The sequence below is a fragment of the Colossoma macropomum genome, unplaced genomic scaffold (genome assembly GCF_904425465.1).
Source record: "Colossoma macropomum unplaced genomic scaffold, Colossoma_macropomum, whole genome shotgun sequence".
In the NCBI taxonomy this organism is placed as follows: Eukaryota; Metazoa; Chordata; class Actinopteri; order Characiformes; family Serrasalmidae; genus Colossoma; species Colossoma macropomum.
In genome coordinates, this window is record NW_023495350.1 from 27,311 (window position 1) to 89,429 (window position 62,119).

The window sequence follows — 62,119 nt, forward strand, 5'->3', positions numbered from 1 at the left end:
AAAGCAAATACTCTAATATTCTAATAGGATTACCAGACTGAAACCATAGAGAGAGAGAAATTCAGTGTAAACATCTTCCTATAAGTATTTATGATGCAGATTTTTTCAAAATCTAATTGGATATCACAACTGATCTGTTGATATCTTTTTGTGTCTGCAAGCTTGTACATGTGAACATAGCCCAGGTTAGTTAGGAGATAGGAAAACATTAAACATTGCAAAGCAAATAGGTCCTTATACTTCTACAAGCATCTAAAACTCACATTGTGCATGTAATTTCTCTCCCTAATGTTTCAGTCTGGGAATCCCATTAGAATGAGTATTTGGCAGGGGCAATCTGGATGGCAGTGGCAATAAGACACACCAATGGTTTGCTCTAAAATGGGGAAAAAACAAAGTATCCATCTAAACAGTATTGTGTAAAACAAACACACTTGTAGTAACTGACAACTTTTTCCTTGAGAAGTTTGAGGAGATCACCAATTCTTCTGTTTGCATAGCCTCTCAGGAACTGATACATCAGGCTATAAAAGAATCTTAAGGAAAAATGTTGATTCGAAGTACTTCACTTTACTATGTAAAAAACATGGTTTGAGCACAAGAATCTGATTAGCAACCTTGAAATATTTTTATTAATGCCTCACCTCTCTGCAAGATTGTTTATCACTTTTGTTGTGGTAAACGCTCCTCCCACAATCTGCCCACATTTCAGCCAGTGATCCTTCAGGTGCTGGCAATTTTTTATTTCCACTCAATTTGTCAAGGTTGGTGCAGACCTTGAAAAGTAATCTGATCAAATTCAGAAGTCTGTACGGAAAATTTTGAGCAATCAAAATCTGTAGTTAAAATTTGGAATGACTGTTTAAAATTGTGAAAGTTTAAAATAATTAGTAGGGAACTTTATCCATTTTATCCATTTGGCCACCACAGTGCAGGTATTTTTATACTCCATTATACTATTATGATGTATAACCCAAATAATACCTGCTCTGTGGTGGTCCTGTGGGGAGGACAGATTAACAGGGGGCTAACAAAGTAGAGAAACAGATGGACTACAGTCTGTAATTGTAGAACTACAAAGTGCACCTATATAGTAAGTGGAGCTGATAAAATGAACAATTAGTGTAGATACAAGGTAGGTGTACTCAGTGAAGTGGCCAGTCTGTGTATATAAATGATTCTAAAATGACTATGAAAATTGTATAACACCAAGAATGAAATCATTAATCACATTGTAATATTAATTAGGTTATTAAATAAATAAATAAATTTCAAGTGGCGATTAAATTTCAAGGCCAATAACTTCACAACAAATACTGTAAATATTGGTTTTATCATTTAATAATTCTATGTTGTTCCAAACATGAAATGTTGAATACATCTAAAGATACCTTTTTATATATTTTGATATTTACGATTTTTAAATCTACATTGTATCCATTATTATTTTATGTAAACTAAAAATGATGAGGAAATTCCTGTGGATCCAGCTGTATTATTGCTAAAGGATGACTCCCATTTAAATTTAATGATGCTTTTAAGATGATTTTAAGATTTGTCTCCCAAATCAAATTTTTTCAAGCCTTTTGCTCAGTCATTAAACCTTACTAAAGTGTCTGATGTATTATTTGTTGGGGTGTGTCATTCGCAACAGGGGTTGTGTCTTTTCAAAATGGCATCTGAAGTCTACGTTGGCAGGCGACCAGGCTCCTCTCTGTGTCTCTTGTCCATGTTCCTCCCACAGTCCGAAGACATGCAGTCAGGCCAATTGGATATGCTAATTTGCCCCTAGGTGTGTGTGTGTGTGTGTCTGTCTGTCTGTGTGAATGTATCTGTCTGTCTGTCTGCCCTGTCTGTCTGGTGTTTCCTGCCTTCTGCTCGATGACCGCTGGGATAGTATCCCGTGGATCAGAAAGATAAAGCGGCTTAGAAAGTGTGTGTGTGTGTGTGTGTGCGTGTAAGGCCTATAGTTGATGTTTTAGGTAGCAAAACATTTTAGATAGTTTTCAAAGCAGTTTTTATTGATCTCCATTAAGGTTTAACTACCTAATAGTATCCTTTTTTGATATTCTCTGTGGTGGACAACGGAACTTAATAAATCTGTTTTTAGGTGAAATTCATGGTATCACAGGTGACAGAAAATTGACTGAGGCAGAGAAACTTTATGGTATTTTGGGTCAATTGCAATTGTAAAGTATTTACATGAGTAAATGCTAAGAGAAATTTGATATCTTTGGTATTTTTTGTTTAGAGACCTTGAAAAAAGTTGCACCTCAGACACCTTTTCAGAAATTTTTAGTCTGGAGTTTCAGTGAGCTGAAAGTGCAATAATTTTGATTTCTGTCCTCTTGGACATGCTGAGTGCTAAAACGGTGATACACAGCAAGACAGGCTTTATTTTTAATTGCAAATTGAGTTGCATATTCAATATCAGATATTTTTAATACTTAAAATCAATGTAAACTAAAAGACAGAGCTAGATATTAATATTTTTTTAATAACATTTGTCATATTTATTGTTATGTATCTGTTAAAATGTGTTTTAGGGGCTGTTTGTATGATTTTGAGGGAAAGTGGGAAAGTGCACTCAGTGTTAAATTGGGACACTGCATTTGTCGCCTTTTTCCCTGCCCCTCCCCAACTCTTTCAGCTCAGAAGCATGGGCACACCACATGGCTAGCCTTAGTTTGACTGCATTTGAGTTACTTTCTAGTGTATTTAGCTGTAAAATTCTTATTATCAGCACTAAACTCAGAGTGCGAGTCAATCAGAGGACTGTTTGAGACAGGAGGGAAAGTTTTATATGAAACACGTTGCTGTGGGGCATTTGAAACTGGGCATTTAAACGGACGTAAGCTGCAAAAACTCTATCACTCTACAGCAGTTTAGCCCCGCCCACTCACACTGAAGTTATAAGGAGTGTTTCAGCCTAAAATGCTTTTTGAATGAGGAACAATTAATGACAATTAATATGCCAGCTGAACAGGAACGTCTTATAAACTTTATTTGACTCTCACCTGTTCTTCTCTGCTGTTTATGATCTGCAGGTCTGCTCCTCTCTCTCTGCAGTCCTGTCTGCTCTTGCTCCAGACATGTTCCTGGATCAATATTCTTTTGCTGTTCCTGGAACTACATCCTTTTTAAACAAACATTACCATTTGATTTACCTGCGGCTCCTCAGTGAGCCACTTCAAGACCCTCCAAATCCATCAGCCGGGTTCAGCATCAAGCTCCACCTCTTTCATGATCCATTTATATGAAGACTCTAAAGGGTGTTTGGTAGGGAGCTGGCTTGGATATGATTCACTGTGGGGTGCCAGTTGTTGTTTATTGATTGGTTGACAGATCCAGAATGCATGACAATAATGACAGTAATGAAACCGATATACACCCAACAAGGCTACAGCATGAGGCACCACAGTAATGCCTGGCTTAAGGTTATGGTGACCTCTTGTGGCCGCACATATTAATACAAGTGTTCCCTCAATTACACAACTGTTTACATGCTGTAATTCTCTGGATTATATTAGGAACACCATGAAACATAAATTACAAATGACACAGTCAAACACCAACTGAATAAATAATGATTAAGCAATCAAAATACAAATAATAGTTACAATATATAAAATGCAAAACGCACTGGTTGCAGTTTGTGGTGAACACATTGGCACGTGAGCCTTGAATGCACACAGTAAGTTAATCACATAATCATAAAATCTATCATGTAAATTAGAACATATTGTGGCGAACTGCTACTGGCCGCGCTGCTGTGAGACGTTGTGTGGACGTTTCTGGTGCAGCAGTGTTGTTTGCGCTGTTCTGTACTGAGCTGTGGGGTAGTTAGTGCCAGTATTGGTGCCTACAGTCAGAAGAGGGTGTGTGGCTAGAAGTGACCTGCCTGCTATCTCGGCTGCCTGTTCAATAAAAGAGCGTTGGCCCGCATGTGCAATGTTTCCTCTTCTTCACCTAGACACAATAAAATAATTCCTGATTACTCACTAGCATACCACTATCCAAAACAAAACATATCCTGGGTTTGTTGGTGGCCAGCTATGCTGGTCTGTTCCTTTTTTTTTCTAGCAGGGTAATCCAGTGGCTGAGAGTCCTCTAGTATCAGTTACAAAATATTGAGTTAAACAACCCGCACAAAAAAAGATGGTTTATCACAGAACCACCATGGTGTTGTGGTGGTCCTTGCAGCTGTATGGACCACAGACTCTGGCGATATAACACTGTGGGCACTGAAGCAGTTACAGTAGTTGGCGTCACTCTGTTTACCTTTGCTGTTTAGTTCTGAACTTTCACGCTGTCTTTTTGGAGGGAATAACAAAGTGATCCATATTTAAACAGCTAACCAGAAATAATCCACCTCAACAGTCTGGTGAGAGAAATGAATCTACTCTCAGTTAGTGTCAGTTAGTGTTAGTTAGAGCAGACTAAACCAGGACTGATCCTGTATCAGCAGTCTACTGTGCTCTCAGTGAAGGCCTGTGTAGATACACACATTACTGCTGTGTATGCAGATCTTGTGGAAGATGAAGAAGATTTATGAACTTGTAGCCTAATTTTTACTGTTGAGGTTGAAATCTAGTCAGTGTCATGGTCACATGTTGGTTGAGATATTGTGATTGTTATGTATATTATTTATTTGAACACTTTCAAAACTTCGCCTTCACCTGTGCACTTTAATTTGGTGCACATCTATACAGTCCACTCCAAAATTATTGGCACCCCTAGTAGAGATAAGTAAAAGATAGTAATAATTATATATTGTTAATATATATATATATATATATATATATATATATATATATATATATATATATATACGTAAAACACAAAAAAGAAAAAAAATATAATTTCGGTTTGGACAGTTGTTTTAAAGAAATGCTTTGATGGTTTAGATGTGAAAGTTAATAATAATAAAAAAATAAGAGTTTCAAAAAACAAAGCTGAAAAGAAATAAAAAGTTCTAAAAGAAAAAAACGTCCAAGACGTGCAGAGCGAGTTTGTACTGCAATCTGATCTGATGCGAGTCTTTCAGTTCTCTTTCATTTCCTTCCTGACCAGAGAGACTGAAGTTCCCTGTTCAGAGTCTTTTGTGATTGGTCCCCGGGGTGAGGGGCGGGGCACAACGGGGACGTGCGAAAGAGAAATGAGAGAATCGAGAGAGACAGACAGACAGACAGACAGAGGCAGAGACGGGCAGGAGTACGACTGTAAAACAGGCTCACTGCTCTCAGAAAGTGTCCGTCAGAGACCGTTTACTACTGCACTGAGTGTCTGAGTCAGTGTCCGCTCTCGGTTTGAGGGTCAGCGGGCTGAGAGATCGGGTGACCGGGTTCACTTGAGCATCAGTTCGACTGGAGATGCCAATACGAGCTCAGAGTGGAAGTTCAGCAGTCAGTGCGAGCGTTTTGTTCAGGAACAGAGAGAGAGTGAGAGGAGGAGGAGGACCACCACCCCAAGACACGAGTGAGACGTCGTCCGTGTATTGAGGTGCTGTAGCGTTACCCATTTTCTCTTTTATTGTGCTCCATACGGAGTATTGAGGGTGTAACAATACTCCAAATCCACGGTCCGGTTGTTTGTTTTGCTTTTTTGGAGTGAATAATAAAAAAGACGGGGGAAATTCTGGGTTTTATTAAATCACCACAATTTGGAGCACTAAAGAACATGGTAGATTAACTTAACATAAATTAACTACGTAAACATAAATAAATAAACTAATTTTGTGACAGGCTGAGCCATGTTGGAAGCCACTGTAAAAGCCACGAGATACCCACACCAAAGACCTCCTCACGACTGAACTCTGTATTATACCGCCAGAGTATAAAAAACAAAACAAAACAAAAAAAAAAACCTTTGTGCTGTTAATGGAATAATCCTTGACTCTCATGCTGCTCACATGGACCATTGAGTATATTGATGAAGTAAGAACCTGTTTTTTGTTTAAACTGAGGGACTTGCAACTTATTTTCTTAACCAGAACCAGGCTGGTCAGCTAGCTAACAGGCTAAAAGATAGCTAACAGCCTAAACAACTCCATTATATCACAGGCTTGAGTTAAAGCACTTATGGTATGATTCACTGTAAAACGGCATTATAACAGTCTAAAAAATGTCACTTGAATGACTTACACGCTTCAAATGTCTGTGTTTCAGTTTGCGTCAAACCCAGGCTGAATCTCAAACAGCTCTGTACTCCCTAAATGGTGTCCTAGCTATGGAAGTTTAGAAATTCTAGCCTCTACAGTCAAATAGTCTCAAATGACTATTTCTTAGCTATAATTTTGCACCGTTGGGCTGCAGGATCAAGTATTTAAATTCCAACGTAGTGCACTATGCAGGGAGCAGGGGGGCATTTGAGATTCAGCCCCAGCACAAGAAGAGGGCGCCTCTGGATTAATGCTAAATAAGACTCGCGGTGGTAGTTTGGTGACCAAAAATTACCTTTTAAAGAGAGAGGTTTTGCATTAAACAGTGCTGTGTTATCATATGTTCATTGTTATAGGACAGACAGTTAATCAAAAAATCATAAAATGATTTTAGACCGTGTGTTACTGTGATTTTATCATGGGGAGGTAAGTTAGTCCAGTTTATTGTCAAAGGAGCCGACATCAGACTGTAATGAGATAATGAGCATTAATACAGATTAAAGCTTGAGTGTAAGAGACGCACATATGAGACAAATGACTTTCAGACATAAAACAACTGTTCTTATGAGGTTTAAGTTGGCTTCCTATTAGGTGCCTGAGGCACTGCTGCACCATAAAGCAATAAGCCAGGAGAGGCCGTGCGTTACTGCAATTTTATCACGGGGAAAGGATAAAATCACAGGAACCCACGGCCTCTCGTGGCTTACTGCTTTATGATAGTTTAATTAAGATTGTGTGACTGTGCATGACTGTGCCGCAGTGCACAAAGCAAGGTCTACAAAGGCATGTTTGGTGTGGAAGAACTGGCCCGCCCAGAGCCCTGACCTCAACCCCATCAAACACCTTTGAGATAAACTAGAGCAGAGATGTGAAATTCCTACGAACACTCTCCAAAATCTTGTAGAAAGCCTCCCAAAAGAGTAGAAGCTGTTATAGCTGCAAAAGGGGGACCAACTCCATATTAATGCCTATGGATTTAGAATGGGATAAAAGCTCCTGTGGGTGTGATGTGTAGGTGTCCCAAGACTTTTGTCCATATAGCGTATTTGTCTCATACATCAGATTTTTTTTCTTTACATTTTGCTGTTTTTAATCCTATTTACTTAATTGCATGAATTTCATTTGGAATGTTAAACATAGCTGTGTAAGAATTTTAATTATCTGATAAATTTAATTGCGCTGACAGCTTATCTGATAGAAATAGAAATAAATCATAAATATATGTTGGTGGTGATGTTTGTTGTCATGTTTTTATTTTTAAAAAATGTATTGATATTTTGTTGTTGGTGGTTCACTGTATCAGTTATGCAATTATCACCATCTTTTTGTATGATTATGGAATGTAGTCATTTAGATGAATAAAACGTCAGAGGAACACCACACATTAGCTGCAGTAGCTCATTTTAACAAAGACAAACTTCAACCAAAAAAAAAAAAAAACTTGTTTGGATCCTTGTATCATTTTGCAATCAATGTGAGTGGAATTCACCAAAAAAAGATCACTCAAGACACCTCTGTTCTACATAAGATATAGACCCAGTGTTCAGTTCATTAGGTACCACCTACCATGTATCTACATTCATTGAACATTTTACCACATAGCACATTGATATTGTAATTCTATAAATACAGATTATGGTCCATTTGTTTCTTTGCATAATTTGTTTTCCCACCTTTACCATGTTCATCAGTGGTCAGGACCACCACAGAGCACACACCAAGCACTGAACTCGCTGGGGGAGGTGACCATTAGCCATACACTTCACCATGATGGTGATGACCCCCGAATCACAATGCCCACATAACTAAAACCACACCCCAACACAGAATAACAAATACATACCACATCCCTTTAACTGATGAACAGCAACAGAAACAACATAAATAGTCCCTCCTCTTGTGGGTTCATGCTTCTCACGATCTTCCTGCTACTAAAGGCCATCGCCAGTCTGTAACAGGTCGCTACAATATAACTTGAACAGTATAAGACATTTACTCGTTTTAGTGTTTTAAAATGTGAGTAACCCTCAGTGGCTGATACCTGTCAAACGTCAATGGCTGTTAGTGAGTCCATATGCATCAATGTCAATCAGAGAACCTTTGTTTGCATAACACTTTTTTCCATTTCTATAGCGCCACCTAGTGATGCAGTTGTACCAAAATGTGAAGATTGCCTATGACTCCGCTGAGATACATGTCTGTGAAGTTTTGTAACAACTGACTAAAGCTTTTCTGAGTTAGAGCTGTATACGTGTGAATTTTGTAATATGAGCTTCACACTTATTTTGCGTAGGGCCTAGAAGTGACAGTGTAAAAATTGAGAATTTTTGATAATTATTAAAATTCAATCAAGACTTTCCCAAGTGTCGGTAGCTCAACAACCACAGCGAACCATCTACTAACAAACCATCTTAGCCACAGTGGAGTAGAACCCCATAATGACTCTGTGAAGACATTAACAAAAGGGTTAATTAAGGTTCATACACTACAGGAAAACCCGCTGCTGCACACAAACCACGTGATTCGCACATCTTAAAGGCTGTCGCAGTCTCACATCTGTGACCGGCATCGCTATCTACCACAATCTACTTAATGTAGACCAGGACACTCTTATCACAGGTCACCACAGGCACTCTGCAGTGACTTCCTGCCAGCGGTTGCATTAAGCTGACAGGCAGTGCATACAAGGCCACTTTTGAAGTTTTCAGAGTTATTATAGTCAGAGCAGAATGGATGTGAGGGATGATATATATGCAAATTCAGGAATTACTGCAGACAACAAGAGAAATTCAGACAGCAGTGGACATTCATGTGAAGACATTTATGCCAATGAGGACAACATAGAAACACATAAGACCAGGAAAAACAAAAGGAACTCCGGTACAGTAACTGCAGAGAATATACACATTAAAAATGCTGAGAAAGACGACAAAACCTCTCACTCACATACAGCAGATCCTCAGAACAGAGGTAAGTTTACGTCTTTATTGAGATTTTTCACTCACCCATGTATTTATATGTTAAATAGTGTTATAGGCCCAGACTAAAATGTATCATCAATTTTGTATCACAAATTTTTCTGTGTTTTTGTATGTAATGTTGATAACGGTAAAATAGTGAGAATGATGTTTTCTTTGAGGACTGTTTTGCCACACAACGCCCTGTCTGTACCTCTTGACCATTAATGGCTTTTAAAAAATACATTTCAGGCCAAAAGCTTATTTTAGAACTATCTTAAAACAGTGTCTCAGGCACCAGTCGGCATATTCATAACCATTTAATGTAATAGTTTTTGTGATGTAGCTTTTAGAGATTTTAAAGTCTCTTTAGAGAGAGTTTAAAGTCTTCAGACATCTGGTTCCTATCACCACCACTCTGAACAATTCTGACTTGGTTTTTCTAGAATGGAGCATTTCAAACCAAACCTCTCTGAATGACCCTGTTTACATGTTTTACACAGAAATTTGGAAAAACAGGTGGAGTTCCCCTTTAGCAAGTCTCATAGCCAACAAAAATAAACCAAACAGGAAGAGGGCTGAATGCTCATTACCATATATAGTCATGGTATACATGCATACATGTGCACTTGTGCAGACACGTACACAAAAAAAGAAATCTGCATGAATGTAAGTACCTCTGAACAACCACAAGAGGGAGCCATTCAGCTGATAACTGATGGCAGTCTGAGCCTTTAAAAACAGAAGTATATGACATGCGAAAGGGAGCCTCGCTCAGGGTGGCTCACTCACTGTAGCTCCCTGCAGCACTGAAGTATCAGTCTAGCGCCATTTAGGGGCTCCATGACAGTCAAGTAGCACTATAAAAAGTCCTTACTGAAGCAATTCGTTGCATTTTCAATTAAAACATAAAATTATAATGGCTGTATTATATTATTATAATACATAAAAAAACGTCCAAAAAACAAATGAATATATATGTAAGTATTATATGATATAATAATAATAATAATATAATAATAATAGTAATAATGCCTTTATTTAAATAGTACCTTTTTTTTACATAAAATGTAGCTCAAAGTGCCTGACAATGAAATTAAAGTAAACATCAAACTCATGTATATGAAACAGTAAAGAGCAAAATAGGAACAACTGAAAGAAGTGTTTGTATAACAAAAGTGGTAATAATGATAAAAAAATAAATAAACACAAATATGAACAATTAAACATTAAAAAACAAAGAAAATACAATAAAATAAACATAGATTGAGAATGAAAAATAGGAACAATAGAATGAATGAAATAATATTTGAAATAAAAACAGTATCAGAAACCTAAATGGAAAAGCTAAATAAAGAATGTTTCCAGCTGCTTTTTAAAGCTAGTAACAGTTGATGCCTGATGAATATTAACTGGTAAAGAGTTCCGGATTTTTTTTAGGGTATAGAAACTCTGCTTCACCAGTGTTTATGCTTCATCCTGGGAACATTCAGTAAAGCAGAACTTGATGATCTAAATCTTGTGTCAGGCTCCAGTCCTCGCGGGCCAAACACTGCAGACTTCAGCACACTGCCTCACTAAACACACCTGATTCAGCTCTTCAGCTAATGAGCAAGGCCTTCATGAACTGAATTCAGAGCGTTAGATGAGGGTAAATGCTGATCTCCATAGCACTTTGGCCTGGAAGGTTCCAGTTTGACACACCTGATCTAAATAATCTTAAAATGTCACAGGACGTGTTCTGATTGGTTATATAGTTATAGCCTGAATGAACATTTACCTGTAGCTATTACATACAGTTACATACAGTTTTCATACATTGAATTACATACAGTTTTCATACTTTTACTCATAATTAAATTTAGATTGTCTATATTTTGTTAAAAACTAGTAGTTCCATGTGGCCAAAGAGGGTATAAGAATATGAAAGAATAAAAGAATATGATACATGACTCATAGCAAATTCATTAATGGACATTAATAGATTAATTTAAACGAAATCATTTTCATATATCCCTTTTCGGCAGTGGAATAGGCAGAAATACATTTTTGGGTAGGCCTGTGAAAAAGTGAGTAGGCCAACTTGATAGATTTCAAACGTGCTAATGTCCCCAAATTCACAGAAAACTGACAATGGCAATGTTTTCATTTCATTTGTTTTCAGCTTTGGACGGATAGAAACTGACATCCTTTAAAGGACCGATTACTTCTAAATGTCCCTGGTTACATCTTTTAGCCACAACTGGAGTTCCACATTTAAAAAAAATCTGGCGCACTGATAACATAAGTGACTGAAATAACTGAAAGCAACATAACTGAAAGCTTGAAACAAATGTAATAAAATCTGTAGAAGACTGTCTGTTGGGTCAGCCAGCACCAGTTTGGATAATATTGTGGCCAGATTAACCCAGGCTGAATTTGATGCACTAATGTCTTGAGGCTAATGAGTGCAACAGTTACACGCTAACACCTGCACTGGCGTCTGAATGGAACAGCTACATCATTTAAGGTGGAATGGGAAATGAAAATAAGAAGCTAACTTCAGCTTTTCAGCTTCATCTAATCTCTATCCACTGTATGAGACTCCATACCAGCAGCAAACCGGGGCCATCTCACTTGAGGTGGGGGCCGCTGGTTTTACTGCTGAATTACTAAAGATACGTAAGATTTATAGTTTGAATGTCCTGTGCTTATATGTTTATACATTAGCTCTTGATAACTGACCCAAAACTCTACTAGCCCACTAGGAATTCTCCAGACTCTCCCTATTTCCCACTCCTGCATTGCCATAGCCTATTCCCGTAGCTGTCTATCTAGTCCAACACTTACACCCTGTGGTGATACCAAACAGGAACATTTGCCCAGTGAAGATGACAAAAGTTAAAATCAGACATGTGAGATGTACAAAGACAAGGAAGAAATACAGCTAACTTCAGCTAAACCTAATTATCAAGCCAAAAATATGCTGTCATGGTGGAAACAAAAACGTTTATGGTCCTTTTATATCTTACCTTTGATGCAAGGAAGTAACATTAGATGTTTGCTTTGACATTTTCACAAAACAGCTTAATAAATATTTATTCTCCATTGATTGGGAAGGCCTACTCATGGCTATGTCCATGCTTTTCATCTGCATCATGTATTCCACTGATTTACAGCCAAATATACATGACGTGTTGTGTAGTCAAGCATATATGCACATTTACGCTCTATGCTGACTTTTTTACTGGGCTATTTCTATATACTGACTTCTAAAGATGCATTTTTTTGCATATTTTGTATTCCAAGATGGATCACAAGTGAGGAAGAAGAAAAACATCACACAAATTTTGCAGAGAAAAATGGGACTGGTCAGTTCCATGATTAATAAACAATTTTCAGTGGTTTATTTTTAATGGTTTCTATGGCTACCAACACTGGATCCCACCATGCTTATATTCAAAAGAGGTGTATTGGCCCTTATTTATCAACACTGCATAAAAAAACACAGATTTGGTCACTTTTAATTATGTACAAACTACTCTGCGTCTAAAACATTTACCTTAAGTATGGTGTGGAAACGACAGGAGATTTGAACGCAAATGATTAATTGGTTTCAGTGTGTGAAATCAAGTGCCGTACATCATTTACATATCATTTACATGAAACACTCCCTTATTCAAAGCAGATATTTTGGGAAGAAGCTGATAAAACAACAGCATTCAGCTCATGAGCCCATGGCTGTACTCATGTGTTTGAGGTCAAGTGTGCACTGTGAGGGCTAGAAACATCAATATCCAGCCCCAATGGGCTCAAATCAGGCAGTTGACTTCTACTCCTAGACTTCTACTTTCCCAGCTTGAGAATTCTACATTTTATACAAATATACAAAATCATTGGAATTAAAGACAAAAGTTTCCAAACCTACAAGTAGGGCTGTAGTACTCGAGTTTGGACTTGAGATATTTTCATCATCTCTGATTTGTCTTGGACACTGTAGTGTTTGTATTTAGATTTGTCTTGGTCTTGGCCATTGGTCTTGCCAAAGTCCAACTGCTGTTTAACGTTTTTTTCTTTTAACTGTCACCAGCATGTGCTGGCTCACACTCCAGCAGCTCAGGGATTAAACTGGACGGTAGTGAATGGCAGTGAACGGGAGCATGTTTGATTTGTCTTAATGGCAAAGAGAGCTGAGCTCCAGCGCTATAACAGATATGTAAACTGTTATGTATAAAAACCTTTAAATCCATTAAACTTTTAGATGTGATAAACCACTTTGAGAAATAACCTCTAAATACTTAGACATCCTCCTCACCACCCTTCAAGTTCATTCGTTTTTTTGCCACCACACGTACAAACAGTCCTCCTCGTATCATTCTATGACATGTAAATATTGGTTGGTTCACTCCTCAACAAGTTGCCTATATGATTTGCCATTCGCATTCTTTCGCAGAGGTATCTACTTGAGTTTGTATAGATACAGCGCTCATGACTGCGGAAGCTAAATAAAACATTTGTTCATACAGTGGGTCTGTCCATGTAAATGGGCTTTACTGCATTTGACAGCCCTGCATAACTAAATTGTTTTATCTACTGTTTTGATGACTATTTGCTGAATGTTCCCAATGGCACACATTTACACCTAGCTAGCTAGCTAGCTAATAGTGTCTGTAGTTTAATATTGCTAATCAGAAATTCTTTAGTGATGTTAGGCAGGAAAGCTTGACATGTTCTGTAGGAAGGCTGGTTGATAGTAGTTTGAAAGCACATTTTGGGTGGATCACTGAGAGAGAACTTTTATCAACAGCATTTAACAGAACTGAAGCATAGAGGTTTCCTATTGAACTTCTTATGATTGCCTGTATCAATGTGTTTTATTTAGCTAGGTACAGTCATGTAAAGATGTAAGTACATGCCAAAGCTTACACTTTTTCAACATGTTTAGACATACAGATATCTGCTCTTCATTTACACAGTACTGATAGATTAAGGTGATACAGTTTAGCAAGTGACATTTAAAATTAACATTTGTCATCTGTTATGTAGTTGAAATAAACAGAAATGCAGTTGCTGCTTTGCTGCCTCGGGGCCTGGCCAACTTGCAGTCACAGAATCAACTATGAATTCTTATTCTTCATAACAGAGTTCTTGAAGAGAACTGTTCAAAAAAGTTAAAGCTGAGAAGTGGACCTTCCAACAGGATAATGATGCCAAACATACAAATAAATGCACTAAGGGGTGACTCAAAAGAAAGAAATGCACGGTTATGGAATGGCAAACCATGGTGACCACGGGTAACGGGGAATCAGGGTTCGATTCCAGAGAGGGAGCCTGAGAAACGGCTACCACATCCAAGGAAGGCAGTGGGCACGCAGCGAAGTCTAACCCCAGATCTAAATCCCACTGAAATGCTGGGTGGGGATTTGAAACATACAAGAAACCTCTCAACCATGGCACAGTTGATTCTATAAAAAAGAGTGGGCAAAATGTTCTCCAAGTAGATGTCAGAAATCGGTAAACAGTAATAGTAAAACACCTAAATAAAGTTTACTATTTTTAGTACACTAAAGTATTTTTTCAACAGAAAACTTACATCAGTTAAATTTAAAGCAAAAAGAACTGCAAAATCGAATTTCCATTGTTTTTAACCTATTAAAATGCAGATCAAGTACTGATGTGTCCACATAGCATCTGCACTTGACTTCTGCTTCCCTCTGCAAACAGGCCTAGTGATACAGTCTCTGTTCTCACTTTGTAGCTTTTTGCTTTTTTTTCCATTCAAGAGTCATTTAGTAACATTGTCCCTGCAACCTTTAGAAAGCTCCTATAGACTCATCTTCATCATCTTATATATACAGTGCTGTGAAAAAAATATTTGCCCCAAAAATATTTTCCCAATTTCTTCTATTTTTGCATATTTCTCACACTTGAATGTTTAAGGTCTTCAAACTAATTTTAATATTAGACAAAGGTAACCCAAGTAAACAGTAAATGCTGTTATTCTCTTAGCTACTAAATCAACCAGTTAACCAAATTCAACTACTGGGTTCAATTTCACTATCCACAACCAAGCAAGATTACTGCCAGACCTGTTAAATCTAAACATCCCTTAAATGGAACCTGTCTGGCAATGGCAGACTAGAAGGTCTCAAAAAGCAGCACATGATGCCACGTTCTAAAGACATTCAAATACAGATGCAAAACAAAGTCATTAAATCTTCCAGTCTGGAAAGGGTTACCAAGCCATTGCTAAGGCTCTGGGACTCCAGCAAACCACAGTGAGAGCCATTATCCACAATGGAGAAAACTTGGAACAGTGGTGAACCTTCCCAGGAGACAAAGACACTGGGCAAAAATGGCATCCATGGGAGAGTCGCAAGGTGCAAAACACTGCTGACCAAAAAGAACACAAAGGCTCGTCTCGCATTTGCCAAAAAAACATCTAAATGACCCCCAAAACTTTTGCAATGATATTTTGTGGACAAATGAGTCAAAGTTGGAACTTTTTGGAAGACATGAGTCTCATTACATCTGGCGTAAAGCTAAGACCGCATTCCACCATAAGAACACCATACCAACAGTCAAATATGGTGGTGGTAGTGTGATGGCCTGGGGCTGCTTTGCTTCTTTATCTTGTATTAAAATTAGTTGGAAGATCTGAAACATATCTGACACATGGGTGAGGGGCAAATACTTTCACAGCACTGAATAATAATCATAAATGAAGGCATTTGAGTAAATATAAAATAGACATTCTTCAGTCAAATCTTTTGCTTATGCTTGTGAATACAGGCATTTTATTCATATTACATTGTTTCTACTCACTGTTACTGTTTTCAGGATTCTACAGACTGACTGCAGTGTGTCTGGGGCTGCTGTGTGTTCTCCTGCTAACTGCCATCACAGTGCTGTGGGTCAAGTTCACTGCAGAGAGAGACAAGTTACAGACCAGCTACACCAACCTGACTACAGAGAGAGACCAGTTACAGACCAGATTTGTGGAAGTGACAAATGAAAGAGATCAACTGAAGGCCAATTACACCACTGTGAGGCATCAGCTTCAGAATCAGACAGAGTGTCTTCAGAAGTTCTCTAATTTGGGTGAGCAAATCGTCTCTAACGTTTAAGATTCTTAACTCCGTTAGGAGGAACTAAGTCAAACTGAATTTCTAAGCAAGGAATACATATAATTACCATGTTTAAATCATTGTGTGATTTATATGTCTATACAGTACTGTGCAAAAGTCAGAAAAAACCCTTTCATTTATTTAATTATTCAGTCAAAATGGCCATTAAGTACAAGCGTAAAAGTGTCATAAATGACAAAACTTTTGTGCCACCTCATCCTGTGTCATTTCAAAACTGAAAATAATAAAAAATTATTACTGCTCTGTCAACAAAAATGTGAAAAAAGAGTGCATCATGTCCAATACATCATTAAATAAGTGCCAAACCATCTATCTTGGAATTGCTAAATGTTAAACCTTACTGGAGAGAAGAGCTAATTAGCATTAGGTTATTTAGCATAATAACAGCTCTGTTCACCACAGCACCGGTTTATTCTAGTTCAACTAAAGCACTGACACGAGTTCAGATTCAAACCTGAGAAAGTGAAACAGAGCACCTGGTGTTGGAAGGACAGAAAGGCCAAAATGTAACCTATTCTGTGGTGTCTGGATCTGTACCATGTTGGCTAAGCTAACAGTAAGCTAAGATAGCAGGCCAAGAAATGCCACAAACCCAGTACAGGTTAGATTCCAACTAACAGGTGCTCTCACTGACTGTTATTGGAGTTACAGAAAGCTGTCACAAATGTCTACTTTGGTGTGTATGTAGCTATTAGCCAGTAGATTTCTGCTTTATAGATTTATAAATGTGTATGTACTGGTATAGCCTCAGCAGGGATGTACATTAAAAAATATCAGACAGCCATCGTCCTCAATTCCCATATCAGTGTATTCCAAGATGCAAAAATTACCAGTACAGTAATTTCTTTTTAATGTGGGGAATAATTACCAAATATCCAAGAAAACTGACTGACTGGTGTGCAAGAAAATAACTGTGATATTAAAGTGTAGAATGAATCTCTGCATTTGTGTGTGTGTTCAAATCATAGTGTTTGTGTTCAATTCATAGTGAAGGCAACGCAGCAGGGTTGGACATTTTTCAACACCAGTATGTACTTCATCTCTACTGGAGAGAAGAGCTGGAGTGAGAGCAGACAGGACTGCAGAGAGAGAGGAGCAGACCTGGTGATCATAAACAGCAGAGAGGAACAGGTGAGACACAGAGAGAGAGAGAGAGAGAGAGAGAGAAATGGGGTGGTCATTTACATCTGACTACATGAGCACAAATATGTGTGCAGTAAGTTAGGTTTTCTATCTGTTACTGAGGATGTTCATCTGGTTGTTAACAGGATTTTACTGAAAGACAGAGACGAGGACAGAAAGCTTGGATTGGTCTGACTGACAGTGAGAAAGAGGGGGACTGGAAATGGGTGGACGGTTCAGCACTGATCACTAAGTAAGAGATCACTGAACTGAACTCTGGTGATGGTGCAGTTAATGACTGTCACTCCTCACTGCTCTGATAAACACAGTGGATTCTCTGATTCTCTCTTTCAGGTTCTGGAGACCTGGAGAACCCAATGGTGCAGCAAATGAGGCCTGTGTCATAATTGGCCAGGGGTCTGATCCTGTAAATAACTGGGCTGATTATCCCTGTAATCACAGGTTTGTTGGTATTTGTGAAAAAAATGTTTTTAACTGAGAGGGTTTTAGAATAAATGGCAACAAATATCAGGAATATCAGCAGTTTTTTGGATCTGTAAGGGAATATTTATCTGAATGATCACCAGCATGTGAGCGAATAGAGCATAATTGTATTTAATTCATAAATGTCACTCTTTTAATTACAACCCTATTTCCAAAAAAGTTTGGACGCTGTGCAGAGTATAAATAAAAATAGGCAATGATATGCAATGATATGCAAATCATGTAAACCATATTTTTGAAGGAAAGTACTACAAAGACAACATATCAAATGCTGAACCTGAGGAATCTTATTGTTTTTTGAAAAATATATGCCCATTTTGAATTTGATGCCAGCAACAAGTTCCTAAAAAGTTGGGACGGGGTCATGTTTACCACTGTGTTCCATTACCTCTTCTTTTAACAACACTCTGTAAATGTTTGGGAACTAAAGAGACCAATTGATGTAGTTTTGAAAGTGCAATGTTTTCCGGTTCTTGTTTGGTATAGGATTTCAGCAGCTCAACAGTTCGGGGTCTCCTTTGTCATAATTTCCATTTCATAATGCACCAAATGTTATCAGTGGTGACAGGTCTGGACTGCAGGCAGGTCAGTTTAGCACCCGAACTCTTTTAATATGGAGCAATGCTGTTGTAATATATGCAGGATGTGGTTTGACATTGTCTTCCTGAAATAAGCAAGGTCTTCCCTGAAAAAGACGTTGTCTGGATGGCAGCATATGTTGTCATAACATGTATCTATATCGTTCAACATTAATGGTACCTTCACAGATGTACGTCACCCATGCCATGTGCACTAATGCACCCCTATACCATCATGAATACTGGCTTTTGAACTGGGCACTGATAACAAGTTGAGTGATCTTTAGTCCAGAGGACGCAGTGTCCATGATTTCCAAAAAAAACATTTCAAACATTGATTCATCAGACCACAGGACACTTTTCCACTTTCCCTCAGCCCATTTTAAATGAGCTCAGGCCCAGAGAAGGTGGCAGCATTTCAGGATCCTGTTCATATATGATTTCTTCTTTGCATTTTAAAGCTTTGATGAACTGTTTTCACAGACAGTGTTTTTCAGAAGTGTTTCTGAGCCCATGCAGTGATTTCCACTACAGAATCATGTCTCTTTTTAATGCAGTGCCTTCTGAGGGCCCATAGATCATGGCCAGCATATACTGTTTTTTGGCCTTGTCCCTTGCATACAGAGATTTCTCCAGATTCTCTGAATTTTTTAATGTTATTATGTACCACAGATGATGAAAAGCAAAATTCTTTGCTATTTTACGCTGAGAAACGTTATTCTTGAATTGTTGAACTATTTGATCGTGCAGTCTGTCACAGAGTGGTGAACTCCTCCTCATCTTTACTTCTGAAAGACTCAGCCTCTCTGAGATGCTTTTTTATACCCAATCATGTTATTGACCTGTTGCCAATTAACCACCAGGTGTTTTTTTTAGTATTACACAACTTTACCAGCCTTTTGTTGCCCCTGTCCCAACTTTTTTGGAACATGTTGTTGGCATCAAATTCAAAATGGGCATACATTTTTTGGAAAAACAATAAAATTTCTCAGTTTCATCATTTGATATGTTGTCTTTGTACTATTTTCAATTAAATATAGGGTTTGCATTTTGTTTTTATTTACATTTTGCACAGTGTCACAACTTTTTTGGAAATGGGGTCGTATATTTGACCTGTGTTTGAATTATTCAAAAACATAAAAATTGTATAATTGTGTTAAAAATGATGGCAAATTCACAAGACAACAAGATTCCTCTATAGCTTTAAAATACCAAACTTAGTGTTTTGGAGTCGGGTCATAGCGAAACCATTATCCTCAAAATGCAGGGGAGCTTCCTGCTAGAAAAACCAGCATGAACCACCATGACTGGTCACCAGCAAAATCAGCATATGTTGTATTTTGGATGCTGGTATGCTGGTCAACCAGCATGACCATGATGGGTGACCAGCTAAACCAGCACCTGACCAGCTAAACCAGCATGGAATGGTGCAGGACAGGCATTATGGTGCACTGAATTCATCCTTTCTAATAGCACTTTAATCAATTTTCTAGAAATGTACAGTCGACTCTTTAATAACTTCATTTTAGTATTCTGCTCACACTTAAATCATTAATCACAACAAAACTATACAGATCAAATCATACTGAGTTATTTTACTATAAACACGTCTACTGTTAATAAAGAAGATCATTATTTTAAACTGTACTCACTGAAACAGACACCACAGAACTGTGTAATAGTGTCTGTCAGTAAGAGAAACAAGGGTTCACATTAATTAGAAGAGACAGAGCTGATGATTATCATAGTTACACTGACCACACCCAGATTTACCAACTCTCTCTCCAAATGACTACAGTCCCATAGACGCTCTGTGTCAGTGCTTAGAGCAAATTAAAGGAAGTATGCGTCAAAAGTTCTTTCAGCTAAATAAAGAAAAGACAACAGTAATTGTATTTGGTAGTAAAGAGGGATTACAAAGGGTTAGTGCTCACCTTGAATCCATAGGTTAAAGACCTAAAAATGGAAAGTAAGCCTCTTGAAGTGAACAGAAGGCAAAAAGTGGACACAATAAATACAAAAAATATATTGTATTTAGTTGTTGAGGCTTCTGTGTAATTTTCTGTTTAATGTTTGTTTTCTGACTTTTTGTAGCCAGACATGTAATTAGACATCAGATATGTGATCAGAAAGTTTGATTGCCCCCTGGAGGCTGAATGAAGTCAGTGCAGGATCTGTTTATAATCTGTAGTTGATCGTGTTTTAAATATTTGTCTCATACATCTGATTTTTTTTTTTATTTTACAGTTTTTTAATCAGATTTACTGAATTTACTGAATACTGAATTTCATTTCGAATGTTAAACATGTAGCTGTGTAAGAATTTTAATTGTCTAATACATTTAATAGAGCTAATAGATTATCTAATAGAAACAGCAATGTGTTGATGGTGACATTTATTGTGATGTTTTATTTTTTAAAAAAGGATTGATATTTTATGTTGGTGGTTTTTCACTGTATCAGTTGTGCAGTGATCACCATCTTCCTGCATGATTATGGCTTGAAGTCATTCAGATGAATAAAACTTTAGAGATACAGCACACATTATTAGTATGGTTGGTTTCAGAGGCTCATTTTAACAAAAAACCTTTAACAAAAGGACCTTTTAACAAAAGCACACAAACCCTGTTTGGATCTATGCATCATTTTACTATCACTGTGAGTGTAATTGACAAAAAAAAATTGTCCACCCTTTACATCATCAGAAATTCTACATAAGATATGTATATTATCAGTATGGAAAAATGAATAAAATCTTTGAGTTTATGCCTAAATGCTGCAAACTCAATACTGACTTTAGTACATGTACTACTTCTACTGTTCCTGACTGGGGATCAGATATCAGTTCCAGTTTGTACAGGTCTAATGTATCAGTGAGCAATAACAGTACAAAATACATGAGTATGATCAGTAGTTTGGTTTCATAATCTTCTAAAGAACCTCGAAACAGCTTTTTATACAGTCTAAATTTGGTTTCCACATCACGATGAACCACATGAGGGCACTAATCATCAGCTTAACATCTGATCCAACACTAATCAGTTTTACTGTATGAAAAACCATCAAGATGTTTAACTGAAAATTATTAAATATTATTGTTTAACCTTGAAATAATTTCAGTAAAAACCCAACTCTGAAAATCTCCCTAAGAATCTCCACTTAATTAGAGCAACATCAAAGAAAAGAGACCTGCGTAAGCGCATGTAGCTCAACAACCACAAGAGGGAGCCACTCAACTGAACCCACTGAATGAAGCAGTTTTACTAAATGTAAATCTCAATAGGTTTCCTACTCTCTATGTAATGAACTATGTAGGTCATGAAATAATGACTTCTGCTTCCAAGTAATGCAGAAGCTAATGTTAAATAGGGAGTTGTTTCTACTACTGAATTCTACTATGCATTCCCTTATGTGTCTAATAGAAAGCCAATTTTGATTTAGCCACAGGCTGCACGACTCTCTATTTAATATAAAGTGTACTATTTGAGGGTAGAAACCATAGTTTCTGATGTAGTGCAGTAGAGAATCATCTGAGATTTTAGGTCAACAAACAGAACAACTTCAAGGTGCCACAGAATGGAAAACTGCATTTACATTGACACAGTTGAGAGTCCAGAGCATGGAACTGACATACCGTGAATCTTTGCAAAAGAGGGTGGTAAAACAGGCCAATTCCAAAATCATTAAACTATTATGTAACAGGCTTGACTCATTAATATTTACGGCCAAAACATTTACATACGCCAGCCTGTGTTCTAGCCCAGCAGGTATTGTGAAGAACAAAATAATGACATTGGAGCAACAGCAATGAAAATGGCAGACTGTGCAGAAATGAGTCGTTCCAGGCTGTGAAGGATGTCGGCCCTTTTCATGCCCCTCCCAAGGAACCAAACTGTCAGCAGGCATGGCTGATGTTCATCTTTAAATGAAGTTGAACTTGACTTCCTATTCGCCAGCTTCTTAGTCGAATGTTCCGTTCCACCTTAAATGTTACAGCTTGTACAAGCGCCAGAATGTAACTGCAGCACCATTTAAGGTGGAATGGAAAATTTGCAAAACAAGCTGGCGAATAGGAAGCCAACCTCAGCTCCCACGACTGTAACAGGATCCTGGACAACTTGAGAAGAGAGGGACAGTTCCAACTTTATTAGCATCACAGCCCCAACTGCAACCTGTAAATATCAGCCATGCTGTGAGATTTTATCCACTTTTTGAGAGTTGAATCCAGATCATCTTAAACTGAAAGTATAACTAAATAGTATGACAACCTAGCTTATTTATGCGGAGGTTCATTGTATTTTCCTGCCTGTGTCTATTTCGACATGTTGCCTCTTTGTGAGCCATCATGGTGCCTCACTGCCAACCAGCAAATCAGAGCAAAACTCATCAAACTATTCATGAGTTCACTAAAAAAAGAAAAACAGCTTGTTTCATTCTAGGGCCAAATCAAAGGGTTGTAAACTGGCATGTGGCATTTTTCTCCCTGACCAGTCACATACCTCCCATGTAGCCACCAGAGAACAATTTTAAACAGTGAATAAATGCTTTCTATGGTACATTTAAGAGATACACTTGAAACACAGCTGTTAACCACAAGCAACAAGCAGCATGTTTGGGGATACTGAGGGGGCAGAGCAGGAATGTTCAAAGGAGATCCAGCAAAGGATCCTGTGATTTTCAGCTGCAGCGTAGTAAGATTTACCCATTGATTTCATCTTAACTTCGTAAAAATCGCCTCTTCAGTGAGAGTCGGCTCCCGATGTTCACCTAAAGGAGTGAGGTTCGGACCTTGGTGTCCTCAGGATAGTTATGACCACGGTTAATAGCCCCTCTCTGCAGAAACATCAGTAAAGGTAAACACATGACTGATCATTACTAATCATTGTTTGAAGTAGTTATTATCTGGTCATACCACAGAGGCTTAAGAACAACAGAGAGATAAAACTGCCCCCAGCACAGGGTCAGATTTAGTGATTCTGGGGCTCTAGGCAGAAGAGGTGGGAAAATGGTCATAAAAAAATGAATTAGTTTCTTGGACCTCAGGGGGAAAAGATAAAATACAAGTGCATTACATCGGACTTTTTAACAAATACGTTTGAAACACTGTTTTGGGCAGCAAGTCTCTGTTTATTATTTTGTATTTACTAGTTTTGAAAATGTGTGTGAGTGTGTGTGTTTTGAAAATGTGGCTTCTATACTCCAAAAAGGCAACATGGAGGGACTATGTGGGCCCACCACCCGCAAGGTCCAGCAAAGTGATGGTGCTCTTGTTGGCAAAGACTGGGAAACAGGTATGGGGGATGATTGGGAAGAATGGCTTGCCGAGTCTAAACAATGGTGAATTGTCATTGGACTTCTGTGCTAGTCTGTGTACTTGGTACCAGAGCTCTTTGAGTCAAAAGTGAATGATCGACTTTGTCATTTCATCTGATATTGGACCACATGTTCTGGACACTCAGGTGAAGAGAGGGGCTGAGTTGTCAACTGATCACCATCTGGTGGTGAGTTGGATCAGATGGCAGGGAAGACCCAATAGACCCAAGCGAATAGTGAGGGTGTGATGGAAACAACTGGCAGAGGCCCCTGTAACTTCTGACTGTAACTTCTACATCAGGGAGAACTTTTCTCATGTTCTGGAGGAGGTAGGGGACATGGAGTCTGAATGAACAGCCACTTTTACACCGTTTTAAACAGGCTCAATTTGGGTGTCACATCATAATGATCCACAGGAGGGCAGCAATCACCAGCTTAAAAGCAGATCCAACAGTAATCAGTGGGCCCTTTTCACATTTCCAGGTTATCACTTCCGTCGGCTTCTGTTAGCAGGTAATTTCATTTCCAGTCAAACAAAAACAAATGGCACCGTCCAGCTTTCTGGTGTTGTACTGTGTTCCTCAGTGCCACAACTCCAAACAAAACAGCCAAATCTGGGATTTCGTAAAATTCTGACCAAGCATATCCATCCATCCATCATCTAAACCGCTTATCCTTCTGGGTCGCGGTGGGATACACCCTGGACAGGTTGCGGGTCCATCGCAGGGCAGTCAGACAAACATACACACCCACCTAGGGGCAATTTAGCACGTCCAATCAGCCTGACTGCATGTTTTTGGACTGCGGGAGGAAACCGGAGTACCCGGAGGAAACCCACGCAGACACGGGGAGAACATGCAGAGACGACCCTGGTCACCCGGCCGGGAATCGAACCCAGGCCCTTCTTGCTGCGAGGCGACAGCGCTACCCACTGCGCCACCGTGCCGCCCCTGACCAAGCATATCAAAATAGATCCAGTCATTCCAAAGGGTAGAGGGGCCTAATTTTAGTGTAAAAGCAGCCGTCACTTTGCAGATAGCGATAAGACTCTTTCGGCTTGATTCATGCTCAGAGGTGGTGCTGTACGTGGCTGTTTGGAATAAATTTCAAAAGCCCAAAATTCAAGAATCTGTTTATTCAAAAACATCCGCATGGCTCAGAACAGATGTTAACAGCCAGGATAAGGAGGAGAATAAAGTCTACTTTTATTTATTTTAGTTATTTGTGAGCTGAGGCAATGGACCTGAAAAGAGAGAATGCACGTTACTAGACTTTACATGACTGCTACTGCATAGTGATGGACAAACAGGTGTTGTGCCGAATTACGACTCCATGGCAGAATCTGACTCCCCTTTGCGTGCACACACATCAGACAGGCAGAACCTAAGCATTGACAACTGTAGCACATTTTCCCTCTCCATTGCTCCAGCTCTTACACAGACTGTCCTTCAGTTATACTACTTTATACGACTGTCCTGCAGTTATACTACTTTATTAGAAATGCAGGCCTTTAATCATAATCATATATCCCACCGTCCCACTGGTTTATGAACATTTAAACAACATCACTGCTGCTGTCTCGGACATATGTGATGAACTTTAGCTGTATTCTAGCAAAGAAAAACTGGACAAAGGGGTTATATCAGAAACTGTTTGTCATTTGTACTGTACAAAAGCATTTTTAGATACTGGGTGTAATAGTTTGAATGTATAAGCTAGTAAATGACAGCTTAACGCTGGTGAAATCAGCTGGACTCAAAGTTGCGCAACAGCAAGTACACAACACATCTTAAACTCCTGTACATGCAGCCTCCATCCTTGTGTTCTTGTGTTCCTTAAAAGAAATACAAGTATTATTTGCGCATTATTATTTTCACAAGTGTACATTTAAGGGTCAGGGTTTGGGACAGACACCTCCCAACAGAAAGTCAGAAAGTGGGTTTAAAAAGATCACAACAATATCTTTGTGAATATCAATTACATAATTATTATATCAATGAATACTTAAGTGTGTGTATGTGTATATATTTAAGTATATCAAGCATCAAGCAGTCAACAAGTAACAAGGACACTGCTGGCTCTCTGTGGGTGACATGCTGTGAAATGTTTTGGCTACTGAGCAAGAGGGGGTGAGAAGAAGTGCTGGGAAAACAGTTTACACTTCTCCAGAAAGATGGCCGTATCGAGACAAAGCCACGTGCAACTGTCACAATAAAAAAAACAAACAAAAAAACAGCATTTAGAAAACACTTTTATAAAAGGTGACTTGCTTACTTACCTGCAATAGTGAAAATGCACTTTACCTCTCATTTTGTTATTCATTTCTATCAAAATATTTTATCACTGATAAAAAAGACGCAGTTAAACTGCAGGACCTGGAAATTGTATTTTACAACTACTGTGAAAAAAGTTTAACCAGTTCCAGCTCACAGAGGTGTGGAACCCAGAGGGCCATTGGTGGCTCAGGTTTGCAGCATACCAATCGCCCCGGAAGTGATGCTGTTAGCTGTGAGGAGTTCAGCCACACCCAGGAGGAAGATGTCGCACTCTTGTGCTTCGTACCAGTTGGGGTGGCCTCCAGATGTGCGACAAGATGCTGTATTGTGTGGGGGAGAGACCACCCTAGGCCAGGAGGCGCCATTGCACCAGGGACATGCTGCCTTGTGGCTGCCTTTTGGTGACCTTCCCTAATATTTCCCCTGTAGTTCAGTTCCCCTCTCTACTGTTTAAATAAAGAGCATTCTCCTGAGCAGGAAATAGTGGAATCTGGGTCTTCTGTGCTGATGCTACAGTAAATAAGATTGTCCTGAAAGTGTACAAATCAGAGTTAAAAACACATTTCAGACTGACTTGGGGCATATTTACTCCAAAACAATGGGATCTCCGTGTGGTCAGAGGGGCAGGGATGCAGTCTCAGTTCCTGCTCTAAAATGCAGGGGTACAGCTGAAAAAGGCTCGGTCTATGGACTAGAACTCTGTGACTGTTTCTCAATATGCGTTCTTGTGTGTTCTTGCTTAACGTCATCTTCCATTGCCCAAGTTGCTTCATGATTTACCAATGAGAAAGACCTGAACATCGAATCATTCAATTTGGTATCATTGCACCCGGCAAAGGATACTGAACTACAGCTGTACGTTTATAAAGTGCACTCTAACGTTGCACTAACGTTAACTAAGGTGGCCTTAGTTAAGTTAGCAGTGGCCAAGTTCATAAGTGTATTTTTTGTGATTAGTAGTTTACAACGCTTCACACCAACTTTCAAAGTGAAATCATTTCATGACTCCATCCGGAATTTTCTTTTTTCGAGGAAGGATTTTGGCCAAATTGACGACGACCTTGAGTGCTAGAGTAATGCTGGCATCTTGGATATACACACTAAGGATGGACACTTGGAGTCTGAGTTAGACGAAATGCTGAGAGCAGTTTATTATTTATCCGGTTTCCTCCCACAGTCCAAAGACATGCTGTCAGACAAACTGGAGATGCTAACTTGCCCATTGGTGTGAATGTGTGTATGAGTGTATATGTCTGTGTGTCTAACTTGTGATGGACTGGTGACCTGTCCAGGGTGTTTCCTGCCTTCCGCCCAATGACCACTGGGATGGGCTCCAGCATCCCCCCATGACCTAGGAGGATAAGCAGCTTAGATATTCTAATGAATTTTCTGCACATAGTAATTGTGTTGATTTATGTTATTTGGATTGCTCCTTCTGTGTTTACTCTATGTAATTTCAGTCTGTTAGCTTTTAATAATATTTTATCTTAAAATCAAGAGGAAAAGGGAAAGAATGAAGAGTCAAGAGGCTTTTGTTGTCATTCCATCTATGTACAAGTACACAGTGGAGTGAAATGGCTGTATTTATGCATTAGTTTGTCTCTTACACAACAAAGAGCCAAGTCTGAACTAATGGGCTACTAAATGGTATCACTGGTGAAATCAGCTTTGCACAATGAGAAGTACACATCCCAAGCACATCTCAAACTCCTGTATGTGCAGTCTCCATCCTTGAGTTCATTATAACATGGTAACATACGTACGTTCTTCCCATGAACACAAGTCTGTTCTTCACGTTCTTGGTATTGAGAAAGACTCTGTGTTTCATTAGTGACATAAAAACAGAAAGAAAAAAGCTTTAAAAAAGTAAGTATTATTAAGTATCATAACATAATTCTTGTAAATATTGACAAAAACTTAAGTGTGTATGCACTACACTCATATACACACATGTAAGTATCAAGCAGCTAACAGAAACAAGGCCTCTCTGAGTGTGAAATTTTGTGGCTAGTAAGCGTGAGGGGTGCGAGACAAACTTCTGTGAAAACAGTTTACACCTCTCAACACAGGCAGCCATGTCGACATAAAATCATGTGCAACTGTCAGAATAAAAAACGGCATTTAGACACAATAAAAACACTTTTATAAATGTTGACCTGCTTGTTCACATTTGAAGATGAAAATGCTTCTCAGTTCAACTGAGGCACCCAAAATGGGTGGAAATCGTTTTTTTTTTTAAATTCAGTTTACAGAGCTCTAACAAACTACTAACAAATGACAAAATACATGAGGATGATCATGAGTACATCGTTGCTCAGCATCTCATAAACTTCCAAGCCAGTGGTGATAATCTCAGCTCCTGGTGGGTCATGACTCTGAAGACATTTCCCTCTTCTGATGCTTAAATCAACCCACAAAGGTCTCGCTAATTCACTGATGAGTTGAATCAGGTATTTAATGAGGTAGAAGGTTAAACTGGCCCACCAAAACTGGATTACAATACACACAGTCTCAGGAATTTAGCATTTCAAACAGACTGTGTTTTGAATAAAAAACAAAACAAAACCTCATAAGAGAAGAGACTATTAAGAGGTTGGATTAAGCTCACAAACTAAAGAAAAGTTTCTGCACATAAACCATGTGACTCACACATCTCAAACGTCATCACAGTCTCACATCTATGGCCAGTGTCACTACCACAAACTTCTCAGTTTAGAAAAGGCTGTTTACTATCACAGTCGAGCACAGATACTCTGCTGTACTTTGCTGTCAGCAGTAGCATTAACCTGATATACAGAGTCACTTTTAGAGTTATCAGAGTTATTAAAGTTAACATCAGTCAGAGTAGAATGGAAATGATGGAGGATATTTATGCAAATTCAGTAATTACTGCAGACAACAGAAGAAATTCAGATAGCAATGAGTCTTTATACGAAGACATGCATGCCAATGAGGACGACATACAAACACATAAGACCAGGAGGACCAGCACAGTAACTGCAGAGAATATATACATTAACAATGAGAAGTGGACAAAACCTCTCACTCACATACAGCAGATCCTCAGTACAGAGGTAAGTCTAGGTCTTTATTGAGGTTTTTCACTTATCCATGTATTAACATGCTAAATAATATTATTGGCCATGCTGCAATGTAATGTTAACGTTAAGCAGTCCCCCAAATTAACTACAAAGTCTTTGAACCAAACTGGGAGCCTCCTCCTGGGGTGTGCTGGGGTGGAGGACTCCCTAAGCTGGGGAGTCATCTGTACAGGCTGGGGTGAAGCATTCGAAGGTGGTCTGGTGTTGAGAGGGCACTCCAGGCTCCAGTAGTTGCCCCATTTGGGCAGGCTGACACACAGGGCTGATCTGGTGCCATTGCAGAGGATTGAAACAATGCTTCCCCAGTGTAGTCTTGTTGTGGTGTTGGATAGCCCCTATACGGGGCCAGCTGTCTTTGGAAATGGCTACAACACAGCATCCTTCAGTCTGTCAGGCTGTCTAGTAACGTTATAGACACACATTATCACAATATCACATTAACGTTAACATTCAAAATCTGGGTTGCTGGCTGAACTGAAGTCGTGACTGAGCGAATAGCAGATAAAATCAGTTGCTAAGCTCTGATTGGAGGGCCAACAAAATGAGGCAGGACTTGAGAGCAGAGCTTCCAAACACACATGCAGTTAAACATGTAGGAATAAAGAATGATGATGTATTATTTTAGCGCCGTTCTTGTGTTAATTCTCTAGTCAGCAAGTAGCAGAGGGGCAAGTACTCCACCACCTGCAAGACTTCCCACTCCAGCATTAAGTAAAGCCATGGATGCAGGTTTTTTTTAGATGTACCATCCGCATTAAGCACTGGCTCGTTTTCTATGGGTTCCACTGTCTCATCTGTTTATTTTTTTTCCTTTTCCTGTGTGCTCACTGCTGGGGCCTGCAAGCTGTGAAAGCCCTGTCAAGAAGTTGGAGATCCACTGACACAGGAAAAGGTTTAGTGGTCTTTTACTATCTTCCTGGCTTTTGTCCAGCACCGCTTATTGTAGACAGACTGCAGGTCTGGGATCTCCTTTCCTATGATTTGCTCAACTGGTCGCATCACTCCCTGGAGAGCCTGCCTATCCTGCTTGGTGCTGTTCCAAAACCAGGCTTTAATGCGTCCCGTCAGGATGGTCTTGATGGTGCAAGTGTAGAAGTTCTTTAACACCATGGAGGGCAATTTAAAGTCTCTTAAGCGTCTGGTAAAGAAGGTGGTAAGAATGCTGATGTGCCTATTTCTAGAGAGTGTTGATGTGACAGGACCACGACAAATCCTGCGTGATGTGGACACCAAGGTGCCAGAAGCTATCCACTCACTCCACTGCCAAAGTCCGATATCAACTCCTTTGTCTTGCTGCTCATCGCGTCTCACCAAGAAATGGAGAAAAAAAAGGAAAGGTGGCGTGGAGAGGGAAAGGATAAAAAAAAGAAAAGCACTGGAAGAAGAAGCTGCTAGGTGTTGAAAAATGAATGATTTATTCAGCAAGGCAGCGACAGGTCAGCATGTAAGAACTATTAAATTAGTTTAGGTTTGCTTTGGTTGTGTTTTGTAGCCTACGGCATCTTAACGTCAGCTAAGTTAACTAGCAGTTAAATATTCTCATTTGATGCTTCACTGTGCAGCCCAGATTCACAAAATATAGATAGATACTCTTAAAAGTACAGTTTTTCCAATCAGTACGCAGCAGTTTGATTATTTGTGACTCTTCAGAAGATCTTGTCTTGTTTCTTGCGGTTAGCATGAAAAAGTGCTTTTCAGCTGAGGCACAATTGCTTATTTGTGGATGGTTTGAAAGCATATGTAATAAACAAGTGTGGATCTGATTTAGATGCTTTTTTCAGTAAATCATTTGTTTTTTTTTTATCCTGGTACAATGTAAAGCTTGAGCCATAGTATCCATTGCAGACATTGTTTGGTGATGCTATATGGTGCTAGATACTTCAGAACAAATATATGCATGTAGATTCATAATTAACTTTGTGTTTTCATTTTTTATTTGTAAAGGTGGAGATACACAGCCAGAAAGAGAACATGAGAGACCTTCAAGTTCAGAGAGAGCTCCAGGTACAGCTTACATTAGGTTTACATAATAATTTATAGAAGATTATGAAGGGTATTTTGTATTACCCTAAATATGCATAAAAAACCCATATTAAACACCTATTCATGCAGATACAGTAGCTTTGAGTATGTGTGTAGCCTAAGTCCTGCCATGATTCCTGGCCTGAACAACTGTCCCAGTCTGGCCCTGCCTCATAAGTGAAGAGACTACTAAGAGGTTGGATTAAGCTCACAAACTAAAGAAAAACTTCTGTTTCTAGAAGCTTCTGCACATAAACCATGTGACTCACACATCTCAAACATCATCACAGTCTCACGTCTGTGGCCAGTGTCACTACCACAATGTTCTTAGTTTAGAGAAGGCTGTTTACTATCACAGTTGAGCACTGATACTCTGCTGTACTTTGCTGCCAGCAGCAGCATTAACCTGATATACAGAGTCACTTTTAGAGTTATCAGAGTTATTAAAGTTAACATCAGTCAGAGCAGAATGGAAATGATGGAGGATATATATGCAAATTCAGTAATTACTGTAGACAACAGAAGAAATTCAGACAGCAATGAGTCTTTATATGAAGACATGCATGCCAGCCAGGACGACATACAAACACTTAAGACCAGGAGGACCAGTACAGTAACTACAGAGAATATATACATTAACAATGCTGAGAAAGTGGACAAAACCTCTCACTCACATACAGCAGATCCTCAGTACAGAGGTAAGTCTAGGTCTTTATTGGGGTTTTTCACTTACTCATGTATTAACATGCTAAATAATATTATTGGCCATGCTGCAATGTAATGTTAACGTTAAGCAGTCCCCCAAATTAACTACAAAGTCTTTGAACCAAACTGGGAGCCTCCTCCTGGGGTGTGCTGGGGTGGGGGACTCCCTAAGCTGGGGAGTCATCTGTACAGGCTGGGGTGAAGCATTCGAAGGTGGTCTGGTGTTGAGAGGGCACTCCAGGCTCCAGTAGTTGCCCCATTTGGGCAGGTTGACACACAGGGCTGATCTGGTGCCATTGCAGAGGATTGAAACAATGCTTCCCCAGTGTAGTCCTGTTGTGGTGTTGGATAGCCCCTATACGGGGCCAGCCCGGGGGGAGGCAACTTCACTCTATACACAACTTCTCCTAACTTGTCAAGGACCTGACACGGCCCCAAGAGTCAAACTAGCCCCACATGGCCCCACTAGCCAAACTAGCTCATGTTATCAGCTAACTGGCAAATGAAATGACTTGCCTTTGAGCAGACACTGTCCTTGTTATGTGTGTTGAGCGGTTGGTGATCTTAACCATACAGAATAATCCAAATATGATTTTTTTTATTTCTGTTTTGTCTTTGGAAATGGCTACAACACAGCACCCTTCAGTCTGTCAGGCTATCTAGTAACGTTATAGCACACATTATCACCATATCACATTAACGTTAACAATCAAAATCTGGGTTGCTGGCTGAACTGAAGTCTTGACTGTGCGAACAGCAGATAAAATCAGTTGCTAAGCTCTGATTGGAGGGCCAACAAAATGAGGCAAGACTTGAGAGCAGAGCTTCCAAATACACATGCAGTTAAACATGTAGGAATAATGAATGATGTATTATTTTAGCGCCGTTCTTATGTTAAGTTACTAGTCAGCAAGTAGCAGAGGGGCAAGTACTCCACCACCTGCAAGACTTCCCACTCCAGCATTAAGTAAGGCCATGGATGCAGGTTTTTTTTTCAGATGTACCATCCGCATTAAGCACTGGCTCGTTTTCTTTTGGTTCCACTGTCTCATCTGTTTATTTTTCTTCCTTTTCCCACGTGCTTACTGCTGGGGGTCAGAAAGCTGGAGATCAACCGAAACAGGGAAAGGTTTAGTGGTCTTTTACTATCTTCCTGGCTTTTGTCCAGCACCGCTTATTGTAGACAGACTACAGGTCTGGGATCTCCATTCGCATGATTTGCTCAACTGGTCGCATCACTCCTGGAGAGCCTGCCTATCCTGCTTGGTGCTGTTCCAAAACCAGGCTTTAATGCGTCCCGTCAGGATGGTCTTGATGGTGCAAGTGTAAAAGTTCTTTAACACCATGGAGGGCAGTTTAAAGTCTCTTCTAAGCATCTGGTAAACCCCAACTGAGGTCAGGACTACTGGGTAATTAGTCATTGAGGCAGGAGGGCTGGGGTTTCCTTGGGACAGGAAAGATAATGGACTATATGAAGCACATGGGAATTACAGCTTGAAAGGTGATGCACTGGCTGGGAGTTGAACCTGGGTCAACTGCTTGGAAGGTAGCTATGCTCATAACTATAACACCAATACCAGATATATTGGTGTTTGCTAAAAAGGCAGGTTTACAGTAATTTGAGAAGCATGTTTTCAAAAGGTGAACGGATGGTATTCGACCTGGCAGTAAAGTGTTTACCATTTTCTGTATAAACTGTATTGTACTGTATTATGTTGTACTCTTAAAAACTAGAGGCAGATGATCCAAGCAGGTAAAAGGACAGGAAAGGTTTCTGATGTCGAATGGGTGGCATTATACATGGGAGCCGTTTGTTTAAAGGCTTTAGTTTGATATTCTTTTCTGTTAGAAAGAAGACATCTTAGTGCCAAAACTGACAAAAAGATTACTTAAAATAGCCAAGTAAATTAATTGACTACCAAGACAGAAACAGATTGGCTGTAATTTTTAATGACATTTTGATGATTTTTCATGATAGCAGCATCAGTTAGATTCATTCAGATTGAGGATTCGTTGGATTCATTGAGAGCAGGCATTGAATGCCAAGAAATTTTTAATCCATACCACATTTGTGTCTATAAGCAAAAGGAGCGATTTTATCATGATTTCAATTTGATGGAGTTATTTTTGTACACAGTTTTGTTTTGCAGAATGAAAATCCTCCATTTAAATTTTTACAGTAATTTGTACCTGAAGAAGAAAAGGACTAATTAAGGCCTGATCTTGAGGAGGGCTCGATTTTGGGTATTGGACTTGACCTGGCCTCACTCATATTTGCACTCGGTCTTGACTTGATCTCGACTAGACCTGGATTAATCACAGCATCTAATCTAGACCTGAATTAACAGAGAACGTTGTTAACTGCTGTTGTAAACGAGTTAACCGTGTCTGTGTTTGTTGGTTTTGTGAAGCTGAAACTTAGTCAGAAAACCTACGGTGGACCTGCTACATTATAAATGTATTACATAATATATATATATATATATATATATATATATATATGTATGTATGTAGTTTAAACATGAACAAGTCACATCAGATAATCAGGCCCTGTAACTTGCCTGCGTTTAACAGGCTGAAGATTTCTCTATAAAGTGTCTTCACTTTCAACAAAGTTTTGTGTGAATCTTTACTTAGACTTAGTTCCTCCTGTGCTCATTGGGCAACAAGTGCTCTCCAGTGGGCCCAGTCAGTTGCAGCAATTTCAGCTCTATTCCATGAACCCTCAATGGTTTTAAGATCTACTTTCAATCTTCACTGCCATACTGATCGATGCTGCAAATCAAATTGGGTGCAGATGCTGAAACGCACTCGTTGCCTTGCTGCACTGAATGTCCTTTTCAGCACCTCCATCACTGGTTATAATGCTGCCAAGATAGGTGAAGTCATTAGTCTCTTTGATGGCTTGCTCTTCAACAGTCAGTTGTACCCTTCTTTGATTGACTTGCATGGTCTTTGTCTTGTCTGAGTTCATGCGTCAACCAACTTTTTTTCCTGCTTCTTGTTCGAGGCTCGTGGTTAGGTGTTGTAGCCCAAGTTTGGTTCTTGACAGTAATGCAATGTTGTCTGTCGATATTGATTTTTTGCATGGGCCTGTTGTCACTTCTTTCATGACAAAATCTAGGACTAGGAGGAATAAAAATGGAGAAATGATGCAGCCTTGTTGTACACCAGTGTCTGTGCAGCTGGCTGACAATCTCACGATATCCACTACAGAGTCTATGTGGATGCTACCAAAGGCCTTTTCAAAGTTGGTAAAATCGATGACAAGTGAATGCTGGAACTTGATACACTGTTCCACAATATTGTGTAGTGTGAAGGTTTGCTTTCCGCAATATCGTCCCCCATGGAAACCGACTTGCTTTTCTCATAGCACTTTGTCCACCAGGGACTGAGAGTAGTGTAAAGCTTTGCTAGTTGTTACAGTTGGAGATGTTGCCCTTTTTCAGTAATTACACAATCACACCTTTTCTCCAGTCACTGAGTCATTAAGCTTGACAGCACTCATTGAACAATTTCATTAGCATGACCGCTGCAATGTAGCCACCTTTCTTCATTATATCTGTTGCAATCTCATTCAGTCCTGGGGCCTTGTTGCTCTTCAATGCTTGTAAGGCCTTCTTTGTTTCATCCACTGTGATTGCATCTATATTTACTGCCAGGTCATTCATGGGAACAATGGTAATCAAGTTACAGTTGGCAAAGTTTGATTTAAGGTCTCTTTGATCATTTTTTCTTCTTTACTGAACAGCGTCTTTCCATTTTTGTCCTTAATGTGGGTGTTGGAATTTATTCTTGTTGCTGTTAGACTGTGAACGAGGCTGTACAGAGTCTTGGATCACTGAGAGAAAACTCACATCAACAAGATCTTATAAACACATCTGTGCAGTTGGTCATTAACCATTAGAGCTGAATTCAGGGATTGAACAGCGACTATTGTTGAGGCAGGTAATTACATGTACTGACCTTAGATCTTTCTTAGAAATCATTCTATTGATAAATTGCTATTGCTACTATCTAGGCTGCCATGAGCTGTTAACTCATTTTAAAAGATTATTCTTAGTTTCATATATGTTAGGAATGTTTATATCTGGCTAGGAAAGCTAGAAGATTTGCATGTTCCTAAAGCCACTGAAACATGGAGGTTTCCTATTAAGCTTCTTATGATTGTCTGTGTCAAAATATTTTATTTAGCTAGGTATAGTCATGTGAAGAAGTAAGTACACCCCATATTTTGACATACATCCATATCTACATATCCAGTCTTTATTTAAACATTGTTGATTAAGGCAATATAATTTAACAAGTGACACTTCAAATGAACATTTTTGTCATCCTTTATGTAGTTGAAATAAAAAGAAATGCAGTTGTTGCTTTGCTGCCTCAGAGCCTGGCCAACTTGCAATTGCAGAATCGACTAGGAATTCTCTTTCATACCAGAGAGTGCTTGAGAAGAATGTTAGACCATTTGTTTAAAAAGTTTAAACTGAGAAGTGGACCTTCCAACATGATAATGATCCTAAACACACAAGTACACCAACACCAACGAGTGGCTCAAAAGTAAGGACTGTAAAGTTATCAAATGACAAAGTCAAAGCGCAGATACAGACCATTTAAATCCTATTTAAATGGTGTGGGTGGATTTGAACTAGGCTGTACATGTAAGATGCCTCTCAAACATTGCACAGTTGAAAAAATTCTGTATGTCAAATTGGTTAAACCAATTTCCAGGTATATTTGAGAAACTGGCAGACAGTTATAGGAAAGGTAGGAAAAGAGCTTCATATTTTTAAAACATATTTTTGCTTATTCTTATGAATATTCTTATGACATTTTATTCATATTTATAAGTACTAAGTCACAAGACATTATGTGATTGTTTCTACTCACTGTTACTGCTTTCAGAATTCTACAGACTGGCTGCACTGTGTCTGGGGCTGCTGTGTGTTCTCCTGCTGACTGTCATCACAGTGCTGTGGGTCAAGTTCAACACCCTGACTGCAGACAGAGACCAGTTACAGACCAGATTTGTGGAAGTGACAAATAAAAGAGATCAATTCAAGACGAGTTACGCTACTGTGATGCTTCAGCTTCAGAGAGACTGTCCTCAGAACTTCTCTAATTTGGGTGAGCAGATCATCTCTAGTGATACTCTGTACAAACCTCTATGATCAGAATGCCTCTTTTCTCTCTTAGGAGCAAATGTTCCCCTGGCCTAGTAAAGGTTTATGCAAAACTTGAATTACTCAGACGTTTTAAACTAAAACATTTATTCAGTCAAAGAAAGGCTGATTTACGGAGCTCTGGAGGGGACGGAGGTAAAAATAAAGATTAATTTGAGTGAGTAAAATTTTCTTTTATTCGTGGTGATGATTTTTTTAATACGTTCCCACCTTTAACAATTAATTCTCTTGTTTTCTTTTAATTTGTGGGTACGTGTTATCAATGTTTGTCTTAAATCTCTCTCTTTGCTGTTTCGTTATCTGCGTTGCCTTGTGTCCAGCAGTCTGCGCGTCAGTCTTCAGCGTTAAAGGTTGGTGAATTAGCAGTTATGCGTTAACACCAGCGTTTAATACCATTTATTGTGAAAACTGTAATAAAACTGTGTATTATAATGATTTTACAGCAAAGGAGGATCATGTTATTTTACCTAAATCTAGTTCTGCTGTGGAGCCACAACAGTGGAGAGATTATTCAGGCCTGATTCTCACCCCAAACAGAGTCAGGGTTACTGATGAGGATTCTGAGGCTGAAGTGTTGCTGAAGTTTAACAAAGGACTCTGAATGTCATGTCTGTAAATATCTTGCTGAAATGTTTAAATTGGAGCAGTTTTATTTCAACAGTTGACAAAGCTTTGTACAAAATTGTTTGGTTTGTATTTGTTTATTTTTGTTGAATTGTTAGGAAAAACCTGGAATGATAGACTTTGCCTTTAGTCTAAATTCTTGTTCGATATCACACCTTCGGTTGTGTAAGTTTGATTGTTGGTTATACTTTTTGGTGATTTTTTTGTATATTTGCAGCTTTGAATTGTATGTTTCTTTCTGGCACATGACTAAACGCAGTGTCTTGGTCACACTGTCAGTTGGGCTTGTTTGGTGTGTCAGGTGGAGATTCACAAACATTCTGACAATCACGCTTTAAAAGTAGCTAAAAAGTAGCGCACTACTTTTCAAAAAGTAGCTAAAAAGTAGCCACTACTTTTTCTGGAAAAGTAGCTGAATTGTAGCAGCTACAAATTTTGGGAAAGTAACTACAAAGTAGCTAATTACTAATTTTCCATTAACCCAAACCTGATCCTAATAATCTGTTAATAATTCAACTAAGAGCTCAATCGGAATAGAATTCATTCATGTGTACACCTCAATCGGAATAGACTAGTCCGATTGAGGCCATTCAGAATACAGTTTCTATCTGATTGAACGCTTTGAACTTTAAAAGACAGCAGTGGGACGGGCGTCCAGCTTATGTGTCTCAGAACATGACTTCTTTCCCTCGCCCTTCTTTAATAAGTACATGTGAAGTACGTTTTTCTGAGTCAGACATCATTTTAAAGCAGTTAAAAATGCGCCAACTGAAAACTCGTCTCACTCTGACTGGACTCACATGATGCTCGCTGTCATGGTAAAGTTTACAATAAGTGGTACTCTTCACAATGTATGTATTGGCACAACACCAGCAGAGATGTACATTAAAAATATCAGACAGTCATCATCCCTCAATTCCTACAAAATAAATGACCAGTACAGTAATCCCTTTTTAATGTGGGGAATAATTACCAGGGATCCAAACTGACTGACTGGTGTGAAAGAAGAAAATAACTCTGACTTTACAGTGTAGAATGAACCTCTGCATTTGTGTTTGTGTTCAATTCATAGTGAAGACAAAGCAGCAGGCTTGTGCAAATTTCAACACCAGTCTTTACTACATCTCTACTGAGAGGAAGAGCTGGAGTGAGAGCAGGCAGGACTGCAGACAGAGAGGAGCAGACCTGCTGATCATAAACAGCAGAGAAGAACAGGTGAGAGAGAGAGAGAGAGAGAGAGAGATGGGATGGTTATTTATATCAGGCCATACAAGCACAAATATGTGTGCAGTGAGTTATTTTTCCTCTCTGTTTCTGAGAATGTTCATCTGGTTGTTAACAGAACTTCACTGAAATACTGAGACAAGGACAGAGAGCTTGGATTGGTCTGACTGACCAAGACACAGAGGGGGTCTGGAAATGGGTGGACGGTTCAGCACTGACCACTGAGTAAGAGATCACTGAACTGAACTCTGGACATGGTGCAGTTAAAGACTCTCACTCCTCACTGCTCTGATAAACACAGTGGATTCTCTGATTCTCTCTTTCAGGTTCTGGGGAAGTGATGAACCTAATGGTGCAGCAGCAGATGAGGACTGTGTTGTAACTGGTGACAAGTCTGATTCTTTAAATAACTGGGCTGATTATCCCTGTAATACCAGGTTTGTTTGGATTTGTGAGTTTTAAACTGAGATTGTTTTAGAATGAATGTCAGTGAATATCAGGAATATCAGCAGTTTGTTTGGATCTGTAAGGGAATATTTATCTGAATGGTCATCAGCATGTGACTGAATAACAGCACATTTGTATTTCATTCATTAGTGTCACTCTTTTAATTAGATTTTACCTGCATTTGCATTATTTATTCATGCTTATTCAAAAACATCAAATATATAATGGTGTTAAAAATGATGGCAGGTTTACAAGATAACAAGATCCTTCTAATAGCTTTAAAATACCAAACTTTAAGTTATTTGTTTAGTTTGCTCTGTCCTTGACTTTGGGGTGGGGTCATACTGAAACCATTATCCTCTAAATGAAGGGAGGTACACTGTTATAAAAACCAGCATGAACCACCATGACTGGTCACCAGGAAAACCATATTGTGTTTTGGATGCTGTTATTGTGGTCAGTTAGCATGACTATGATGGGTGACCAGCTAAACCAGCACCAATCAGCAAAATTAGTTATTTGACTATAGAAATGTCTAATGTTAATAAAGAAGATCATTATTTCAAACTGCACTCACTGATAGTCACCACAGAACTGTGTAATAGTGTCAATAAGAGATAAAAGGGTTCACATTAATTAGAAGGGACAGAGCTAATGTTTATCATCGTTACACTGACCACACCCAGATTTACTAACTCTCTCACCAAATGACTACAGTCCCATAGACACTCTGTGTCAGTGCTTAGAGTGAATAAATGGATGTATGTGTTAAAATTCCCTCAGCTAAATAAAGAAAAGACAAAAGTAATTGTGTTTGGTAGTAAAGAGGGATTACAAAAGGTTAGCATCACCTTGAATCCAGAGGTTAAAGACCTCAACATCACTGAATGTGTTTGGGATTTATTTGATTCTGAGGAACAGAAAATTCAACAAAATTGTAAGACTGAACTTTGGAGGTGTGGAAAAACATCCCTGCAGATTTCTTGGAAAAACTGATAGTGAGTCTCCCGAAAAACATGGAAGCTGTAATAAAGGTAAAAAGTGGACACAATAAATACTAAAATATATATATATTATTTAGATGTTGAGGGTTCTGTGTAATTTTCAAATAAATGTATGATTTCTGACTGTTTGTAGCCAGACACGTAATTAGACATCAGATATGTGATCAAGTTTGATTGCCCCCTGGAGGCTGAATGAAGTCAGTACAGGACTGTTTAGAATCTGTAGTTGATTGTCTTTTAAATATTTGTCTCCTACATCAGATTGTTTTTACATTTGACTGTTTTTTTTAATCATATTTACTGAATTGCATGAATTTCACTTGGAATGTTAAACATGTAGCTGTGTAATTTTAACTGTCTAATAAATTTAACAAAGCTAATAGATTATTTAATAGAAATAGCAATAAATCATGAATATGTGTTGATGCCGACATTTGTTGTGATGTTTTAATTTTTAAAAAATGTATTTTATGTTGGTGGTGTTTCACTGCACCAGTTGTGCAGTGATCACTATCTTACTGTATGATTATGAAATAGAGTCATTCAGATGAATAAAAAGAAACGGCACACATTGATAGTTGGTTCGTTTCAATGGCTCATTTTAACAAAAACAACCTTTTAACAAAACCACATAAACCCTGTTTGAATCTATGCATCGTTTTACGATCACTGTGAGTTTAATTCACACAAAATCCCAATCTTTACATCATCAGAAACACTCTGAGACACCTATACTCCACATAAGATATATGTCTTATTATTATGGAAATATGTATCAAATCTTCATCTTTGAGTTATGAACACAGTGCCTAAATGCTGCAAACTCAATGCAAACTTGAATAAATGTACTACTTCTATTGTTCCTGACTGAGAATCAGGTATCAGTTCCAGTTTGTACAGTTCTAATGTATCAGTCAGTGAGCAATAACAGTACAAAATACATGAGTATGATCAGTAGTAATCTATAATCTTCTCAAGAACCTTGATTCAGCTTTTAAAACAGGTTGCCACATCACAATGAACCACAAGGGGGCACCAAACACCAGCTTAAAAGCAGATTCAGCATTATCAGTTTTACACACTTAACTGTATATTATACCAGCAACACGTCTAACTCAAAATCACATATTATTGTTTATCCATCTGTAAAACTCCATAGGAATCTTCTCTTAACCAGAGCTACGTCAAAGAAAAGAGACTCTACGTAAGTGCATGTAGCTCAGCAACCACAAGAGGGAGCCACACAACTGAACCCACTGAATGAAGCAGTTTCACTAAAAGTGAATCTCATTTGGCTCCCTGCTGCCTATGAAGTGAACTATGCAGATCATGAAATAATGACTTCTGCATCCAAATACTGCAGAAGCTAATGTTAAATAGGGAGTCCTTTGCCTAAGACTTAGGCCCAATCCCATTTCTTCTTTTTACCCCTACCCCTTGTTTTCGAGTGTCACCGTAAGTCCTTTGAACTGAGTTACATGGGGTAGTGGTTGAAATCTTGCCCTACGAAATGGGACAACCCTCAAATTTAAAAAAAAAAAAATACATAGATAAAACACTGCTTCATTAACAGGCTACTAGCGCTGCTCCGTAGGCGACCCAGCCCGTCTTCAGTGATAGCAGAGAAGGGAAAAGTTCAGCGACCTCACTGCTGGGCTTTAGTTACATTTAGCGCATCATATGTTTTCAAAGAGGGGTTTAAGACGATTATTTATTATCGCCCACCGCTAATTCTTTGGTGATACGAAGCTGAAGCTATTCGCCAGCTTCTTGTTCGAATTTTCCCGTTCCACCTTAAATAGTGCAGCAGCTACATTCTGGCGCTTCAGACGTCAACACTGCCTGACTACTTAAGGTGGAACGGAAAGTTAGCCAGCTAGCTACCGAAACATTAGCATGCTATTAGCGATTTTTTATGCTTGTTACGAAGAAAACGACCATAATACATTGAAACGACATTAAACTAAGATAATACGATAGTTTTCATAATTTTTTAACTGAGAAAATTCTCACATTTGTGTGTTTCTTTGGTCGCTCGCGCAGCCATCTTGCCGGTTTTTCTTTTTTTCGCATAACACTCTGTTTGGAGTGAGCCTCTGAAAAACCTCCGTTTGGAGGGCCATGTAGCCCTAACACTTCACCCTACTCCTCTATCTCAACTAAAATTGGGACACCCTAACCCTAGACGTGAACGCGCAAAACAGAGGGCTAAGGGCTAAGTGGTAGGGGCAAGGGGTGAAATGGGATTGGGCCCATTATGTGTCTAATAGAAAGTCAATTGAAATTCAGCCACAGGCTGCACGACTCCCTTTTTAATATGAAGTGTAATATTTGAGTGTAGAAACCGTAGTTTCATGGCTTATGTAGTGGAGTAGGGAATCATAATAATATTTGCACCCAAAAAGTTCACATACACCTTCTTCCAGCAGGTATTGTGAAGAACTACATTACGACTTTGGAGCAACAGCGATGAAAATGGTCAATTATGTGCAGAAATGTGTCGTTCCAGGCTGTGAAGGGGGTGTCGTCACTTTTTTATTCCTACTCGGTAACTCGGGAGAGCCTCACCAACCCCAACCTCAAAATTCAAGATGGCTGCACTGTGCACCAGCCCTCGCACTTTGTGTGCTGGATACCAATTAAAATGCAGTCAAAACCTTTTTACACACTAAAATACGTGGAAAATCAAACATACCTTCAGCGCCTTCTTTCTTCTTCTCGTATATTTTTAAGGTGGACCTCATATTTGTTCAATAGTTGTCTGTATGTCGGATGAGTATGCATAACAAAGGATTTCTTGAAGGCGTCCATTTTGGTTTTCCGAATGTTTAACTGAAACATATTGTCTATGGCCAGAATGAATTGGGTTTTCAAAAAATCACTTCTGTTGCACCCTGTGGCAGGTAAGATGTTCAGAACCCGATACAGTTTGTCCTGTGAACATTCTTCTCTCGAATATCACTGGATCCTCTGAATGAAGAGATTGTTAAAGAGCTAAAATATGAATATTGCTACATGTAAGCCAAAGCTACTGCACACTGAATTGACATTAGACTGGCAGCCTCCTCAAGCGCGCTTTGCCAGTGATATAGCGTATTTCCATGTACAAACTGAGGGCAGATAAAAAGAAGTCAGAACAACAGAAGCAGGTTTCCCTGCAGTTCTCTGTTCTGCATCTGATACTCACTGAAACACGACAGATCTTTCCGTTCTGTACAGCTTGATTTGAAAAGCTCTACAAACTGACCTGAACTCTAATTCAGCACGATATCACTGCTGACCTCCCGATCAGCTTATTTAGGCTCTCAAAATATCCTAATGATTATTTTAAGGCTATCATTTTCTGAGGACATTTTCTCAGGACATTCGCCAGCTTCTAATTAGACTTTTCCCTCTCCACCTTAAATGGTGCAGAGGTTACATTTTGAACTGCTATGTCATTTAAGGTGGAACGGAAAAATTCGAACAAGCAGCTAAAAGGAAGCTGACTTCAGCTTCAAGGAGGGTTGAAAGGCATGATATGAGGAGGTTTATCTATTTCCATTTGACAGCTGAGTAACATTAACTTATTTTTACTGTTTCACAGAACCGACAGGTCAGTACTGTTTTGTCCTGTTTGCTAATGTTTGTGATGCCAAAAAAAAACTGACAAAAATGAAGCTAAATTCAACCTCGTAGTTTTAACACTGGTAGCAGTCAAAATGTCCCACTTAGACATTCTATTTATCGGTTTACCTGTAAATATATACCATGGTAGAACATTTTGATAAGGTAGCACAGCTCGTCAGAGCACCGCCACAGCCCACCTTAGTTTCGTGTAGCTGTCAGATAAAAATCTTTATCTTTGACAATTCTAACAAGCAGCGTCTATTAACTAAAGAATAGTAATCCTCACACTGTAAAATAGGCCTTAGCTTCCATGAGAACTTGGACTCAGGATGCCCCTTTTAGTAAAGGGGCCTCCAGAAGCTTGTGAGAATCTGCTGTGTGAGCAAGAGGAGCTGTCTTTGAGATAAGAACCAGTCATGGAGTAGGTGAATTTACAATGTGACCAGTCAAAGCTAACGTCCTTGGGAATGTGGAACATCCTGGTACGGCTAAGATAAGATATTTTTTAAAAAAAACATATATCATGTATGATTGGAAATAAGGGTTACCAAGTGAAAGTGTAAGGGTTCCCAAGGAAATGATGGGAACTAAGATGGTATAGAATCCCATAGAAAAGGAGGGGCAATTATTTCATCGCCCAAAACAGGATATAAAAATGGGTGTTTTTGACATGTTCTTTGCATTGTGGTTGTCTGGGAACCATCTTGCCATTCAAGCTCAATAAAGAAGAAGGTTTTTTCCTTCCTTCCACAAGAACTCAGCGGCTGAAGTCTTTTATTTTACTTTGCTTTTTACACTTTGACATTTTTCTTATTTTGTTAGACCAAGTTATACTGCAGTTAGCTCTTAAGGTAACAGAATGAGAATACGCTAGAAGAATCCATTTCTGTCCACGGGCCTTGAGCACAGAAGGGAGGCTTTTGGGCCCGACATAGCTTAGTGATGTCAAATTGATGTGCAGAAGCATTTGTTTGTATGTAGCAATATTAGTATTATAGCTCTTTAACGACCTCATAATTCAGGGGATCCAGTGTTATTCGAGAAAAGAATGTTCACAGGACAAAACATATCGGGTTCTGAACATTTTTACTTAACCCAGGGGGCGACAGAGGCGAAAACCTCATTCATTCTGGCCATAGAGAAAGCTTAGACCCGGAGTTCCTAATATGGGCATAACACAGATTACAGAATGATGCACGACGACAGTGGTCTATGATCAACTCAAGTGTGACATCATTTCTAGCTCCCTGAATGTGAGCCACATGGTATATGCGCAGAGCGATTTGGCTCTTTGAGTCGGCTCTTTTAGGTGACCGCTGGGAGCCGACTCTCACTGAAGAGGTGATTTTTAATGAGTTAAGAAATAGTTTGGCAAAAAATCATCAGTTTGGCAGCCAAGACATGTATGTTAGCTGACTTCTACTTCTAGTTTACATCGGGAGATGCTAGGCTAACAATGCTAACAACCGCTGGAGTTGGATTGCCACCAAACTCATCTCGGTAAATACATACCAAAATCTTTATTTTCTTTAAAAATCTGTTGAAATCTACAGAATTTTTTAACAAAACAAATGAATAAAATGATGTTGATAGACCTTATTTAAATATATAAGCTAGATTGGGAATTATGTTGCCGACTTAGCTAGAAGTCGCATCTTGAATCACGATAACACCAAGAAATTAAGTGTTGCTTTCTGTTTTGTACAACCAGTAAACGGCTTTTTATTGGAATTTTTCTGTTCCACCTTAAATGGTGCCACAGTGGTGTTCGTTTATGGGATCTTCAAAATTATAATTGCATATTGTTTTGATCCACGAGTACAACAGCTGAGCTTCTCTGTCTGTTTGTTTTGGAATTCACGTAGCTCTGCCTTCCATGAAATGTGCTGAGGTAAAAGTGGTTACGGTGACTCACAATGGCCCCTTCGATCAACTGTGTGGAGAAATATATTTTTGTAGACTAAAGTGTTCTAAACAAACGAGGTGTCTGTGTGAAACTAATGAAGATCTGGATACATTTTGAGTAAGTTGAGAGGGCATGTATTGGGCATGTACAAAAATGAGTTTAGTGACAAGTCAAGCATTTGGTTGAAATGTTAGCCCAGCTTCTCCCAGTGCAAACTAAAGATGCACACATCAGATATCAAACATGTCCTTGGATTATCGACTGCATCTGGATTTCCACTCAGTATCCCCAAATCTGCTGCTTGTTGTTTGTGTTTTTGGTGGTTATTAGCTACTATTAGTGTTAGTTCTTTTGTTTTTTTTTACTTTTATGACAGTTGGTGGATTGCTCTATATTATCTCCTCTGACTGATCTTGTGATTCCTGCTTTAAAATCCATCCAATGAAACTACATATATAGCATAAGTGACAAACATAATACAATTGTTGGTAAGTAGTAAATAGTATATTAGTTTTGGGGATTTGGAGACCTCTCTGGTGGAAATGTGTAATTGCATGCAACTTGTGGAAGAACATTTTGTATTGTCAATTTTTGACAATAAATTGTGCTGACCAAAAACACTGAACGAAGAGGTGTTTGGGAACCGAAAGAGACGACGCATATTCGTGAGCTGAGCCGATTGATCTGACTCACTGAAAAGAGATCACTATACCAGCTGTGTAGCAGTCCTGCCATAGTTTTAGGCAGAAACTCAAATGGCTCCCTATTTCACTACATACACTATATTGCCAAAAGTATTCACTCACCCATCCAAATCAATGAATTCAGGTGTTCCAATCACTTCCATGGCCACATGTGTATAAAACCAAGCACCTAGGCATGCAGACTGCTTCTACATACATTTATGAAAGAATGTTGAGTCGTGAAATTTTCTCGCTACTAAATATTCCACAGTCAACTGTCAGTGGTATTATAACAAAGTGGAAGTGATTGGGAACGACAGCAACTCAGCCACAAAGTGGTCGGCCACATAAAATGACAGAGCGGGGTCAGCGGATGCTGAGGCGCATAGTGCGCAGAGGTCGCCAACTTTCTGCAGAGTCAATCGCTACAGACCTCCAAACTTCATGTGGCCTTCAGATCAGCTCAAGAACAGTGTAGAGGGCTTCATGGAATGGGTTTCCATGGCCGAGCAGCTGCATCCAAGCCTTACATCACCAAGCGCAATGCAAAGCGTCAAATGCAGTGGTGTAAAGCGCCGCCACTGGACTCTAGAGCAGTGGAGACGTGTTTCTGGAGTGACGAATCACGCTTCTCCGTCTGGCAATCTGATGGACGAGTCTTGGTTTGTCGGTTGCCAGGAGAACGGTACTTGCCTGACTGCATTGTGCCAAGTGTAAAGTTTGGTGATTATGGTGTGGGGTTGTTTTTCAGGAGGTGGGCTCGGCCCCTTAGTTCCAGTGAAAGAAACTCTTAATGCTTCAGCAGACCAAGAGATTTTGGACAATTTCATGCTCCCAACTTTGTGGGAACAGTTTGGGGACGGCCCCTTCCTGTTCCAACATGACTGCGCACCAGCGCAAAAAGCAAGGTCCATAAAGACATGGATGAGCGAGTTTGGTGTGGAAGAACTTGACTGGCCTGCACAGAGTCCTGACCTCAACCCGATAGAACACCTTTGGGATGAATTAGAGTGGAGACTGCGAGCCAGGCCTTCTCGTCCAACATCAGTGTCTGACCTCACAAATGCGCTTCTGGAAGAATGGTCAAAAATTCCCATAAACACACTCCTAAACCTTGTGGAAAGCCTTCCCAGAAGAGTTGAAGCTGTTATAGCTGCAAAGTGTGGGCCGACATCACATTAAATCCTATGGATTAAGAATAGGATCTCACTCAATTTCATATGCGTGTGAAGGCAGACGAGCGAATACTTTTGGAAATATAGTGTAAGTCATGAAACTGCAGTTTCTAGACTCAAATAGTACACTTCATGTTAAATAGGAAGTCATGCAACCTAAGGCTGAATCCAAATGGTTTTCTGTTAGACAAATAATACACTATTTGGTTGCTGACATTATTTCATGACCTACTTAGTGCACTACATGATGGTTGATGGTATATTATACAGTGTGTCTTACAAGTGTGTATGACTGATTAGTGTTGGATCTGATTTTAAGCTGGTGTTTGGTGCCCTCTTGTGGATTCATTGTGATGTGACATCCAAATTTAGTGATTAAAAAGTTCTTCAGAGGATTATGAAACCAAACTACTGAATACACTTGTGTATTTTGTACTGTTATTGCTCAATGACTGATACAACAGAACTGTACAAACTGGAAAAGGTATCTGATCCTCAGTCAGGAACAGGGGAATATTTACAGTAATAATATTTAAAATAAATAAATACATTTTAGAGGACTTTAGTGTGAGTACATTTGTTGAAGTTAGCAGCTTTTAGGCATTGCCTACATCATGAATATTTTCTTAATAATAATAATACATATATATCACATAGATTGTTGGTGTCTCTGAGTGTTGCACATGTGCAATGATGCACAGATCCAAACAGGGATTTGTGTGTGTTAAAAGGTTGTTTTTGCTCAAATGAGCCTCTGAAACCAACCATACTGTTAATGTGTGCTGCTTCACTGAAGTGCTTCACTGAATTACTCCATTCAATCATACAGGAAGATGGTGATGACCACCAACATAAAATATTAATACATTAAAAAAACAGGACATTGCCACCAACACATATATATAATTGATTGCAATTTCTATTAGATAAGCTTTTAGCTCTTAAATTTATTAGACAATTACAATTCTTACACAGCTACATGTAACATTCCCAATTAAATTCATGCAATTCAGAAAATATGATTAAAAAAAAAAGGCAGATGTATGAGACAAATATTTAAAACACAACTACAGATTACAAACAGTCCTGCACTGACTTCATTCAACCCTTCTGATCTCATGTCTGAATATAAACAGTCAGAAATTATGCATTAAACAGGAAATAACACAGAAACCTCAACATGTAAAAATATTATTGTATTCACTTTTTGCCTTTATTACAGCTTCCATTCCTTTCAGGAGACTCACTTTCTGCCCAGAGATTTTTATACACCTCCCTGGTTGAATTTTCTGCTTCTCACAATCAAATAAATGCCAAACACATTCAGTGATGTTGAGGTCTTTAACCTCTGGGTTCAAAGTGAGCACTATCTCTTTGTAATCACTCTTTACTACCAAATACAATTACTGTTTTCTTTATTTAGCTGATGGAACTTTTGATATAAACATCCATTTATTTGTTCTGATCACTGACACAGAGTGTCTATGGGACTGTAGTGATCTGTTGACCCTTTTTCTCTTACTGAAAGGTACTGTTGTACAGTTCTGTGGTGTCTGTATCAGTGAATACAGTTTAAAATAATGATATTCTTTATTAACAGTAGACATATTTATAGTATAATAACTCATTGTGATTTGGTCGATATAGTTTAGGCACATTTTTCAATAAGGTTTATGCAGGATAAAATATTAAAGACCCCAAAATGAGTTACTGTTCCCTGTGTAATTGTAACAGTATTGCTTACTCTTGCATTTAGATTTTCGGGCCTACTGTGAGGAGTTATTAATATTTATTGTACATCCTGTTGAGAATCTGCACTTTATCACTTAGAGTCCAGATTTAACCACCTGTAGCATCTCTTAGTCTCCCACAGAGAGTCTGTGACTCAGCCTATGCATTTACACGCAGTGTGGATGATAATACTGCAGGCTGAACAGTGGAAAGACCTTTCAAACATCACATCGATGGTGGAGTTACAAGGGACATTGATTCACTCCCTGAAAGAAGTGTTAAGTAAATATTATTCGTTATTGAGTATTATTCACTTGCCTAAAACAAGCTAAACATCTGTGATTGCTTTAAAAAAAATAATAACTTACATATCTCTGTATCTGCACTCAACTCTCTGGGCTGCTTAAATATCAGGTACATGCGCACGAGCCTAAGTTGCGGCTTGAATTGCCGGAAACAGATCTCACCTGGATTCTAGTTGTAGAGCCTGTTTGGCTAAATTAAGTTAGGCTAGTTCAAATAAGCTCAGCTTTTATAAGTTCGCTACGTGAAATACCTCCCAGGACAGACGGAACTCTCAGAAACATTACTGCGACATATTTAAAGCTATTTGAAGAATCTTTTTACAAACTTGCTATCGTCTTTAAACTAACATCATTACACAATTCTAAAGTTTTCAAAATCTGATTCTAGGAGTTTGCAGCACTGTTAATCCCTGACTTCCCACACTGTTTCTCTTCTACCATAAAAAAATAATAAGCACACAGGTCAAATGTAATTAAAAGAGTGACAGTTATTAATTAAATACAAATGTGCTATTCACTCACATGCTGGTGACCATTCAGCTAAATATTCCCTTACAGATCCAAACAAACTGATATTCCTGGTATTTGGTGCCATTTATACTAACACACATTTAGAAACATTTCTCTCACAAATCCACATAAACCTGGTACTACAGGGATAATCAGCCCAGTTCTGTCCAGTTACGACACAGTCCTCATCTCCTGCTCTACTGTTGGGTTCTCCACTTCCCCAGAACCTGAAAGAGAGAATCAGAGAATCCACTGTGTTTATCAGAGCAGTGAGGAGTGACAGTCATTAACTGCACCATGTCCAGAGTTCAGTTCAGTGATCTCTTACCCAGTGGTCAGTGCTGAGCCGTCCACCCATTTCCAGACCCCCTCTGTCTCACTGTCGGTCAGACCAATCCAAATTGTATGTCCTCGTTTCAGTATTTCAGTGAAGTTCTGTTAAAAACCAGATGTACATTCCCAGTAACTGAGAAGAAAAGTAACTTACTGCACACATATTTGTGCTTGTGTGGTCTGACGTAACTGACCATCCCTTCCCCAAATCTCTCTCTCTGTCTCTCTCTCTCTCACCTGTTCTTCTCTGCTGTTTATGATCACCAGGTCTGCTCCTCTCTCTCTGCAGTCCTGTCTGCTCTCACTCCAGCTCTTCTTCCCTCCAGTAGAGATGAAGTACATACTGGTCTCAAAAAATGTCCAGCCCTGCTGTGCTGCCTTCTCTATGAATTGAACACAAACACAGAGATTCATTATACACTTTAATATCACAGGTATTTTCTTCTTTCACACACAGTCAGTTTATTGGGTCCATGGTAATTATGTGTGATAATCAAAAGTAAATAGGGCTTAACACAATTTGTGAATATGTCACAATCACACATGCTTTCAAAACTGATTCTACTCATTATGGAATTATCAAAGCTAAATCAAATCAGCTGGACTGAGCCAACCAATTGTACAGTGCTATAATCCTCCACTACTGGGAGTGAAGGACATAGACCCCTGAAGTTGTGCGTCATTCTGTAGTCCACATTATGTCTATATTAGGAACTCTGAGTCTAAGCTTGATTTCTCTATGGCCAGAATGAAGGGGGTTTTTGACAAATCACGTCCACTGCGCCCTGTGGTAAACAAAAATGTTTTGAACCCAAAACTACCAGCATGAAAACTGCAAAGCTGAAGTCAGCATCTTATTCGCCAGCTTCTTGTTCGAATTTTCCCATTCAACCTTAAATGGTGCATTTGTTATAATGCCTCAGGTGCCAGAATATACCTGCTGCACCAGTTAAGGTGGAAATGGAAAATCTTGAACAAGAAGCTGGCGCATGTCCTTATCAGAAAATAGCTTAAGCATTAATAAAATAAAAACACAGGAAACATATATTTAACACCAACGTCTCCAACACGAAGTATAATTTATTCATTTCTAATATTTTTCTAGCGTTTGGCAGTAATAAGGTTCACCACGTACAGTATTTGAAAATGATGCCCGTAATTGTGTCAGCAGAGCATCAGTAAGTTAGAATCTAGCCTGTACTGTATGTGGCACATTTGGCCTGCTAAGTTATTGTTAGCATAGCTAACTTGCTACAGATCCAGACGCCACAGAATAGGTCATATTTAGGCCTTTCTGTCCTTCCAGCAGTAGGTGATCTGTTTCACTCCCTCAGATTTGAAGCTAAACTTGTGTTGGTGCTTTAGTTTGCCAGAAATGAACCTGTTCTGTGGTGAGCAGAGCTGTTGTAATGCTAGCTAAGCTAATGCTAATCAGCTTTTCTCTCTTAGTTAGTAGTTTAACATTTAGCAATTCTTAGATTGATGGTTTGAAATTTATTTAATGGTAGATGGGAAATTCTGCACTCTGCTCATCTTTGTGGTGACTGTGTAAAAATAAACCTTTTATTTATTTTAACACAGGATGAAATGGCACAAAGTGATGCAAACATTATTACTAGGGGAGGGAATCTCTAGGCACCTCACGATTCGATTCGATTACGAATCAGAGGGCTGCGATGCGATTATAAAACGATTATCGATGCATCTCGATGCATCTTTTTTTTTCTATATAGCATTTATATTTTCTCACTGTGCGAGTTCAAGTTTCAAGTTTATTTGTCATTAAATATACACAAAATATACACAGAATATAGAGACAATATACATTTTAAAGTGACTAAGTGACTCGGTGTTATTGTTATTTAAAGTGACCTGGTACTTTTAAAGCAAAGTATTTGTAATGATCTATAATGAATTTACTTCCAATATCTTTTTATTAAAACAAATGGAAGTGATGTGGCAAGTGAACTAGAAGGCTCTCATTCAGTGCTCTTGTTTGGAGCACAAGAAGCTGCTGCTACTCATCTGTGATAAAATGCGCAGTTACGGTGAAATAAGATCCAGTGGTGATGGATTTCCATGCAGCGCATTACAGCTATTCTACCCGTTTTCTTTAGTGATTTTATAACTTCGGTTTTGGTCTCGTTGTAGAGACGGGGGGGATCGCTGTGTCAGTAAAGTATCTTTGAGACGGGACGTGTGCAGCATAAAGAGAAAGCCCTGTTTCGCAACGACTGAGAACTGGCATGCAGACTGCAGGTCACATAGCAGCGATGCGTTATTTGTATTTATAAGCAGCGCAGTTGGTTTCCTGGTACAGTAAATCTGCAACGAGAGACTGTCGAACACTAAAAAGTGGCAAAGCTGAAGTCGCTTCTCTTTCGAATTCTCCCGTTCCACCTTAAATGGTGCCGCATTTACATTCAGCGCCTCGGTAAGAATTTAAGGTGGAACGGGTAAATTCGAACAAGAAGCTGGAGAATTACGAGGCTGAAGTCGCTTCTTAAACAGTCGAACATTTTACAAGAAACTGATCTACTTCTGAGGAAAAGTTTTCTGGCGGAGATGAGAGGAAAGCGGCTATAGCTGAGCTAAAGCTTAAAGCAGAGCTTTAAAGTAAGTCTGCGCTCTCGTTTATATTGTTTAGCCTCTACTAGGACATCAGCACACACTGAGACATACTGGACATTAGATGTTGTGGCTCCCAAGCTGGTTTGATTTTTGTTGAAAGGACAAAATGGCTCTTCTTAACATTTGTGTTGTGACTCTTGACCTAACCTGGCTTTTAATGCAGATGGAGCCGGTCGGATTTCTTGCTCATCCACTTGTGTTTTTTGTTATGTGCCGCCAGAGACTGTCCGGGCGCTGCACTTCCAAGTTCCGCCTTTTGCGTTCCGTTAACATCATCATCATCATCATCGTTAACCGCTTAGTCCAGATAGGGTCGCGGTAGCAGTTGGGAGAGCAGAGAATCCCAGATGACCCTGTCCCCCGCAACAAGCCCCCCCAAGCCGCTCCCAGGCCAACTTGGAGATATAATCCCTCCAGCGGGTCCTAGGACGACCCCGGGGTCTTATTCCGGTAGGCCGTGCCTGGTACACCCCCACCGGGAGGCGTCCAGGGGACATCCGGATCAGATGCCCGAACCACCTCAGCTGGCTCCTCTCAATGCGGAGGAGTAGCGGCTCTACTCCGAGCTCCTCCCGGATGGCCGAGCTCCTCACCCTATCAAATAGAGTGTAGCCCGCCACCCTGTGAAGAAAGCTCATTTCCGCCACTTGTATTCGCGATCTCATTCTTTCGGTCATTACCCACAGCTCATGACCATAGGTGAGGGTCGGGATGTAGACCGATCGGTAAACAGAGAGCTTCGCCTTACGGCTCAGCTCCCTCTTCACCACTACAGTCCGGTACAGCGACCGCATTACTGCTGCCGCTTGTCCCAGCCTGCGGTCGATCTCACGATCCTTCTTCCCATCACTCGTGAACAAGACCCCGAGATACTTAAACTCCTCCACCTGGGGCAAGTCCTTTCCCCTTACCTGGAGTGGGCATACCATCCTTTTCCGGGCTAAGACCATGGACTCAGACTTGGAGGTGCTGATCCGCATACCAACCGCTTCACACTCAACACGCTGCAAACTGCTCCAGTGTGCGCTGGAGGCATCCATGTGATCCAGCCAAAAGAACAACATCATCTGCAAATAGCAGAGACGCCACCCTCCGGCCTCCACACATAATGCCCTCCTGACCCCGGCTACGCCTTGACACCCTGTCCATGAATATCACAAACAGGAGTGGAGACAGGGCACAACCCTGGCGGAGTCCAACACTAACACTGAAAGAGTCCAACTTAATGCCGAGTATACGAACACAGCTCTCACTCCGGGCATACAGAGATTGAATGGCCCGGAGTAGTAACCCGGCACCCCATACTCCCAGAGGACCTCCCACAAGATATCTCGGGGAACACGGTCGTAAGCCTTCTCCAAATCCACAAAACACATGTAGACTGGGTTGGCAAACTCCCATGCCCCCTCAACAATCCGTGAGAGGGTAAAAAGCTGGTCCATTGTTCCATGGCCAGGACGGAATCCGCATTGTTCCTCCTCAATCTGAGGTTCAACTATCGGTCGGTCAATCTGAGGTTCAACTATCGGTCGAATTCTCCTTTCCAGCACCTTGGCATAGACTTTCCCAGGGAGGCTGAGCAGTGTGATACCCCGGTAGTTGGCACACACCCTCCGGTCCCCTTTCTTGAAAATAGGGACCACCACCCCGGTCTGCCAGTCCAAGGGTACTGTTCCCGAGGTCCATGCACTATTGCAGAGGCGTGTCAGCCACGACAGCCCCACAATATCCAGAGCCTTAAGCATCTCCGGACGAATCTCATCCACCCCCGGTGCCTTGCCACTGAAGAGCTTGCCAACCGCCTCTCACCTTGTGCAACCCCGGAGTAGGAGAGGGACCAACCCCTATCCAGGAGTTTGGTTCCAGAGCCGATACTGTGGGTGGAGGTTAGCCCAACTATATCTAGTTGGTACCTCTCAACCTCCCGCACAAGCTCCGGCTCCTTCCCCCCCAGTGAGGTTACATTCCACGTACCGAGAGCCAGTTTCTGCCGCAGGGGCCTAGGCCACCAAGGGCCCCCGTGCAATCTCCCACTGCCTGTACGGCACTGCACCACTCCCCCATGCTGGACCTTGCGGATGGTGGGCCCACATGGTCCCCCCACGTTGCTGTCAACATTGTTATAAATTAAATATTTAGAAAATCGATTTTTGACATTTGTTAATTGATTCAGAATCTTTCACGTCCGTATCGCGATGCATCTAAGAATCGATTTTTTCCCGCACCCCTAATTATTACTTTATCACTTATTACATTATCACTAATGCTTTTATGCTTGTACTTAATGACCAATTTGACTGGAAAAAAAATCAATTAAATGGTGCACATAGTGATTTAAACATGGTAATAATATTGTAGCGTGTTCAAGAAAAATGCGTTCATGTTGATTCTGGTTATTGGTTCTACTGCAGTATTCTCAGTATTCTCTACTGAAGAGTTTATTCTGAGGTCTCTTATATTGAACTAGTCCTTTTTTTACTGTGTTTATGCCTGTACGACAGGAAGAATTAGTCGGTCGGGGCTCAGACGAGAAGAGTGCAAACCTGAGCTAAGCTGGAGCTGTTAGCCTGAAGTCTTGCTTGCATGGCAGTGGCCAGTACGGACACACAAATTGTGCAGTAAACTGTGTGCCTCTTTCAATAGTGTAAAACACTACAATATATATTGCTTGCTTACAAATTCAATTTGGCTTAGTTACTCCAAAAGAAGTTAACCATTTGAAAGCTTGGAGATGATCTGCTCACCCAAATTAGAAAAGTTCTGGAGGCACTCTCTCTGCTTCTGAAGCTGATGCATCACAGTGGTGTATCTGGTCTGTAACTGGTCTCTCTCTATAGTCAGGTTGGTGTTACTGGCCTGTAACTTGATCCACAGCACTGTGACAGCAACCAGCAGGAGAACACACAGCAGCCCCAGACACACTGCAGCCAGTCTGTAGAATCCTGAAAACAGTAACAGTGAGTGGAAAAAAATGTATAACCATAATGTCTTGTGACTTTGTAATTATGAATAAAACATTTGTATTCAAAAGCATTAAAAAACATGATTTAAAAAATGAGAAAAAGAAAAACTTGCTTTATTGTACAATTATATACTTACATATAAATTTTGCTGTTGTCGGATTAAAACCTCATATCTCCAAAAAGGTAACTTTACAGGAGAAGGAAAAAACATACCTTACTTTTAATGTAAGTCAATGGAACCCGATGTCTTTCCGAGTAATTTTGGGTTGTTTCTTTTGGTCCATTCACCAGGAAATGTACACAAAATTTAAAGGACAACAGGCATTTTCAAATTATGTAAAAAAAATAGAGATACATGGTTTTGTTCTGACAGCAGCGCTATATAAATAAATAAATAAATATATAAATATATATATATATATATATACATACATATATATATATATATATACATACATATATATATATATATACATACATACATATATATATATATATACATATATATATATATATATATATATATCAGCCATAAAATTAAAACCACCTTCTTGTTTCTACACTTATTGTCATTTTATCTACCTGACAGAGGACCAAAAAGAGTGTCACTGCTGGACAGAGAATAGTCCACCAACCAAAAGTATACAGGCAACAGTGTCCTGTTACCACTGATGGGTGGACCAACAAGGTAGGAGTGTCTGCTAGTGGACAGTGAGTGGACACAGTGTTTAAAAATTCTAGCAACACTGCTATGTCTGATGCACTTGTGACCATGTCAATGTCACTACGGTGCTGAGAATGATCCACCACCCAAATAATTCCTGCTCTGTGGTGGTCCCGTGGGGGTCCTGACCATTGAGGAACAGGGTGAATGGGGGCTAACAATGTATGCAGAGAAACAGATGGACTACAGTCTGTAATTGTAGAACTACAATGTGCACCTATATGGTCAGTGCATTTCAGGGCCTCAGCCTCTTAAGGTTTTTCTCCAGCAAATGAAATGGCAGCTCAGTGGGATTCAGATTAGTAACTGACTTGGCCAGTCAAGAATTTTTAGCTTCAGAAAACTCCTTCACTGATTTGGCTGTATGTTTGTGATTGCTGTCTTGCTGCACATAGCATAGCACTTCCAATTTCTATAGATGGAAAGTGATTTTGAAATAAGCTTTGTTAACTTTTTCTCCATCTTTGCTGTCCGTTTTGTGCTCACTTAGCTACTGTCATGCCATATGCAGCTAACGTGTACATTGCTTCAAAAGCTCTAACTCTTCATGACAGATACTCCACCTAGGTTGAAATCACCTAGCACCTGCCACAAGTAAACCCAGTCTTACAAGGAATGCCAGGTATGTCTGGTGAGTCACTGGTGGGTCCAGCATCCAGCTGACGCATTTCTTCATGTGTATACACACTTTCAAACATATACAGTTGAAATGTGGTCATCAAAATTTAATCAGACATTGGTTTCATTTTCCAAGTGTGATAACTTAGCTTTTCTGCCAAGTTACCTTACAGTGCACCTGTGTGTTTAGGAATTTACATAGCTCTGCTCTTTGTTTTGCTCGGAATGATACTGTATATTGTGCTGAGGTAAAAGTGGTTCCAGTTACTTACAATGGCTGCCCTGCTGTTCACCTAAGAGGAGTTTATTTTTGTTTTTATACATTTTTGGGCATGTGTTTACAGAAATGAGATCGGTCCAATGTTTGTTAGCAACATTAGCTTAGCATCTCCTAGTAAGCTATAGAAGTACATATCAGATATCAAACATGTCTTTGCTTAATCATGTTAATTTGACTATTATTCCTTAAAAGGATAATTATACCCCCTACACTTGGTAAAATCACAGGAACTCATGGTCTCAAATGGTTTAATGCTTTTATACAACAGCAACAAACAATATAATATACTGCATTTTGGGTGGCGTTACTTGTGCAAGTTCTTTCAGTCTGAACTGTGTAACCACAGATGATAGGCAGGGGAGTCATTAAGAGCCCTCTCTATTGATATTGAAACTCTAGCTAGATGGGTTTATTCTTACATGCCACCTTCTGTGCAGAGAGAGTTAGCCTGAAACCAGTTCATCATGGTAATGTCTTCAACTGAGTTATGTGTCCACACAGAGCTGGCTCACCCATGCGACTTGTAAGAGGCCTTGGAGAAGGCGCTAGAGAGAGAGAAATGGTGTTGTCAGCAGCTTCAAGGTGCATGGATATTACCAGTCCTGCAGTCGGAGCTGTGGAGCAGTCTCCACAGATCAGTAGGCTGGCCATACCTTCGGGGCTGCCGGTTCTGGACGTGCGACCGGCTGGAACATCTGGTTAAGGCCAGTCCATTGGGAGTGAAGTCAGGGTGAAACTTGACAGGGTTGCAGTGAATGGGATGCCGCAGGCCCCCGCATCATCATCCCACATCCACATCTTCTGTCATACTTCCATAAACATCGAAGGAGTTTCAAGCATTGCTCCAGTGGACATGGGATTGACCGTGACAGTGGCCCAGGAGGCTCAATGAGGTCACAAAGAAAGACTCATACCTCATTCCACATATGGATGAATATTTGAATAGTCCTGGTTTTCATCTTTAGGCTTATGGAGTGGGTACTGGCAGGTCCAACTGTCCCCAGTAGACAACGTTCTGCACAGGAAGAAAGACTGTGGAATTTTCATTTTTTGCACTGGAAGGCTCACTGATACCTTGGTTAAAGGGATGGTCAGTAGGTTTTGAGTTCCTTAGTCCATGGAGCACAATTTTGAGAATCCAGAGTGTTCGCCAACATATGCAAGCAGAAGACTTGCACCACCCCGCTCCACCCTCAGAGTGATTGGTTGATTGGTTGACCTTAGCAGAGCAGCTAGCTATCCTAACATCCACCAACATGACTGGGACAAGCACTCGTCCCTGGTTCTCATGTCACAATTCAACTTCGAGCACCCTAGCCCTACTAATGCTGAGAATTGAAATTAGGATCCCCACTGAAATGTCTTTTGGTCAACCCCCAGACACCCCATCAGAACCAGCAGGACCAGAGAATGCACAATGGCTTCAAGACGACATGGACTTTGCACATACATATGCTAGGAAGCAGCTGCTAAGTTCTGGCCTATAACAAAAAAGGAGCTATGGTTTGTATGCCCGTGCACAGCGTTTCACAGTAGGGGAACTTGTATTGGTCTACAGTCCAAAAAGGAAGAAGGACCAGCCACTAGGTGGGGCCAGATTCTGGAGAGATTAGAAGTTGTGTAAAAAGTGCAGTTGCCCCTATATCCCTGAGGGGGCAAAGTGGCACTCCACCAGTTAATGCTGGCCCTTTATAGGGGCTGCACAAGACTTTAAGGGGACAGCACTGGGGAGGTGTTGTTTCAATCCTCTGCAACAGAGTAGCCGTGTGCGTCAGCCTGCCCAGCCTGGAGTGCCCCCTCAACACCAGACAGCCCTTTGAATGCTTCCCGTTAGTGCCAGTCTATATGGATGACTCCCCTACTCCAGTACACTACTCCAGTCCCAGTTTGGTTCAAAGACTTTGTAGTTTCTCGAGGGCGAGGACTTTTGTAAGGGGGGTAGTAGCATGTTCAAAAATGTTTTTGATATGTTAGTTTAGATTATTGGTTCTTCAGCATTTATTTACGGGTTATTCTAGTAAGGACTCTTGTTGTGAGGGTAGGGCTAGTTTCCTCCAGAGGGATATGTGGTTGAGCAGGAAGAACTGAGAGTTACTATTAGAGTTCGCTCTTAGCCTAATGTACATATCTGTGGCCAACACCAGCTGGTTAATAAAAAAACAAAAAAAAACATGACTTGTGCAAAAGCTGTGTCTCTTTTAATAACAGTGAATGTTATGATATCTACAGTATCTATGTTCTTATGCAAAGTTCCCAAGTGGGCTAAAGAATGAATGACTTATACTGGATTGCTCCTGTGTGATACAGTACAATGCAAGCTAGTTAATTATAAAGCTGATTAACATTACACTTTAGTGTGTGCCAATAGCATTATTTCACATAGTAATACATGGGTAAGTAAAAAACCCCAAAAAAGACTGAAACCTACCTCTGTACTGAGGATCTACTGTATGTGAGTGAGAGGTTTCGTCCATCTTCGCATCATTTTTAGTGTGTATATTCTCTGCAGTTACTGTACCGGTGTTCCTTTTGTTGCTCCAGGTCTGATGAGTTTCTATGTTGTCCTCACTGGCAAACATGTCTTCATATAAAGCCTCACTGCTATTAAAATTTCTTCTGTCGTCTGTAGTAATTCCTGAATTTGCATATATATCCTCCCTCATTTCCATTCTGCTCTGACTGATGTTAACTTTAATAACTCTGATAGCTCTAAAAGTGACTCTGTATATCAGGTTAACGCTACAGCTGACAGGAAGTCACTGCAGAGTATCTGTGCTCAACTGTGATAGTAATCAGTCTTCTCTAAACTAAGTACGCCGTGTTAGATAGTGATGCCAGCCACAGATGTGAGACTGTAATGATGTTTGAGATGTGTGAGTCACATGGTTCATGTGCAGAAACTTCTAGAAGCAGAAGTTTTTCTTTAGTTTGTCAACTAAATTCAACCTCTTGGTCATCTCTTCACTTACGATGATATTCTGATGTAAAGGTTCAGAGCTGGGTTTGCAGCTTTGTGCGTGTTGGATTCAGTTCAGAGACAAACAATAACATTAGCTTTTTGCTTTGTCCTGTCTGGTAAGTTATACAGCAATGTGTGTGTATAAGCAAAGTCCTTGAGAAAAGGGAAGTGGTCCATAAACCTGAAACTAAAAGTCACAATAGCATTTCAAAATCATATTTCCTATCATTTGTGAAATCTAACAAAAACAGCATAAACAATTTGTAGTGTTTGGCTCAAATGACTCACAAATATGCATTTTTCCAGCTTGTTCTGGCTATTGCCCATGCACATATCTCCACAATGAGAAGCTTTTCTAGCAAGCAGCTTAACCAACAAACCAGCAATCCACTTTCCCAGCAAACAGATGCAGTGCTGAGTGTTATGAGCTTCCCCATTTATGTTTCTACCAGTGACCAGTGAACTGATTAGTGTTGGATCAGCTTTTTCTGCAGTTGTTAACATTCATTCTCAGTACTGAGTCTAAAAAAATAACACCGTTTGAACATCACTCAAGCGATCGTTTTTTTTTCCGTACGTAAATACAAAATACACTCAGTGACCACAATTTCCACAATTCTTTAATTCATTTCTCACTCAGTCTCAATCACAATGGATGGTCCATTATGGGCCCAGCACCTACATACATTTACAGTATCTGTGAACAAGATTTTTTTTCTTTGCTAGATAAAGTAAAGTACAGAATTGTCTATTGCTTCATTTGTTCCTATACAATAAAGATATACCATTCAGTTTTGTAATGTTTTTTTTTTATTTCACTCTAAAAATGTCAATTCAATGTAAAATGTACACTAAAAATTAATATAAAACTAAAATTTTAGTTTAGACTAACAAAATCATTATTTGACATTTTGACAGTTTAAACCATGAAAAGACTTCAAAAAAAGAAGTATGAAGAGTTTTGATGGCTTCTTAGCAACTGTAAAAAAAAATAACCTAAGCTGGTATTTGGTGTCTCCTTGTAGACAATTTTGGTGAGACATTGTAACAATCCTCCTTGTAAATCTCAACAAAGAAAATAGTTACTGAAGTTGTTAGAGTAAAATACACTGTTAAGTATAGGAGTTGAAGAGGTTACAATTAACTCCAAACAGGAAAGAGACAAAAAAAACAATCCTTTCAAGTTATAGTATATCAGTCATCAGTAACCTGATTTTCAATACTGGTACAAAGCCATGCACATACACAACCCCTATATACACAATATATATCCAGTGTCCGTCAAAGTCCCAAAATCCACAAAGTCCAAACTCAATACACAAAACCCAAAAATCACACAAGTCCTT

The 62,119-nt window shown here is 39.6% G+C and overlaps 1 protein-coding gene across 1 annotated transcript; it reads right to left on the reverse strand.

Moving 5' to 3' along the window:
- Positions 1 to 49,151: 49,151 nt before the first annotated feature.
- On the reverse strand, positions 49,152 to 60,586 carry LOC118801853 (CD209 antigen-like protein C). The gene is made up of 5 exons (XM_036562244.1): positions 60,243 to 60,586; positions 55,974 to 56,171; positions 50,836 to 50,981; positions 50,594 to 50,700; positions 49,152 to 50,492 (listed from the first exon to the last, which is right to left on the reverse strand). Exons 1-5 carry the CDS (start codon positions 60,481 to 60,483, stop codon positions 50,351 to 50,353), a joined length of 834 nt encoding a protein of 277 aa, XP_036418137.1. The 5' UTR covers positions 60,484 to 60,586; the 3' UTR covers positions 49,152 to 50,350.
- Between the last annotated feature and the right edge of the window lie 1,533 nt (positions 60,587 to 62,119).

Coding starts and splice junctions, on each gene's coding strand:
- LOC118801853 (XM_036562244.1), bottom strand. CDS start 60,483: ATGGAAATGAGGGAGGATATATATGCAAATTCAGGAATTACTACAGAC. Junction 50,982..55,973: donor CCAGAACTTTTCTAATTTGG/GTGAGCAGATCA, acceptor TTCAATTCATAG/AGAAGGCAGCACAGCAGGGC. Junction 50,493..50,593: donor GGCTCAGCACTGACCACTGG/GTAAGAGATCAC, acceptor TCTCTCTTTCAG/GTTCTGGGGAAGTGGAGAAC.